This window comes from Miscanthus floridulus, chromosome 4 (assembly GCF_019320115.1).
Source record: "Miscanthus floridulus cultivar M001 chromosome 4, ASM1932011v1, whole genome shotgun sequence".
Classification (NCBI taxonomy): Eukaryota; Viridiplantae; Streptophyta; class Magnoliopsida; order Poales; family Poaceae; genus Miscanthus; species Miscanthus floridulus.
The window spans coordinates 117,194,782-117,249,171 of record NC_089583.1 but is presented as its reverse complement, the minus strand read 5'-3'; the positions used below and the strand labels follow the sequence as shown (position 1 = coordinate 117,249,171).

Sequence of the window (54,390 nt, the reverse complement as noted above, 5' to 3'; positions counted from 1 at the left end):
TTTGCCATCTTCTATACAGGGCTCCGACCAACTCTGGGTGCTTGTACTGTGTGTGTATGCTCTGTTCTCCCTCTTCTTCTACCTCTAGCCTTAGTGTGTGTGGTTGGACAACGTTTGTTCGTGGTCGGCTCAGCTGGTGAGTGCTCGGCAACACTAGCGGGTGCTCGGCAAGACTGGTGAATGGTCGACTCACCTGAGCCAGTGATATTGTGAGCTAACATAAACTTCATGCTGCAGGCCGCGGCTTGGGGACGATGCACAAAGTTGTAGAAGGCTTTTCCACACAAGATATGATGATGCCTTAGTTCATCTACAAGCACGTTGTTCTAGTGCTCATAATAATAAGGTACTTCCCTCAACTCCTTTGGTAACTTTGCATCACTACCGGAGGCGGCTTCTTTGCCGAGTGCCTGAGGCACTCGGCAAAGGCTGATATACACTCGGCAAAGCCTTTGCCAAGTGTTACACTCGGCAAAGGGTGCTCGGTGCCGAGTGCCAATCCGACACTCGGCAAAGAAAAGTGGCCGTGACGGCGAGCGCCACCGTGACGGCGGCTTTGCCGAGTGTCAAGGTCAAGCACTCGGCAAAGGTACCCGATTTGCCGAGCGCCATTGACTTAGACACTCGGCAAAGATGGCCACTTTGCCGAGTGTCGCCGACAGGACACTCGTCAAATCGATTTCGTGAAGAGGCCGACTTCGGTTTGCAAGCATCGTACGTGACAACTTGCGCGAAACCTCCTCAATTTTTATCACAGCCTCCACATATGATATCTTGACATCTTGACAAGTTTCATGATTTTCGGACTTCGTTTGCTTTTTATAGAATTTAAAAACAACTCGACCGCAAGTTCATGGTCATGTTTCATGAACAAGATGTTCAAAATTGGTGGTCTGTTCCTGGATATGGCCTCACATTATACTAAATAATATGAATATCATTTTTTCATTCATTTTTTCATTATTCGAATGACTAGCAGTTATAATTTGAATTATCCCAGAAAATTCAATTAAATGAAATAAATTAAAGAAATATAGAAAAAGTCCGAGAAATGTGCCACATTGGAACATGGAGTACCAGGTATTGTCTGAGGACTGTAGAAAAAGTTTAGAGGTCAAAAATGGAAAAAAAATATGGTTTGCCGAGTGTCAAAAAATAACACTCGGCAAAGGAGCCTCTTTGCCGAGTGCCAGGAGAAGACACTCGGCAAAGGATTAACGGCGGCTGCCGGCCGTTAACGGCGGCGGCCCTGTGCCGAGTGTTATTGTTTGACACTCGGCAAACCTGGTCTTTGCCGAGTGTTCGGCACTCGGCAAACCACCTTTTTGCCGAGTGCCATTTGTTTGCCGAGTGCTTTCTCTCTGGCACTCGGCAAACAACCTCTTTACCGAGTGCCCGATAAAAAACACTCGGCAAAGAAGCCGTCTCCGGTAGTGCATGCATTTTTCTCGAAGGTTAATCTCTTGCCATACTTCTGTGTGGTAAGCAAATTGGCCACCTAACCTAGGACAGTACTTTGAGGGAAAAGTTGGGTTGGTGGCAAATATATGCATGAGTTATTAGGAGGGCTAAGAAGGTATTAACTAGGCAAGTTGAAGGCTTCAGTAACAGCTACACTGACTATCAAAACTTTGACTGTCTAAGCTTATGTACCACACAAATCCTTAGGTTAATTTGCAGGGCAAAGTGGGCATTGACTTGCCAAACATACACCACAAATTGAAGTGAAGAACATGCATGAAAGAGAGGGAGGGCGGCCGAGGGAAGATATGTGCGCATGTGTAAGGCTCTGTTTGGTTCCGACCTCCTAAAACTTTAGTTCCTAAAAGTTTTAGGCACCCTTCTAAAACCTCTTAAAAGAGTGTTTGGTTGCACCTCCTAAAACTGACTAAAAGCAGTAAATGTTGTTGAACAAAGACACTTTTACCCTTCTTTAGTAGAGAGAGAGAGAGGGAGGGGGCAATAAATGAGGGGTAGTGGGGGTCCAGGAAGGACTTTAGGAGGTTTTAGGAGGGGGTGGAGCTCCTAAAGAAAAACCAGCCTCCTAAAACTTTTAGGAGGTTTTAGGAGGGGGTGTTTGGTTCTTTAGACAGATTCTATTCAGATTTTAGCTCCTAAAGTTTTTAGTAGGGATAACCAAACAGGGCCTAAGTTTGGAAAAGTAGTAGTCCAGAGCTCGCAGCGGTGATTTTACATCTTTACAGCGCTCCTTTCTGTGTGCACGGACTTTAACCAGTTTTTTGCCTAATGCTCTCTGACTTCTGACCTCGGCCCGCCTATCTCTTTCTCGCCCTCTAGCTAGCTAACCATTCTTTCCCTCTCTCTTTCTCTCTGGGAAAGCCAAGGAAATGTTCTCTGAAAAGCTTCCTTTGTCTGGCGAGCGACCTCCCCATCTTTGGAGTGTCTTTTTCACCTTTTCCGTTTTCCTACACGAAAAAAGCTCTCTTGCGCATAGAGATGGTGAAAGAAGAATCAACCTTTCATGCAATGCAGCCACAGCAAAAGATTTGCATTGGTCCTTGCGTTGTTTCCATCCAAAACAAGCTCTACTTCTAGACCTCTCCAGTACTACTGTAACGTGTAGTGTGTACTGCTAGCACCAGTACATACAACAAGCAGGTAACACTAAACATGTTCTCCCTTTGAATAAGCTAGCAGCTGTGGCCTCTCTGGACCTAGGTAGGCACTGTATGGCTGAGATGTGCATGGCAGTACTGTCCACTATGCTTTAGACGTAGTATACTACCCATCAAACTCTGATGCAAATCAAGGGGCTAGGAATGAAGTAGGAACAGCTAGCATAAACATCTAGATCTCTGTCTTTAATCAAGTACACCTAATTGTCTAATTATAATCCTCCACATTGCGTTGCAGTATGGGAGTGGCAATCATGATAAAGTCCAAGATTTCAGCTGTTCTCTATGCAGCCTAGGGAGGTGGTAGAAGCTTTCACATACACATTTTGGTCTCTCCTCTTCTCTTCACATGATCTCACTACAAGAGGTATGACCTTCTGCGACGTTCCATTTATGTCGCAGAAAGTGAAAATTATGTCGTATTTCACAATTTACGACGAATGCACGACGAAAATTATGCATTCGTCGCTTATTCCCCGTAGCTAAAGGTGTTCTACGACAAAACTAATATTATCGTCGTAATTTTGCGACGATCATACATGCGTCGTTGATTTACGACGTTCAATTTTTGTCGTTATCATGTAGAGAAAACATCACAAAAAAATTGACCTTAGATGACTATACATGTGCCACGTAGGACAAAAAAATCGTCGTAAAATGTTGTTGTCATATGATGCGGCAGGTTTTGACATGGCACATTGCAGCTCACAATACACATTGAAGTCCATTGAACAATATACAACCCATCACAACATTGCAGATAGAAATCAATAGACAACCATCAAGCAAATTTAAAGTGCTCACATCCATTACATCGTAGATCCATTCACAGTTACATGTTCAAATAATTTGACATGTCAAACTCAACCCAAAATGCATTAAACTCATGTCCAAGTCACTACCAGATCCAACCAAGTAGCAAAATCATCAGCCACATATCCAAGGCATTACCAAATAGACAACCAGATGCAAACCATTACCAGGTCCAAGCCATATACCAAAATAAATAAACCGCCACATATCCAAGCCATGTTTAGGTCATGCATCATGATCAGTAGGATAAAAGGAAGGGAAAATTGGTTCTGTAGCATCGAAAGATCGCGACTTCCATAAAATACCATTGAAAGACATCGGTCCCGTAAAATACCACTGAAAGGTGCACACGTGAACTGAAAGTACCATTCTGTTAGATTTGAGCGTTAGGTCTGTTAACTGAGACCAAAATACCCCCAAACCGGTAAGCTCTAAAAACATACGAAGACCCAAACCGGTACACGAGCTCTAAAGACATAAGAATAAAGTACATGGCATGAACTCACAGCATTTTAACACATACAAGTCACCATATGCACTAAATATTAACCAAGCACATGAAAAATATTCTGGTTCAACACATGGACTAATATTGACCAACACATCTTGCAAGCACATGGCCAAATAGGTTCACAGTACAGGAACCATATTGGTCTGATCCAACACATGCAGAACAGTACATGCCCAAAATAGGTTCAGTACATGACTTTTTCATACAGCAACAGTTCAATAAAATGATTCAGGATCACACTAGCCTAGTTTATGATGACCCTCCTAGCAATGCCTCCTGGTGATGTATCCAGTTGTGCTGCCATTCGTCTTGTTATTGGCCCTGGACTCACTGGTGTGCTTGGTGGTCTTGTTGGTGTAGAAACAGAAGTTGCCATCCTTCTTGTTGTTGGTCCTGGACTAACTGGTGCTAAGGAAGTAGAGGGGCTAGCTGTAGTTGTACCAGGTGATTGAGTGACTAAAGAAGTAGAGGTTATTCCTGTATCATTCTTTGAAGTACCACCTCCTCCCTTTCTTTTCCTACATAACAGCAATGTAATCAAGTCATTTTGCATGTAGGGTAATTCAGCTAGAACATGAAACTTGAAGTTCAACTTACCTAGGTTCAACAGCAAGTTTAGTAGGGGGCTCAGAAGAAGTAGAGGTTCCTGTAGCATTCTTCTTGGACTTTTTGGAAGCATTCTTGCATTTTGAAGTACCACATCCTCCCTTTCTTTTACTACAGAACAGTAATGTAATCAAATCATTTTGCATGTGGGAAAAAAAAGAAATCGATTCTGTGGTACATCTTCTATCATGGGCAGTCAGCTAGGCTTATGGTCCCAGACACCACTATGTCAGATCAGATCCGACCTGTCATACTGAACACATTTTTAACAGGTTAGCATTCTCCTATCTATTTTTTAGTTAGCATTGAATACCTTGACTTATAATCACAGAGACAAGTTCCTTAAACTCGATGCAACTGCTCATGAAGCACTACAGATTTTTCAAGTAGATAAACACCCTAGTTACATGGGAATTAGAAGGGCTAAAGAAGGGTAAGAAACTGCAGGTTCTCAGTTTTTGGCATGCTCAACAAGGTAAAAAACCTCTTTCTTTATTTACTTCTTTTCTGAAAAGCACTGACTGCGTGCACTTGAACAAAGTTGGCACTCTAGAATGCTAGTGCTTTGTGGAACTGTTACTACTAGTCACAGATAATTGTGGTCTGGACACTAACAGGAATCTAGTTGGCTTCAACCTGCAGAACATACAGTGATATACTCTGCAGTATGGCAGATTTTCCTAAGCAACCACATGAACTAAAACTTGTATCCTACTGCAAGTTTGAAGAAGTAGAGGTTCAACTTACCTAGGTGCAACAGCAAGTTCAGTAGGGACCTCAGAAGAAGTAGAGGTTCCTGTAGCATTCTTCTTGGACTTTTTGGAAGCATTCTTGCAGTTTGAAGTACTTGGTTTTTCTTTCCTTTTCCTACATAATAGCAAGGTAATCAACAATTATACTCAAAAGGAATTGGTATTGTACTAAGTGATAGGAGCATAAAATTAATTTACCTAGATTTAGTAGGTATGGGTTGTGGTAATTCAACACCAAGTTCAGTAGGGGGCTCACGACAACCCTTCTCTATGTGCCCAAAGTTGAAGCATCTTTTGCATTGGTAAGGACCCCTTTTTCCTGGCTCACCCTTACTCTTCAGCCTTTTCACTCTTGGCCTACCCGCGGACCTTTCTAGCTTTGGAGGCAACATTTGAAACCCGGGATCAACAATAGGCCACTGTGACTTGCCAACCATTGGGTTCACCTCAAACTGATAAGTAGCCTTGAAACGATGAACTGAGTAGTAGTCATGCACATAGTCATCAAGTTTTATTTGTCTCAAGGAACCTATAAAGGCAATAACATGTGTGCAAGGTTTACCGGAAATATGCCACTGCCCACATGAACATGTCTTGCTTTCAAGATCCACAGCATGCCTCCAAGGATAGTTGTCCTTAGTCAATCCAGATACCTCAGCCTTGAGACCACCACTCCCCTTAATTGTGTACTTCAAGTTTCTACTCTTCATTTTTAGCTCATTTATAACACTAGGGAGAATGGACCCTTCAAGTTTGTTAGCTATATGCTGCCTCATAGCTATCTTTTCCATGATCATACCCCTAATTGTGTCCACGAGGACATCCACAGGGAACCCTTTGGTCTCTTTAATCCAGTTGTTGAAGGACTCTGATATGTTGTTATTCACATAATCAACCTTGCATTCCCCTGAGAACTTAGCTCGAGACCAAATTTGTTTGTGCTCTGCTTGCAAGTAAGGAATTGCTGCTGGACAATTCTCTCCAATTTTGTCCCAAAGCCAGTGATGCCTCCTAGGAGTACATGCCCAAGCACAAGGCCACATGTACTTTAGCACATCTCCATCGAAGTGCTTTCTAAAATTCTGCATGAGGTGCCTAAAACACTCTCTATGCTCAACGTCACCTTGGAAGACGTCGTGGACTGCTATCTCTAAGCCTTTGCAAGCATCTGTGTGTATTGTGAGTCCATGTGGAGTTCCAATTGCTCTCTTCAATTGCTTCAGAAACCATGTCCAATTAGCTTTTGTCTCCTTGTAAAAAATTCCATATGCCACCGGGTACATCCAATTATGTCCATCAATTGCTGTTGCTGCAGCTAGCTGTCCATTATATTTACCTGTGAGGTGAGTAGAATCAACCCCTAGGTATGGCCTGCAACCAGCGAGAAATCCATTCACACATGCTTTGATGGCCACAAACATCCTACAGAAATAGACTTGACCATCCTTTTTGTTCTTCCTGCAATCAATCTCTACTATGCTTCCAGGACATGTACCTTCTAACTCGGCTTTGAAACTCCACAACATTCTAAAACTTTCGTCCCAAGTGCCATGTAGGCCTTTTAGTGCAAGTTGCCTTCCTTCCCACACCTTATTATATGACATTTTGATCGGGAACTGTCTTTCAAGCTCAACTTGCAATTTCTTTGCTCCCAGGTCTGGAGTAGACTTGAGTATATCTGTTGCTCTGTCAGCAATCCAGGCTTTGCTAGCCTCCTTACCCCTCACTTGGCTGGTGCTAGCACAGGTATGGCTAGAACCTATTGACACAACCTGAAAATAATAGAAGATATGGGATCTGAATTTAGTGTTTAAATATGTAGAGAACATAAAAAATAAAACATTCTGTACATTCTAAAAATTATGGGTAGAACATGAAAACAACAATTAGTATACCATGAAAGTGGGGCAACCAAGAAACAAAGCATGGTCACTGATCAGGAATAGCTAGTGAAATCAGATACTTCTATTCTGCTACAAAGATTTTTGGGGCTGCAAATGCCCCTCTCATGGCAAACAAGTAAGGAGAATAAAACCAAGGCATAAGGAAAAGCGCTGCAAATGCCCCTCTCATGGCCCCAAATGTTGCGAAGTATTTTTGGGGCTCCCATGCACAGACACCCCCTCTGGGCACCTGTTCGGGCCTTCAATAACAGCAGAAGAGCCCCGGTGAAACAGCACACCGAATGTTACAGATCATTATACATCAAACTTAGTTTTGAAATGCACTACATTTTCAGATTCTCATACTACGTTTCAGCTACATGTTGGTCCATCCAATGTCCTTAAATCATCTAGGACCACCCCGTGTTGTTGTTAAGTCTCACTGTATAGCATCATGATCATCAATAATGGAGAAAATAGTGTGATGAAATCTTAAATAAATTGCTACAAATACGGTTCTTCAGTGTAACAACCAAATTGTTATCATAATATCATCATTACCATGATGCAGGCATCTTGCTTTAAATATGTAGAGAACATGAAAAATAAAACATTCTGTACATTCTAAAAATTATGGGTAGAACATGAAAACAACAATTAGTATACCATGAAAGTGGGGCAACCAAGAAGTTTCTTTGCATGAACTTTCCATTCACACTCTGAATCTGCACATCTTGCCCTATATCTTGATTTATCACTATGCTCTACAAATGTTTGAAACTCCCTTTTTATGGCATATTGCTTAATCATCAGTATGAAGGCTTTTTTGTCAGTAAATGTCGAACCTTCCTTTATATCAGGGTTGTCTCTGTCATATGTAGTGAGTGCAACATATGGAGCATCTTGCATCATGGTGGCTTCATCACTTGGCACTGCCTCAGGATCTGTAGCTTCAGTTACATTCTTGCTGCTCTCTATTTTCTTCTTTTCTTGCTGCACTTTCTCATTGCTTCCTACTTCAGATACCTTCCTGAAATACCTCCACTCTTCATCAACTCCAACTGGATCATCTCCCTCATGGTCAACACCCGGCTCCATATATTGGTCACCTTCCTCCTCCTCTTCTACTCTAGAAGGACCAGCAGCTGTAACACCAAGTTGAGGTTCCATGGCCCATTCTAGACCATCCAATTCTGCACTCACATGCATCTCCTTGAATTTTTCTGTGACCTCAAGTTGTAAGTCATTCTCTTCATCGGTCACTTGTCTTTCAATCTCAATTAAAGCCATATCAACATGCTCACATCTATCTACGGTCATGATAAACTCCACCATTTTTGAGGCTCGCAGCAAAGTTAGAAGCTCTTGGTCCGTACCAAGGCGAATTGTTAGATTACTCTCACCCACAAACCAAAAGTTTGCCTCCTGATAACTAGCCCAACTAAAGTGCTTGAACACATCATTTTCCATATCAATGATGGAGTACTCTTCTGCATCCACCCACCAGTCCAAGCATCTACCCTTTTTGTACACAGATCGACCATCCTCAACAGTTGAGTAGGAAGAAACATCAATCACTACTCGACATGCATTGTTTGGATCGATCCTGAAATAGTAGCAGTGCAAAAAAAAATTAACATTGCTTCCAGATGCCCTTTCTCATCGGTGACCATCCTCACACCACGTGAAATCGTACACACAAATCGGACTTCGTAACTAATTTTAGTTGTACTATGAACCATGAAGTAGATAGCTAGGGTTTCATTCTTACCCGTCGGGGATCTCAGATCGATGCATTGTTCCACTGCATGCGCACTGGAGGAGGATGAGTCACGGCCGGCACAACACGCAGTCGAGGAGGAGGAGGTGGTGGACGGTGCAGGCGGCGCGGCCTCTGCGTGACGAGCGGCCCGCGACGGACGGCGCGGCCTCCACACGGGGAGCGGCCTGCGCGCGAAGAGGAAGCCGCGGCAGCCGGCGTAGGAGGCCCTCGGAGCTCCCAGGCGGACGGTGGACGGACGGAGGCGGCGCGGCCTCCGCACGACGAGCGGCCCACGGCGGACAACGCAGGCGGCGCGGCCTCTACGCGAGTACCAGCCCGCGGCGGACGGCACGGCCTCCACACGGGGAGCGACCTGCGCGGGAGAGGAAGCCGCGGCGGCTGGCGCAGGAGGCCCTCGGAGCTCCCAGCGGCCTGCGGACGCGCGGAGGCGGCGCTCCCAGGCGGAACCGAGCGCGGCGCGGCTCTCCCAGCCGTTTCGGCGCAGCTCACTTTCCCGTATGTGGACAGGGATGAGGATAAGGCAAGGGCAAAAATGTCACTTAATTTTTGGAGTTTAGGTCAAATGAACGCACCTGAGCGTAAAACCTGACGGAGTGCTAATTTTAGTTCACGGTGACAACTTTCAGTGCTATTTTATGGGGCCAAACTTTTTCAGTGGTATTTTACGGAGGTCGCAACCTTTCGATGCTACAGAACCAATTTTCCCTAAAAGGAAAAGGGTAAGGAGTGACCTATTCCTTGTTCAAGGTGAACAACCGATGAAGAAGAGCATTGGTTTCCTCTCCTTGTTTCTTCAAATTTTCAAATTGTTCTGCCTTCTTCTCCCTTGCTTCCTCTGATTCCTCAACTTCTTCTTCAACACTTCGTCCTACTGACCATGAAGTTGGTCTCTAAGTGCTGCAGCACCTTGTTTCTCTGCCGTAACTTCAACCTCCAACTCTTGTACACGTGCAGCAGCGGTAGCGCTTCTCTTGGGGACTGTTGTTTCAAGGCCAACATTTCAAAGAAATTTACTTGATGGCAAAACATGAGCAACAACTTCAGCAGGAGTCTTTGGTTGTTCGCCTTCTGGTGTAGGCTGAGCCATCATGGTATCCATTTTGTCCTAACATGTTAAGAAAAATAGTTTGCATTATAGTTAGTATACAAATTTGGAAAAAATTCAAGCAATTACTGAATAGAAAAACATACTACATTTGATGACAAAACAAGCTAGAACCAGTACGGATAATTTTGTTGTTGCCACTAAAAAGTAGTGAATTCATATTTCAGACTATGCAATTAAAAAGAGTTGTATGTTTCACTCCGGGACATTACTTCAATGACACATTGACACTACTAGAAGAACATCCATATAGCAACATAGCTACAAACTTGCGAACCTGCTGCTAGCTGCTACAAACCTGCAGACCTGCTGCTTGAAGGACACTACTAAAAGTATGCAAAGTTTTGTAGGTTGCAAACCTGCTGCTGCTATGAACCTTTGGCCACTTCAGTTACAGTAAATAAATTATACTCTGGTCCTTCAAATAATTAAACTCAGTTACTACCCCCAACTTCCCAATTTCATCATTAACCAAATTTCTAGAGTACAGCTCAATTTAGTTTTGGCCTGATGATTTGAACTTCTAGAAATAATTCCATCCAAATTTTAGTTTTGTAGATACACATGGTTTGTATATTTCAGTGTCATGGATGGACTAAATTCTGGTAGTACTTCCTATCAATGATACAAATTTTTCCTATCTCAGTTAAGTGTGATTTTGTTTAATCCCTTGAATTTCAAAAGGAGGTAGTGCTACTATGTTGTCGTTAGGATATATTGCAGCCTTATCAGGTCTAGAACAGTCCATTTAGAACATGTACTTATAATCTTTTCCTTCACGGGCTCACAAAAACCGGTCTTGCTGCTGCAGTGTAATTCCTTGAAAAGATCGATTGCAGTAGGTGGCACATCTTTATATTTGTTATGTTTCTGAATTAACATGCAAACAATTTGTAAATGTTAGTTTAGAATCTACAAAATAGTTCAACACAGAATAAACATTGAACACACACATAATGTTTTGTATCTTACCAGGACATGGGCGTGCGCAATGAAGCATCTAGATCGTGTCCTTTGAGCGAACCGAACTTTCCCATGATTCTCAATGTTTTTGACACACCTTTCCTATAAGATATATCATAGTATGAAAGGATCAGATTATAAAGGTAGTTTTATTTAGACAAACTGTGAGCTATATATTTATGAAGCTTCATTTAGACAAACTGTGAGCTATATATCTATTATATGAATGCTGCGTAAATGACTCAGAACAGTAAAGTAAAATAATGCGGCAGACAAGAGTTCATTTACATTATATGACAACTACTGAAAGATTTTTCATGCAACATATTGGACGTTTCAAAAAAAAGAACAATGCACATACATATGTGATTAAATATCTTGATGTACTCCTAGAGAAACCAAGCATGCCCAAGAATGAATGGAAGGAACTCTATACCTTATGCTTAGGGCTTGACCATAGCTCCACGAGTGCAATCCATTGTTCATCAGTCATACTCCTCACCAGAGATGTTGTTCTCACTTCATTTGCAGGTACTCCATCAAAGTAAGCCTTCTTCAGCTTGTGCCTTAATTGTCGTTGGCCAATTTTGAGCAAATCAAAGCATGCAGCTTCAACTTCCTTGTCTTTAGGGTCTATGGTAAATTTGATCTAGTGAAGAGCATGTCAAGAGCACGTAGATTAGAAAAAGAGGCATTCAAACCATAACAAAAAAGAGAACATTAATTGTGCTGTTGGAAAGACTTTCTTCTACTTACACCCATCTTTCCCATGTAGTCTTTAAAAGGATTTTCATCGTTCTTATACTCCTTCTTGTACTCCTTCCAGTATGTATATATTGGTATGTGTTGCCTCAATATAATACCTCCCTCTTATGCAAGCTTTGCAGCTTGCATGGGTGCCTCTGGCCTTCTTTTCCCTTTAGCAATAACCAACGGCATCTTACTATTTAAACCATGGCATATCCTGTCCAAATCTCTGCCCATACTTCTGCCCCTGTTGCGTTGAGTAATCAAGTTATCACTTGGTTCACCTGAAAATAATGAGCTTTTCATGGTTCGCGCATATCATAGATTTTTCATGAAAGTAGGCAAATCATATTTCTTGGAGAGGAGCAATGTTTTCTTGCCTTCAAAGCCTGTTTGAATCTGCTCATCATCTTGTGTAGAACAGTCAACAGGTGGCATGAAGACTCTCTTTGAGGCTCTTGTTCTGACAGTATTCCTGATGGTATTTTTTGACAAAATGCTCCTCTGCATGGCCTGCATAATACAAGGAAAAAGTTACAACCAGCGGCATGATTGTCTTTACCACAGCATATGCCTTTTGTTGGGGTAGAAATATTATTAAATGAAATCAGCAGCAGTAGAAATTATATTATTAAATGAACTTTTGCAAACTAACAACACTACAAGCAGGAATATGCTAGGCTAAGGCAGCAGATCATTAACTTGCAGAACTCCAGCAGGTTCAGTTTTTATATGACATTATCATGTGCGTCCTAGTGAATTAATGAAACAGAAAGGTCATTTGATAAATTTATTAGCCTGCCATGTTTCAGGACCTAATAGGTGATTCTATCGCAATCATGCAGCACAAGGAAATTGAATAAAATAAAAGTAGAATATGATCTTTTCAGAAAATGGAGATGCAGAAGTAATTTGATTGCAAATACCTCATCATCAAGTACATCATCTCCAGTTTCCTCCATATCTTCAGGTTCATACAAAAGGATCAAATTCTTCTCGAACCTTGCCCTTGCTCTTTGCAATTGAACTATTGACAATTTCAGCCAATGCGGGGGCACCAAGGCTCCGCAATACTTGATTGTTCCTCGTTATGGTTTTAGCCCTTTCTCTTTCAATATATGTTATCCCCTCTGTAGATGCATAGAAGAAACCAGAGCTTGTATAGTTGAGATCAAGCAGCAGAAGCAAGGCAAATGTAAGCTTATTTAAAATGCATGTTGTCTGAAATTAGCATCAAGTAGCTATGCATTCAGACAGGACAAGCAAAGATTGATTTATCTAAGCAAAACTAAAATCACTGCAGGAACAGTGAGACTAGTTGTTCAGCATATGAAGCAGTTAGGAACATTGAATGTGATTCAACACCCTCTTTGTTATTGCAAAAGTGACTGAGCACTGTCTCCATCCCCGAACAAACATAGGAATATAAGAAACCACCTTTTATCACTCCAGGAATCACCTCTATGTCCCCCAAACCAAAAAGGTATTAGCTAGAAATAGAACAAACTGTGATTAAGCACCATGATCAGAAACATGATTGTTAATTGTCATTGCAAAAATAGACAGATCAGCAAGATACTAATTACTTCCATACACTACTGCAAAACATAGTAATTCCAAGAACAGAATTAGAGCAATCCATGACATGCCTGCATCAGGCGCAGTCCTTAGATTTTGGTGACATTGAGCAACACTAAAAATATGGGGCCCTTAATATAAACATCAAAATATTTGACATGCCTGCATGCAGTTCTAAAAATATGCTCCTAGTAAAAACATCAACATAAAATTTCCTACAACTTTTGTATTCACCGATCATCTATTATTTTTAATCTAGGCTACAACATATTCAGTCAGATTTGAGAGAGTCTGCAACACAACTTCGAAATTCCATAAGTTCTGACATATCCAACCTCTGCACTACTGAAATTGTAGATAAAAAGAATGTCTACAGACCTTTGGTACTCTGGCTCACTTAAAAGCGACAAAGTAGAAGGCAAAAACGAAATTGATTTGCTTAGTTACCTAAACATGATCTCAGTATATTCTTTTGTGGTGCCCAAACCCAGACTAGAGGCTAAACGTGGGGAACAGAAGGGAAATCGACTTAGTAATTCCACATATTCATGAGTTTACCTGTTGGTTGCTGTATACTTGCTCCCACCTTCCGACCAGGAGCCATGGTGCTCTGACCTTGAGTGGGGGGAGGGGGTTGCGGATTCTGGAGGGGGAGCAAGGGGGGGGGGGGGGTCGTAGCTTCTGACGGACGGTGCCTGCTGCGTGACTCGGCGTGAGGAGGGCGGAGTGAGGAGCCAGGGCCTAGGGGAGCGACGCCTGGAAGTCGTAGTTAGGCAGAGTAGGCGTCCTGGAAGGCGTCGCCAGCTGCGTCGGGTCGGATAGAGTGAGGGGCGGTGATTTGGAATCAGGGGGAAATAGCAAGTGCGCGTCATCGACGGGAGAAGAAATAGCGAGCGTGGAGGCGTCGGGAGAGAAAAAGATGGCGGTAGGTGAAAATTTTGGGGTTTTCATCGGGAGAAAGAGGGAGCGTGCGGCGTCGGCAGGAGAAGAAGCAAGCACGGTGGCTTTCATCGAAGAAAGGGAAGGCACGCAGCCTCGGCAGGAGAAGAAGTGAGCGTGGTGGCGGCGGATGAAAATTTTGGGGATTAAGCAAGCTAGGGTTCGGTGGGACTGCTGGGCTTAATGGGTTGGTCTTTTAGAATATAAAAATCAAAGATGGAAAAGAAAAAATGTTTTTTGAAAATTAAAAAAATTGAGGATGAAATGGAAAAATATTGAAATCATTTTTTAATAGAAAAAATTTAGGATGGAAACCAAAAAATGTTTTTGAAAATAGAGAAAATGGGGATGAAAAGAAAAAATGTTTATGAAAATAAAAAAATGAGGATGAAAAAGAAAAATTATTGAAATCGTGAAAAAATGTGCATGTGCGGTCGATGGGATTTCAACCTCTAATTTATGGCCTCGCGTGTAGCTCTTCAAATCACTCCACCTCAAAGTCATTTAAGATTAAATAGATGATATTTTCCTGTAGTATCGACTTTTCTAGACATTGTTGATCTCATCGAGATATAGAACATTTAGTTTTGGTCATTTATCAATCCAAGGTTGTTTGGACAATTAAAAAATTGTAATTCAAAATATTATGCGTGCTTATCATCTTAAAACTCACATCATAAATTGTGACGATTGTCTATTAGCAGGCCATGACAAATTGCAAGTCGTCGTAATATGGAAATCCTTCCGTTTACGAGGATTGCTTCTAGATCTTAGTGACGGACACATAATTTTCGTCGTAAAGTCATACTCTCAACAAATATAGTCGTAAAACATAATGACTTAGCGACGAATTTAGCCGTCGTCATGAGGGAATCGTCATAGAAGGTCATATTTCTTGTAGTGTCTCTATGCAATGCCTTGTCCTATCCCTAGCATGTCTGATCTACTCCTGTAGTAGACAAACAGCTTCATCTTTTGCAAAAGTGCGTGTTGCCGTCTTCCAGTGAATATTTCTATATATCTTTCTCTCTCTTAGTCTCTTGTCCTGATCACCCCAATTATGGCCTTGTTTAGTTCCTGGGGCTAAAGTTTTGAGGTGTCACATGAGATGTTTGGATAATAATAAAAAAATAAATTAGTCAATAAACCACGGGATGAATTTATTAAGCCTAATTAATCTATCATTAGCACATGTGTTACTGTAGCTTTTTTTTTTGGTCAAATCATGGACTAATTAAGCTTAAAAGATTCGTCTCGCAAAGCCATCGCAATCTATACAATTAGTTATTTTTTAGTTTATATTTAATACTCCATGCATGTGTGCAAATATTCGATGAAATCGGATGTAAACTTTTTGGAAGGAACTAAACAAGGTCTATGTCCCTAACTCGCTAGTGTCAGTTCACTGCACGAATACACATATGTTCTTTAACATACAGACAACAGTATCACATCAAACAGTAGTTTGTGCGTACATACATGATACATATATATAATAACACTGCCTGCAGTATCTTTCTCATGCAATGATATGATAAAGAACTGATGATATTTCAGAGGAATCTCGAGATGAGAGAAACGTTTGTTGTGATTTGTGCGGCACGATACATGTCTAGAGAACTGGTTTTTAACGGCATCTGGGCATGGTGTGTCATCAGATAATGTGGCCCGCCCGCTGCCCTGATCTAGCTAGCTAGAGAGGAAGATGACAACATTCTTTGCGTGATCTCTCTCACTAGCCAGTAGTCCGAATTTTTTATTTTTCAGCTTTTTTTAAAAAATATTCACAAATAATCCTCTGGTGGTTTGATTTTCGTTTATGGACCCTGACCTCGGCGCCATGGCTTTTGGCGCCGAGGAAACACGTCTCGGCACCATGGCCAATGACGTCAAGGTCATAGCGAGGCGTCAGACGTGGCGGTGACCTGACGCCGACGTGGACAAGGCCTTGGCGTCATAGATCTTGGCGCCGAGCTCGGCGCCGTAGATCTTAACGCCGAACTGTTACCCTATAGATCTTGACATTTGAAATGAAACAAGTATAATTGTTCCGAGAAACATGCAACAACGCCATTGCGGTTCAACTGGTTAGGACGCGCACGACTTAGCTCAAAGGTCTGGGTTTGAACCCAGCGCTGAATTTTTTTGCTACATTTTTATAAGCAATAGAACAAGAAAAATCATTTCGAGAAACATGCTACATTTGAATTGTAGTCTAGTTGGTTAGGATGCTTGGCTCTAACATGAGACCTAAGTTCAAATCCAGCAGGTAAATTTTGTTTGCTGCATTTATTAATCATTTTTTTTTGCTTACCTAGTTATTACTAACATCCTGGGTTCCACCAAACTTTGTTATTATTAACATGAGAGAACACTATTCACTCATTTGTAATTTGTTTTGGATGAAGGATACATCTCAAGGTGCATTTATTTATATATTATCTAAATCCAAATCCTCCTTATATTATCATAATCATGGATGTATTTATTTATTATTATTAGTTTATATACCTCAGTAGTAGTATTTTTCTTACGAGGGGGAGATCCTCCTCTGTTCCTCACCAAACTTAGTTGAACAGTCCAAATGATGATAATATGGAGCTCTTAGTTAATACATTAAGCATATTCTTCTTGTTAATTCTATTTCATGTAAAATAGGGAGGTATGCAAATTAAAGAGCTCAACACTGAAATAGAGAGGCAAAGAAAATCACACTTACTTAATGTAAAATATATTATTTTATTTATATACTCCTTGCCTCAGAAGCCTTCAACTTATATATGATGACAAAAGCCATATGCATGTAAGTAAAAGGACGGCCAAGCAACAAGATATATATAAACATGTCACTCAACTCAACTTGATCAAGGTACGTAATGTTTCAAAATCAAATAAAAAATAAATTAAATATACAATGTACGGTGGAATAATGGGACAATAATATACAGTGTGCGGTGAAACCCAGGACGCTAATAATAAAGGAATAATATTTCTTGTTGTAATTGCTTATAAAAATAAAATTTTAACAAAAAATATTTGTTGCTTGGGTTCGAGCCCAGGTCTGTGGGCTGAGACCCGTACGTCCAAACCAACTGGACCACTAATGGGATCATTGTATGTTCCTCAAAATAATTTTTCTTGTTCTATTGCTTATAAAAATGTAGCAAAAAAATATTCAACGCAGGGGTTTGAACCCAGGCCTTTGAGCTAAGTCGCGCGTGTCCTAATCAGCTGAACCACAATGGCGTTGTTGCATGTTCCTCGGAACAATTATACTTGTTTCATTTCAAACGCCAAGATCTATAGGGTAATAGCTCGGCACCAAGATATACTGCGTTGAGCTCAACGTCAAGATCTACGGCGCCAAGATCTATGACGTCGAGGCCTTATCCACGTCGGCGCCAGGTCACCGCCACGTCCGACGCCTCGTCAAGACCTCGGCGCCATTGGCCATGGCGTCGAGACATGTTTCCTCGGTGCCAAAAGCCATAACGACAAGATCAGGGTCCATAAATGAAAATCAAACCACCAAGAATCTATTTGTGAATATTTTTTAAAAAGGCTAAAAAATAAAAAATTCAGACCAGTAATTACTCTCACCACATCTATCACAAATATAAAGCATATATACATATATGGAAGTAATATAATATATGCGATAAGTATAGATGATCTCTTTCTCTCTCCTCACCACCAGGCACCAGCAGCACGCAGGCAGCAGTGTTCTTTTGTGCCCTTATTATTTTATGCATATTTCCCCAGTCAAAGATAGATCTAGACCTGGCAACACAGATGCAGTACTGGGCCACATGTGGGCATGGGGATAGGTCATGTGATGTACTCACAATATGTCTACCACAAACATATGATTAAAACAACCTTGTCATACGTGGAACAGAATATTCCATAATATTCAAACTCCACACCCAATCCACACTGCGCACTGCACTGCATGCACTGAAGCAAATAGTTATGCGCCTGTTTAGTTCCCAAAAACTTTTCAAATAGTGCTATAGTCGTCATCACATCGAATCTTACGATACGTGCATGGAGCATTAAATGTAGATGAAAAAAAACTAATTGCACAGTTTGGTTGGAAATCGCGAGACGAACATTTTGAGCCTAATTAGTCCATGATAAAAACGAAAGTGTCACAGTAGTCAAATTCCCAAATTTCGCGAACTAAACACAGCCTATGTCACACACACGCCTGCTTGCCTCAGTATGTACCTCTACTCTTAATCTCTGCACCCCCTCTCCTTCTGCTTGAAATTAAACTTTGCCTCTTGTCTTGCTAGCTAGCTAGGAGTAGTTGTAATGAGTTCTTCTTCTGTTTTCTTTGTTTATTTATTTTTGTTCATCCTTTAGAGAGGTAGTACATGCAATGCAATATACTAGCTTTTGTACAAGCAGGCGGCCAGCAGGACCAGTGTACCAAATTGTACTGAAATAGGCCATGCAGATGTAGTAGCTGGTGAGCTGCCTCCTGAATTGCATTGATGCATACTTGTGGCATGCAACTGATGAGTACTTGCATGCCAAAACCTAGCTGCATCTATTGATCACCTGCAGGCAGGCAGGGGGGCCTAGAATGGATCTTGCATTTGACTCTGTCTCTGGTTTCATTGCTGCTTGCTTGAATGGATATCTTTCGAGTTTGAAGGCATGCATGACGAAGAAGGAAAGGATCGGAGGAGAGAAGCATTTCATACACAGATCCAGCTTAAGGCCACGTTTAGATTGAAAGTTTTTTCAACCTGATGAATAGTACCACTTTCGTCTTATTTGACAAATATTGTCCAATCGTGGACCAACTAGGCTCAAAAAATTCATCTCGTGATTTCCAACTAAACTGTGTAATTAGTTATTTTTTTATCTACATTTAATACTCCATGCAAGCGGCTAAAAATTGATGTGATGAAGAGAGAGCGAAAAAACTTGGAATTTTAAAGGGAACTAAACAAGGCCTAAGTAATCTTGTGAGATCTGTGCGACCTTACTTGCAAGCTAGCTAGTAGTAGTAGCTAGGTCTCTTCAAACTTTGAAGTAGTCACTCACTCACTTTCACTGGGCAGCTGGCTAGCTAGCAGTGAGCCAGTGACTGTGCAACTCTCATCAGTTCATGATGATGCTATGTGCATGCATGCTAGCTGGGACCAAAGAGAGAGAAGGAAGCAGGAGCGGGGCCTTGTTTAGATCACCCCAAAATTCCAAGTTTTTTCACTCTCTCTCCATCACATCAATTTTTAGCCATTTGCATGGAGCATTAAATGTAGGTAAAAAAAATAACTAATTGCACAGTTTAGTTGAAAATCACGAGATGAATCTTTTGAACTTAGTTGGTCCACGATTGGACAATATTTACCAAATAAGACGAAAGTGCTACTATTTATCAGATTGAAATTTTCTTCAATCTAAACAAGGCCCGGGGGGAAAAATAAAACTTTGTTTTGTTTGGTTCAATGCTGGTTGAAAAGTTGGGGGGATGAGAGGAATCAGGAATGTTTGTTTTCTTGCACATTGATATGATATTAATGGAAGCAGCAGCCTTGCTGCCTGGCCCTCTTGCATCACCATCACACACACCCATGCATCATGCAGATGCAGCTATAGCAGGGCAGCATGCAGGCCTGCCTGGGAGGCTGGGAAGGGGCTTGCAGTTGCAGGGAGGGAGGAAGGGCCGAAGGGGCAATAGAAAAATGCAGCTGCAATTGCAGTTGCATTGCATGCACCTGCCCTCAAAAGTGGATCCCTCCCCTACAGCGCGCTACAGTATGAACAGTGTTTTCGGTGGCCCCTGATTCGGCCAACTAAGGGCGCGTTTACATGAATTTTTTTTTGGATTTGGACTACCGTAGCCCTTTCATTTGTATTTGATAATTAGTGTCTAATTATAAACTAATTAAGGTTTAAAAGTTTGGTCAAACGATTTCTCACCCAGCTTGCATTGCACCCCTCTGGACTCTGGATAGATGCATGCATGGTCATAACTCTCCCCATTTACTACTACAAGTCTCCACTGCTCCTTCCTGTACTAGCTCTCGCTCTGAGAGAGAGAGAGAGAGAGGGGTGGTCTCAGGTCTCAGGTCTCAGGTCTGGTGTGTTGCTGTTCCATGGAAGTCACGGGGCTGCCTTGAAAGTTGCAAGCAGCAAGGCAGCAAGCAGGCGGCCGGCCGGCAGCAGCAGCACGAAACAAAAGTATCTCTCGTTCTTTACAACCACACAGACACAGGCAGCTAGCTACAGCCAGCCCAGACCTCAGAGGCCCAGACCCAGAGAGAGAGTAGCTATAGGCATGTGTGTGTGCGCGCGCGCGCACACTGCAGCATGCACCAGTGCAGCAGGTGGGGAGAGGGAGAACAATTTGGTCACTAAATACCATGAGGATACGGGCCGTGCGGTGCAGTGCAGTGCATGCGCGCGCAATTATCTAGAGCGAGCGCGCCACCGCCACCGCCACCGCCAGGCGCCTCCCGCCTCCTCCCTCTGCGTGCGCGTACCGTCCACCGTGCACGGACGGGACGGCGGAGGGATTCCTCGATCAGCTGCTGCGTGTGCGGCCGGCGTACGTGCTCTGACCTGACCATCTCCATCGCCCTCTCAGCTCAGGCTCTCATTCTCTGGGTCCTTTTTTTTTTCTTTTCTTATTTAAATAAAAACAAAAAAAAATGCATGATCCAGCCCGTGCCTGCTGCTGCCAGTAGTGTAATGCCTGATGATATGATCCAGGGACGGACGGACGGACGGACGGGTCGATCGGACGACCACGGGTAGTTGCGCGTTGCCAAGTGTTCTCCGGCCTGTTCCATCACGCACACGTCAAATCCATCGATCGTCGTCGCTGCAGCGGGGACTGCTGGTGACCATGGAGACCCGCTTTTGGAGGCACATGCATGCATGTGTTGAACGGCTCCTCTAGTCCTGTTCAAGTCTCGTCTCAAAGCTAGGGCCCAGCTGCAGCTACCTAGCCTTGCAGGCGGCCGGGACGGCAGCCGAACGCTACTGAAAACAGTGCTGTTGATGATGTTACTAGCTAGCTAGATTATAGTAATATACTGTATCTACGATACTACTGTACTGGTACGTGTGCAGTTAAGAGGAGGGGATGTATAACTGATTAAGTACCTTGTTTGACAATTAAAGCAAATTAAGTTAGCATTATGGTAAAAAAAAAATATACTAGTTGTATTCTTTTATCTAGCTAGTAACTACTAGCACTATATATTTTCTTGTGAGATGAATATTGTATAGTTCTTAAATATACATGTGGATACCTATTTATTTGTCAACATTATTTGGATGCAGCCCCAATAAACCAAGCACTTTTTTGATACATACATAACTTCTAATACTCCCTCCGTCTCTGAATAAATCTATTTGTGAGTTGTCTGAAGTCTATTTTTTTTCAAGTTTGATCAAATTTATAGAAAACACAACAATGTTTATGACAATAAGGATATATAAGGATATATGAATACTTAGACATTAAATCGATAGAGATAGAAGCACACAATTTTGAACATGTTATCATAAAACTACTCCCTTGAGGACCTAGATGTCATATGCATCTTAGTTAAGGGTGCCTACCATGTTTCAATTTGATCACATTCTAATTTATGAGTTATTCTTGAAGAGGTATAATTTCCTGAATTTCTTTTAACATTATAGGTATTCTTATGACACTAAGGATCTAAAAAAAGGCGTGATTTTTTTTCATATTATCATTTGAGTAAGTAAATGCATCCGTCTAAAAGTTACTCTTAAAGTTTTACATGACAATCTTTTTGCAACTTTTAAGTATTTGCCAAGTCTTGTTTTCTAACCTCCAATATAAAATCATTTACTTTCCAACCAATTCACTTTGCAGTCTTGGTTCAAATTTAATATGGGTAATGGCTAAATTTCTATTTGAACTTCCAAATTCGTAAATGGCTTAAAAACATTCTAAACATTTCTTCTAGTAAGTGAGGTCTTTGGGTTATCTTACATCAATCGTTCCCAATTGTGACTATAAACATTACGCATTGAGACTGAATGTTTGGAAGCGGTATAACTCGATTTGTCTTGATAGTTTCATAAAAGTATACATCTCCTATAGTTTATAGATATGTTATGATAAAATAAAGTGCTTGGGAATAGTTGATTTTAGCCAATCCCAAATTATTACTTATTTTTTAATAGAGTATAACTGAAATAAATGATAACATGATTGAAAATATATATTGTTTGCTATTAAGCTAAAACCTTTCTCGTCTATTATCATTTAAACTTTATTTCAATACATGCGAAATTGATTTATATTCTCAATAATCATATGTGCAACTAGAAGTGTGGAATACATCTAGAATTAATGTTTGAAATCATTTATGAAATTGCAATTTTTGAAAACTATGCCCTAAATTGAGAAATTATAATGTGGCTTTAAACAATACAAAACTGAATGGTTTTCTTCTTTATAAATTATAAAAAAGAATCCAGATGCATATGATAGTTGAGGTTGAAAGTGAACTTTTTTAGATTAAGACTAAAAGTAAGATGTTATAATAGTTGGGGTTTAAAATGAACATTTATTTAGCTAAGATTTGAAAACTAGACTCTCATACTACATCTTTTTTTTTTATAATATACTTACTCATTAGGGGCAGATCTAGCACTGGATCGGTTGGGGCTCAAACCTCCGCTATCGCCGCCGGATGTATAGAGCCCCTGCTAAGTCCCCCGGTACAAGTTTATAGTCACTGAAGCTTAGAACAGGAGGCTAAATATAGAAAATATATATAAGGAAGAGCAGCCCCTCCTAGCATATATTTTTCTAGATCTGCCACTAGGACTCATACCATATATAGTTAAAGGTTTTCTCATGAAAAAAATAAATAATATCCATATGTAATCAGCAGTCTCATCTCTTTCAAATCAAAGGACTAAACAAAGATCCAACGGCGACAAAGGTGTCGATGGTACATCACCTTATACGTTTATAGGCATCTCTATTTGAAAATAACTAAATGCGTCGTCATAATACTATACACTAGCTGCTTGATCTCCTCCAAGCAACACGTATGCCCTAGGCAGCAATTATAATAAGTATGGTGAGTGACACGATCGAGAGGGTAATGCCAAAAGAACGACCTAGCTAGCTAAAAGCAATGCAATATATGCAAAGCTTCTCTCTCTCAGCTGCTGGCGAGTGGCGACCATCTTCATCTTCTTCTGATCTTCTCTCCAACAGCTAGCTAGCGAGTAGCGATGTGTAGTACTACTGGAGTACCCACACCACCCTGCACTGCTCCTGCACAGATATCCATGCATATGCATATATAATGATGAGAGAGAGAGAGAGAGAGAGAGAGAGAGAGAGAGAGAGAGAGAGAGAGAGAGAGAGAGCTCTGGCCGTCCTCTCCTCTGGCTACTAGCTAGGGCAGGAAGAGAGAGAGAGAGAGAGTGTGTGGCCTGTGCAGGGAGAAGCAAGAGAGGCAGGCAGCGGTCCAGGTCGTCCAGGCAGTGGTGGCCTCTGCAGCCTGAGCCTGACCCACGCACGAGAGAGAATATTTGAAGGGGGAGGAGCTGAGCCTGAGCTCATGGGGTGTGTGTGTGCGCGGTGCGGTCATGTGTCTATGTGTGCGAGTGCGAGACAGTGAGACTGGAGATAGAGCTAAAGAGCGGCAGCCTTTAAACTCTCTCTCCTCGCACTCTCTCTTAGCTTTCTCCCTTCCTTCAGCTGCGTGCAGCTCCCATAGTTACTACTAGCTTATATTGCTCCTCCGATCCTCCACCAGCGCTCTGGCTCGCCTCCCTCCTCGCTCATCTTGCTTAGCTTGTCCTCCATCCATCGATCCATCAATCTCTTCCTGTGCCGGGCGAGGTCAAGGAGAAATATAGAGCGAGGGATCAGAGGCTAGCTCGATCTTAGTTTGGCCGGCGGCGGCCAGCCAAGGGCGAAGCATGGCTTTCCTTGTGGAACGGTGCGGCGAGATGGTGGTGTCGATGGAGAGCTCGCACGCGAAACCGGTGCCGGCGCCGTTCCTGACCAAGACGTACCAGCTGGTGGACGACCCCTGCACCGACCACATCGTGTCGTGGGGCGAAGACGACACCACCTTCGTCGTGTGGCGCCCGCCCGAGTTCGCCCGCGACCTCCTCCCTAACTACTTCAAGCACAACAACTTCTCCAGCTTCGTCAGGCAGCTCAACACCTATGTATGTATGCTGTGCTAGCTAGCTCGATCTACTTTTCCTTCGGTGGCATGCAATGCAATATGCATGCATGGTTTCAATTCCTTGATGTGTTGTTTCTCTTGGATTTTATTTTGCACATTGCGTGTCTCATCTCTAGCTAGGTTTGCTGCTCTTGTTTCCTGGCTACCTAGAACGTGACAAGCTAGTAGCAAGCAAAAGTTTTCTTTTTTCTTGGATACTGATCTCTTCGTTCGCCGGATTTATTTGGTTACACTGTGTGCTGAATATACGGCAGCAGGCATTGGTGTGACCTGCCAACGACTAGCTAGCCAATCAGTTGCATTCTGCTCCCCTCCCTGTGACAAGCAGATATGCTGCTGCATGCATTTAATTTGTGGTTTGCATTTGGGTTCAGCTCCACTCACTGTTCTTCGGCTTTCTGGTTCTTGTTGACTTGTTGAAATGGACTTCATTCGACCACTTACTAGCTTCCAGTCAAGCTTAGATTTACAAGACCGTTTATTCAGAGGCTTACCCTTTCAAAATAGTGAATTTTTTTGTTTTATTTTGTGCCAAGATAGATACTGTTTGGGTACTAGTCCTATACTGCCTGCTTCTTTTTGTGCCAGGCTACGATCTTTTGTCAAACCATTGACTTGGTGCCAGTATCTTTTATTTATCTTTTCTACGATCTTAATTGAAAGGCAGAGCCACTTCCATCTCTTTCAAAAAAAAAACCTTTTTATTTCTCCATTAGCCAACTCTTGCCTCATAATGTTTTATTGGTATATATGAATCATAGAAAACACTAAGGTTTCATGTGCATTGTACACATGGGATGAGTCATCCTTTGTGCGCTAGTCTCACTCCCAATCATTGGGAAAAGATTGGCACAACGAGATTAATACACACACAGAGAGAGAAATAAATAAATATATATATATATATATATACCTATGGTATTCTGTGCCAAGCAGTATATACCCTTATACAGTAGTACAAGATACCATGCATTACCACCGCACATCACATGACATGACATGACTAGCAGCTGAGCTGACTACACATCAGTACAGTACTACACACATGCACACAGAAGCACTGATCTGATGAGCATCCATCGTGATGTACCAGACGCCGTCTCTCTCTCTCTTTGCATTGCTAGCTTGATGCAGCATGTGCATGCATGGTAGCTGCAATTGCAATGTGCTGTTGTGCAACAGTGTCGTCGTCGATCTCTCATGGATTTTCCTTATTATGCTAGCTAATAACACAACTCACTGCAAGAAGAAAATGCTGAAAGTTTTCTTTGGTTTAATTTGTTGTTTTTGCTGTTGCAGGGCTTTAGGAAGATAGTGGCAGATAGGTGGGAGTTCGCCAACGAGTTCTTCAGGAAGGGCGCCAAGCACCTCCTCGCCGAGATCTACCGGAGGAAGTCGTCGCAGCCGCTGTCGACGCCGCTGCCACCGCATCAGCCCTACCACCATCACCATCACCATCTCCACCACCATCACCACCTCAACCCATTCTCCCCGCCGCCCCCGCCGCCGACACAGCCGGTGTCGTACCACCACTTCCAAGAAGAGCCCGCCGCCACCGCACACGGTGTTCACGCCGGCGCCAGCGGCGGCGGCAACAATGAAGGCAGTGGAGGCGGCAGGGACTTCCTGGCGGCGCTGTCGGAGGACAACCGGCAGCTGCGGCGGCGCAACTCGCTGCTGCTGTCGGAGCTGGCGCACATGAAGAAGCTCTACAACGACATCATCTACTTCCTGCAGAACCACGTGGCCCCGGTGACGAGCCCCTCGTCGGTGGCGCACGCGTCCCTGCCGCCCAGCGCCGGCGGCGCCGCGTCCTCCTGCAGGCTGATGGAGCTGGACCCGGCGGACTCCCCCTCTCCGCGGCGGCGGCCGGAGGACGACGGCACGGTGAAGCTGTTCGGCGTGGCCCTGCAGGGCAAGAAGAAGAAGCGAGCGCACCAGGAGGATGGAGACGACAACCATGAGCAGGGAAGCAGCGACGTCTAGCCGCCGCTGGCCCGCCGACCGGCCGGCCGGCTTACATTGCTCTCGTCCGTGTACATATAGAGATCAGATCAGAGAGTAGTTTCGATAGCTAGCTCGTTAGCTAGGCTTTGGTAATTTCTTGAGTGCGTACTGAAATTAATGTGCAAGAGCTAAGTGTTGATCTGTCTGAGAGAAACTAACAAGAGTGCATGTATGCATGGATGGATTTTAGTCAGCTAATCTAGCTGCACTGCAGAGGCTTTGCACCACCTTCTCAAATCAAATCTCAACAAGTTCTTCAATTCCTGGCCGTGCATGGGAATATGGAATGGAGTGTGCATTGCTCTCTAGCTTGGTGATCGATCGACATCGAAGCATGTTAGATAATCTACTGTTTTTTTTTTAACACATAGCAAGGGAAGACGGCGTCGAAAAGGCTTTCTGCTGTGGTACTGTAGCCGCTGTAGAGGCAGGCGCCGAACGGCTCACCTGCCGTACTATAGCCACATGCAGGGACAGACGCAGAAGTCAGTCTTGCTGTGTTATCTAGTCACAGTTGCAAGTCTTGCTGTGTTATCTAGTCACAGTTGCAGCAGGACAGTTGTATTAGGATTAGATGGATAGAGTTGTATATATAGTTTGCCACTGCAACTCAACAAAGAGAAGTTCAGATTTGACATCTCCTATACAGGGCTCTGGCCAACGCTGGTGTCTCTGCTGTGTGTGTATGCTCTGTTCTCCCTTTTCTTCAACCTCTAGCCATAGTATGTGTGGTCGGACAACGTTTGTTCGTGGTCGGCTTAGCTAGTGAGTGCTCGATAACACTAGCGGATGCTCGATAAGACTGGTGAGTGGTCAACTCACCTGAGCCGGTGATCCTGTGGGCCAACAAAGCACCCTAGCTGACTGCTAATAAGTTGCTAAATGCATGCTAAGCAGGCCAAACAAAGCCCCCAAGGTTTATTATTAGTTTTCATGGGCTGATGGAAATCTTCTCTAAAAGAAAGGACAAAATTGATTGATAGAAACCTATCGAAGATGCTTTTGGGATAAACTTATATCACCTCTGTATATGCAATGAGATTCTAAGTGCCAGTATATATATATATCCATGCATGATGCATCTCTCCAGCTACAGTGACGAATGCTCTAAGGGTTCACTGAACTTGCAGTAACGTGTACATTGCTGGTCACCAGCACTACCTGCTACTAAACATCCTATAGCTTATGGGTAATACACACTATATATAGCACATTGTCTTTGACACGAATTTCTATATTGCTGAATAACTTCTCTACATCACTAAGCCCCAACAAAGCAAAAAGATTACCATAAAGCATTCTCATATAAAGTGTTTTTTTTTTCTTAAAGAAGAATCAACGCAAGATGTTCAACATTCTTTTTCTAGGAATGACAGAGCTAGTATAACTGATGCTGTTAACACAAGTACAATATAGCAACAGGAGCAGGAAGTTATGTGTCTCATCGGTTGATAGCTTTGCTCCAACGGCAGTTACATGCTATACATACACAACTGTTTGGTCCACAGATGTTAACAAACAGTCTCCCACCACCCAGTAATCTTTTTCAAAACAAATGAAGAAAAACAAACCAATTGAACACCGTAACTGAACAAAAGAACATGGCGTGTAAAAGAGCAGTCATATCTGAAGCCAATCAATTCAAGCTTAGACTTCAGACAACATTCGCTTTCGCTGTTCCCCTTCTGTCATGCCATAGTTAATGCATCCATCTCAAGCTATCATATCGTCTCATAAATGGTAAGTACTTGGTCATCTTTGTGAAACCTTTAAGATCAGTGATACAGTTGGAACTAAGCTGTATCTAGGAACACAAAACAGCTGCCGTCAGTCATCTGTATAAACTGGTTCCTGCCAGTCTTTGGTATTCTTCTTTGGATCATCACAGAGAGCAAGATCTTTATCGAACTCTTTCATTGTCTTCACAAACGTCCTCGCGCCTTGCATAATCAACCTTTCCACCATGAACAGCTGATAGTTGTTCTCGATTACCGGATTCAATATGCTGCTGAAGTTAGATGAATATGCTAGCCTGTACCTGCATGCACAACATGCCACCATAAGAGACACAAACAATGTACTGTCATAACTTGTCTCAAGAGAGCACATGCAAATATAATGCTGCACTGCTAACTGCTACGCAAATATTACTTTTATATTAGCAGTCCATGGTGATAGTTACTTGAGAAAGATGAAACCATCCATCACTCATGGAACATTTTAAACATTCGAAATATATTACTTAGGTAATCATTCAGGAATACAGTTCCTGAAATAATAGAAATCATTAAGCATTGGTCAAGCAGGAATACATATGAGAACCAAAGCATAGTTTGGTACAGCATCTAGTTGAGAGGCAGCTCTCCCAGGCTCAAACCAGGATGCTCACAAGTCACAAGTTGTGTCCAAAGGGTCTGGTATTTCCAGGGGTGGAGCTAGAGAAATATGGAGGGGGGTGCGGCCATCTAGGCTTCCGTCATAGCAATTATAGTGTAACTTAATACTGCTACGGCCAATATTTTAGCATCAATAATTAAACACAAGCAATAATAATAGTGTATACTAACAATGAAATAGCAGCAATTGTGGTTACCGTTTACCAAAATATAGTTAGTGAATAACACAATTATATATACAAAAGATTGTTGTGGCATTGACAAAATGCAATCGTCAATCCTCAAACCATTCAATTTTAAGCAAAGAGACAATTGAATGATCCATTGAAAAATAAAAATCACATATGCCATGTAGAGGCAAAATTGGTGGCTAGGATCTCTCAAATCTACAAAGCTAGACGGTCTTCCTAGAATTTTTGGGATCAATATATGCATCTTCCATTTCTAATATTGCAATCTTCCTGTATGGTGCTTTCTTTTGGAAAATGTTTTCATGCTTTTCCTAAAATCCACAAAAGACATTTATATTTTAGTTGATTCGGTTGTCCATTACCAGATATTTGAGAGAGAATAAAAAAAGTCAGACCCTAGAATCTGGGCAAACTACCAAGAAGGCAAGAACTATAAAATTGAAATCAATTTGGATGTTCCGATTGATGGAAATTGAAAAAAAAAGTAAAGAAGCTTTGAAGTTGCTTACTCTGCCTTGTGATCAAGATTGAACGGAAAATAGAGCAGGGTAGCGGGCAAACTGCAATCCTGGAGTCCTGGTGCCTGTGCCCCTGAGTGCAGGCGGCTAGCCGCCTGGCCAGCACGCAGCAGTGTTGCGGCCATCGGCTATCCCACCGCCTGCCACCGGACTTGGCCACTTCGCGTCGAGGTGAGAGAATGGGCGCGGGGAACTGCGAAGGGGAGAGAAGGGGTGCGGCCGCGCGGGAGGGGAGGCGACGCGTGAGTAGAAGCGTCGGCCAACAATTCCGTCTCCCGTGCGAAGTGTAATTGATCTTTGGGCTGTTGTAGGCTTTCTCTATTGGCTGAGTTGGGCGGTGGGTGCAGACGTTTGGATGAGGGGTGCGAATACGGTACAAATCTGTATACTACAGCGTATTTCGCAGTTTGGTGTGGGTGCGGCCGCACCCGGTCGGACCTATATGGATCCGCCCGTGGGTATTTCCATCTCTTAAGACAGCCAGGGGGCGTCATCTCCCTATGGTTTTTTAGCAGGAATACATATATCCAAGGTGTGGTATCTCACAAATTTTGATTGATGTCTGGGATAAAGGTGCAAGAAGAGTAGGTACATGCATGGTGCCAGTATTGTTAAATAATCTGCTGCTCTCCTCTGTACGGCGCGGCATGAGCAGGCGCCGAAAAGACTCTCCTGCTGCTGTACTGTAGCCGCTGCAGGGGCAGGGGCCAAAAGGCTCACCTACCGCACTGTAGCCACAGCAGGGGCAGACGCCAAAGTCAGCCTGCTGTCACATCTAGTCACTGTAGCAGCATGGCAGCCTGACATGTCTGTGCACTATGATTAGATGAGTAGAGTTGTATATATAGCTTTCCACTTCAACTCAGTAAAGAGAGTGAGTTCAGTTTTGCCATCTCCTATGCAGAGCTCTGGTCAACGTTGGTGCTTGTGCTGTGTGTGTGCGCTCTGTTCTCCTTCCCTTCTTCTACCTCTAGCCATAGTGTGTGGTCGACAACGTCGGTGAGCAATCGGCTCACCCGTTTGGAAGATCCAGGGGCCAACAAGTGGTATCGGAGCCGTACAAGCGCCGTCGCCGGACTAATCACTGGCAATGATGGGCGGTTTGGAGATGGGCGACAGCAGCGGTGCTGCTGTGGCTGTCCAGCCACGACAGGAGGTCGTCGTGCGCACGGTGCAGGAGGTCAGCGGCACCAGTTGACCGACGCTGACTCGCACCAACTATGCCGAGTGAGCGGTGACCATGAAGGTCAAGTTCAGAGCCCGACGGCTCTGGAATGCTATTGACAAGGGCACCGACAACGAAGAAGACGACATGTCAGCGTTGGAGGCTATCATCGCTGTTGTGCCAGCGGAGTACAGGGAGCCGTTGAGGACGAACTCTGTTAAGGAGACGTGGGAGGCCATTGCAACGATGCGCGTCGGCTCCGACCGCGCAAAGAAGGCAACGGCCTAGCTGCTGAAGCAGGAGTACGCCAACCTCAAGTTCAAGGATGGTGAATCGGTGGAGGACTTCTCTCTCCACCTGCAGTTGCTCATCAGCAAGCTGATGAGCCACAGTGTCACCATCGACGAAGAAGAGGCGGTCTCTAAGTACCTACACTCCGTGCCGGTGAAGTATATCCAGATCGCTCTCTCCATAGAGACTATGCTGGACTTGTCCACCCTCACCATTAAGGATGTGACAGGCCGTCTACGGGCGGTGGACGAGCGCATGGAGCAGGTCACAGCAACGACGGACAGCGGCAAGCTGCTACTAACAGAGGACGAGTGGGCTGCCCGGAGCAACTCCGGGGAAGCCTCCTCCAGCCGCGGTGGCGATGGCAAGCGCCGCGGCAAGGCTTCTTCGGAGAAGAAGGTCGACCCCAACGCCTGCCGGCGTTGTAGGAAGACAAGCCATTGGGCAAAGGAGTGCCCAAATCGCAAGCAGTAGAAGAAGGCTGAGGCTCATTTAGCGCAGGCTGATGAGGATGATGATGCCACTCTCCTGATGGCGACGTCGCACGCAGACGAGCTGTGTGACAGCTGCCTGGCCGGAAAGCAGAGGAGGCTGCCGTTCCCAAAGGCGGCCAAGTATCGCGCGGCGGACGCTCTCGAGCTAGTCCACGGCGATCTCTGTGGGCCAATCACGCCAGCCACAAACGATGATCGACGGTACTTCCTCTTGCTCGTGGATGATTGCAGTCGCTACATGTGACTGCAACTCCTGACGAGCAAGGACAAGGTGGCGGAGGCGATCAAGTTCAAGGCGCGCAGGAGGCGGAGAGCGGCAAGAAGCTGTGCGTGCTGCAGACTAATTGGGGCGGCGAATTCACTTCGGTGGAGTTCGCTGCGTACTGCGCGGATCAGGGTGTGGTGCCACACCACACCGCGTCGTACTCGCCGCAGCAGAATGGCGTGGTGGAGCGGCGAAACCAGACAGTTGTCGGCATGGCTCGATCCATGATAAAGGCCAAGAGCATGCCGGCAAGGTTCTGGGGTGAGGCGGTGACCACGGCGGTGTTCATCCTCAACCGCGCGCCCACCAAGGCCCTGAAGGGCAAGACGCCGTTCGAAGCTTGGTATGGGCGCAAGCCGAGCGTGTCCTTCCTCCGGACATTCGGCTGCATCGGCCACGTCAGGAAAACGAAGCCGGTCCTCACAAAGCTGGAGGACAGGAGCACACCGATGGTGCTCCTGGGCTACGCGGAAGGTACCAAGACGTACCGGCTCTACGACCCACGCGGAGGCAAGGTGGTTGTCTCGCGCGACGTCGTGTTCAACGAGAAGGCGACTTGGGACTGGGACAATCCGGGCACGGGGGAAGCTGGTGGCTTCACCGGCACCTTCGTCGTCGAGCACTTGGTCATCCACGGTGGTGGAGACGCTGGAGAGGAGGTGCTGATCACTCCAACAACAGAGCCGAGCACTCCTGGTGCGGCGCCGAGCACTCCGGGAGTGGTGCCGAGCGGTCCTGCAGTGGTACCGACCACTCCAGGACGAGTGCCGAATGCTCCCGTAGCGGAGCCGAGAGGTCTTGCAGTGGTGCCGACCACTCCAAGACTGGTGCCGAGCACTCTGGGAGGGGTGCCGACCACTTCAGGAGTGGTGACGAGCGGCCCAGGAGCAATGCCGAGCACTCCAGGTGTTGTGCCGACCTCTCCGGTGGAACAGGGGACTCCATCGACGCCGATCGAGTTCGCCTCACCTCCGAGCGACATCACCGAGTTCATAGATGCCTTTCACGACGGTGAGGAGGTGCGGTTCCACAGGCTGGACGACATCGACGACGGCACGGGGTCTTCAGCCCTGGCGGGTCGGCTGCTCAATGACCCAGAGCTGCTTCTCGTCAGTGTAGAGGAATCACCCACGTTCGAGCTGGCCGAGCTCGATGTAAATTGACGACGGGCGATGCTGGAGGAGATGAAGGCGATTGAAGAAAACGAGACTTGGGAGCTCGTCGATCCACCTCCAGGATGCCATCCGATCGCCCTGAAGTGGGTGTACAAGGTCAAACAGGACGAGCGCGGCGCCATTGTCAAGCACAAGGCGCGCCTCGTCGCCCGAGGCTTTGTCCAGCGCGAGGGCATCGACTTCGAAGAAGTCTTTGCGCCGGTAGCGCGCATAGAGTCTATCCGACTGCTGCTGGCTTTGGCAGCAGCGAAGGACTGGCGCGTCCATCACCTGGACGTAAAATCGGCCTTCCTCGACAGCGAGCTGGCGGAGACGGTCTTCGTCAGGCAACCTCCGGGTTTCGCCGTCAAGGGAGCGGAGCACAGGGTGCTCCGACTGCGCAAGGCACACGACGGGTTGCAACAAGCCCCGCGAGCGTGGAACGCCAAGCTGGGCGAGCTTGGGTTCGCGCGGTGCGCAACCGAGCACGCACTCTACACGCGGCAACGGGGGAAGGAGCTCGTCGTCGGCGTGTATGTGGACGACTTGATCGTCACCGGCGCGCGTGCGGAGGACATCAACAGCTTCAAGCGCGAGATGGAGGCTCATTTTCGAATGAGCGATCTCGGGGCGCTCTCCTACTACCTCGGCATCGAGGTGACCTCGGCATAAGACGCTCACGCTCGGTCAGAGCGCGTACGCCTCGAAGCCGTTGGAGCGGAGCGGCATGGCTGAGTGCAAGCAGTACGTGACTCCGATGGAGGAACGGCTAAAGCTGACGAAGGCCAGTACCGCGACGAAGGTAGATGCAACACTCTACTGGAGCATCGTCAGCGGTCTGCGCTATCTAGTCCCCACGAGGCCGGACATTGCGTTCGCCGTGGGCTACGTCAGCCGCTTCATGGAGGATCCCCGAGAGGATCACTGGGCTACGGTGAAGCAACTGCTGCGCTACGTCAAGGGAACGGTGGATCAGGGGATCGTCTTCCCCAAGACCGGCGGAAGTGGGCTGCAGCTCACTGTGTTCAGCGATGCAGACATGGCGGGAGACATCGACGGACGGCGGAGCACCTCTGGCGTGCTCGTCTTCCTCGGGTCGGCTCCAATCTCATGGCTGTCGCTGAAACAAAAGGTGGTGACGCTGTCCACGTGCGTGGCAGAGTACGTGGCGGCGGCCACAGCGGTGTGCCAACCTGTGTGGCTGCGCCGGCTGCTGAGCGAGCTGACCGGTGTGGAAGTTCACCCACCAACACTGATGGTGGACAACCAACCCGCCATCGCCCTCGCGAAGAATCCGGTTCTTCACGACCGGAGCAAGCACATCGACGTCAAGTTCCACTTCCTCAGGGACTGTGTCGATATAGGGCAGATCGTCATCGAGTTCGTCGAAATTGGTCGGCAACTCGCGGACATCCTCAACAAGCCGCTCGGCAGTCTTCGGTTCACAGAGCTGAAGAAGATGATCGGCATGGTGGAGGTTCTAGGGTTAGTAGCAGGATTAGGGGAAGAATTGTTAAATAATCTGCTGCTCTCCTCTGTACGGCAGGGGCAGACGCCAAAAGGGGTTCCCTGCTGCTGTACTGTAGCCGCTGCAGGGACAGGCGCCGAAAGACTCACCTGTCGCACTGTAGCCACAGTGTAGTTAATAAGCCCTGCTTCCTAAGCACTTCCTAGATAACTATGCTAGTTAATTATAGTCATTAAAGACCTTGGGCAGCCCAAGAGGTGTGTACGGCTGCCAAGGCACCTATCTGATTAGCTATGCTCTAGTGAGCTGTTTGTAATCAATACAATGTCTACCTCTATATATAATCAAGGAGACGGCCTGGGGTTTAAGGCTGTTCAGGCTAATCAAGTCTGTGTTACCTCCAACATTTGGTACCAGAGCTAGGTTAGACACCAGAGAGCCACGAGGCCAACTCCTCACCTTCTCCACCCCATGTCGACCTCTGCTGAGCGCGCTGCCAGGCTCAAGGCCAAGGGAACCGGCGATGGAGAGCTGGGCGACTCCTCCGGCCGTGCCGCGCACTTGAAGGCTGCAGACGAAGCAGCAGCGCTGGCAGTCCAGGCAGCAAAGCAGGCGGCGGCTGCTGCAGAGGCGGCAGCAAGGACGGCGTAGGAGCTGCGGGCCGAAATTGCTGCTGAGAAGGGAGAAGAAGAGGATACAGAGGAGGAGGAAGAGGAGGATCGGGGGCTGCGGACTCCGTCGCGAGACAGGAGGCGCTCGCAGTCACCACTGCGGGACCGGAGGCGCGGCCGCGGCGGCGGTCGCTACGAATCACCGCACGGCAGAGTGGTGTACCGCGACTCCGGTAGCAGCACATCGTGGCCGATGCTGGACAAGTCGAACTACTACGAGTGGAGTCAGATCATGAAGTTGAGGATGCAGGCGCGCGATCTCTGGGACGCCATTGAGGGCGGCCCTGTCCAGTTTCGCGATGACAGGCGTGCACTGGAGGTGATTGTCGGGGCCGTGCCCAAGGAGATGGGCATCCCACTCCTCGACAAGGCTACGGCGAAGGAGGCGTGGGACGCCATCGCTGCGACTCGCGTCGGCGTAGACCGGGTCCGTCGAGCAACGCTGCAGCGCCTACGCCGCGATTGGGAGAACATCGGTGTCAACCCCGGCGAGCAAGTGGAGGATTTCGCCCTGCGTCTGTCAACTCTGCACCAGCAGCTTGTCATTCATGGTGACAAGGACATCACTGAGGAGCGTGTGGTGGAGAAGTTTCTGCGCACGGTGCTAGCCAAGTACGCGCAGATTGTTGTCGCCATTGAGCAGTTCCTCGACTTTGAGGCGCTCACTCTTGAGGAGGTGACTGGAAGGCTCAAGGCGGTGGATAATCGCGAGGAACAAGCGCTGACCGAGCCGGTGGGCATCAACGGCAAGCTGCTGTACACCGAGGAGCAGTGGAGAGCGCGCTGGAGGAAGGAGAAGAAGGGAGATGATGCCGGTGGTTCTGGTTTCAGGAACCAGCGCGGTGGTGATGGACGTAGCCGCGGTGGTGGACGAGGACGAGGCAGAGGCGGTGGACGTGGTGGCGGACGAGGAGATGGCAATGTTACTGGCCGCGTCGGCCCCAAGAGTGTCCCCAGCCGCGCCGTGAAGGTGCAGAGCGCGGCGGTAGAGGTGGAAACCGTGCTGGCCGCGGCGGTGGCAGCCGTGGTGGAGGCCGTGGCGGCGGAAATCAGGCTGGGCAGCGTGACGGGAACCAAGGAAGGCATGAGGCGCGCGCCCAGTACGCCGAGTGCGATGAAGATGGCGCTCTGTTTCTGGCACATGGCTTCATCAGCCTGGAACAGAGCACGCCGGCGCACAGCTACACGGCGCAGCACGTTGAACTTTTCCAGCCACGTGCTCGCGCCTATCTCGGCGTGCACGAAGAAGAGGTGGACAGCGGCTGGTACCTGGACTCCGGCACGACGCATCACATGACCGGGCGCCAAGAGTTCTTTGCTGATCTGAACACTGGCGTTCGAGGAACGGTCAGGTTCGGGGACGCGTCGAAGGTAGAGATCAAGGGCGTCGGGTCTATTGTTTTCCAAGCCAAGACCGGTGAGCAGAGGGTCCTTCATGGCGTCTACTTCATTCCGGCGCTGAAGAACTCTATCCTAAGTCTGGGTCAGCTTGATGAAGGAGGGTCCAAGGTTGAGATTGACGATGGCGTGCTTCGCATTTGGGACAAGAGCCGCCGTCTGCTCGCCAAGGTACACAGAGGGAAGAATAGATTGTATATTCTACATCTTGAGGCTGCACAACCTCTCTGTCTCGCGGCGCGCAAGGATGATGAGGCGTGGCAGTGGCACGAGCGTTTCGGCCATCTACACTTCGACGCACTCCGGCGACTCAGCAAGGAGGAGATGGCGCGGGTCGACCATGTTGAGCAGGTGTGTGACACCTGCGTTACCACCAAGCAGAGGCGGCGTTCCTTTCCGGCTGCAGCAGCATACCGTGCCCAGAATCAGCTTGAGCTGGTGCACGGTGACCTGTGCGGTCCGGTCACGCCAGCGACACCGGCGGGCAACCGCTATATCTTGCTGCTCGTCGATGACGCTACCCGTTTTATGTGGGCTGTGCTGCTGCCATCCAAGGACGCAGCAGCAGAAGCAATTAAGAAGGTCAAGGTGGCAGCAGAGGTGGAAAGCGGGCGCAAGTTGAAGGTCCTGCGCACCGACAATGGCGGCGAATTCACCGTCGCGGAGTTTGTTGCATACTGCGCTGATGAAGGTATTAAACGGCATTTCAGTGCCCCTTATTCACCGCAACAGAACGGTGTTGTTGAGCGCAGGAACCAAACAGTGGTGGCCATGGCACGAGCTTTGCTCAAGCAACGCCGGATGCCCTCTCGGTTTTGGGGGGAGGCTGTGATGACGGCTGTGCACATTTTGAATCGATCCCCGACGAAGGCGCTGAAGAATGCCACTCCTTATGAGGCGTGGCACGGCCGGGCACCAACAGTCGGCCATCTCAAGGTCTTTGGCTGTGTGGCCTATACCCGGCGGCTTACTCAGCTTAGTAAGCTCGATGACCGCGGCGAGACTGGCGTGTTTATCGGTTATGCGGAAGGGGCCAAGGCATACCGTATCTATGATCCAGTGTCCCAGCGCGTGCGTGTCAGCCGCGATGTGGTGTTCGATGAAGGCCGCGGCTGGGACTGGGCATCACTGGCAGCAGGCACATCAGACGCAGCGGGCAGTGAGTTTACTGTTGAATTCCCATGGGCGGAGGAACTCCCTGAAGCAGGAAGTTCAGCGTCGCCTTCACTATCTCCTCCGCCACATCCTGCATCGCCTGGTTTCTCTCCGGTGAATGCAGGAGAGCCTGCAGCGGAGGCAGAGGCGCCTGCGTCGCCCAGAACACCTACACCAGCTCCAGTAAGTCCTCAGGTTGAGCATGTGACCCCCCTGGAGGATGATGATGAAAGGGTGGATGCCTACCACGACGATGAAGAACTCTGCTATCGGAAGATTCATGACATTATTGGTGATCAGCCAACCCCTCCGCCGGCGCAGCGGCTGTTTGCAGAACTGAATCTCACCCATTCTGATGAGCCTACAAGCTATGAAGAAGCCAAAGATGATCCAGATTGGCAAGCAGCGATGAAGGAGGAGCTGAGATCAGTAGAGCGGAATGGGACTTGGGAACTTGTTTCTCCCCGTCCTGGTCACCGTCCAATTTCACTGAAATGGGTGTTTAAGCTGAAGAAGGATGAACATGGAGCTGTAATTAGGCACAAGGCAAGACTTGTGGCCCGTGGTTTTGTGCAGCAGGAAGGAGTTGATTATGAAGATGCTTTTGCACCGGTTGCAAGGCTAGAATCAGTGCGTGTTTTGCTTGCCCTAGCAGCACAAGAGGGATGGGCAGTACATCACATGGATGTGAAGTCTGCATTTTTGAATGGAGAACTCCAGGAGGAGGTTTATGTTACACAGCCTCCAGGTTTTGTAGTACCAGGAGAGGAGAAGAAAGTGTATAGGCTGCACAAGGCTCTGTATGGTCTAAGACAGGCTCCTCGGGCATAGAATGCCAAGCTTGACTTGACTCTCAAGCAGATGGGTTTTGAGCAGAATGTGTATGAAGCTGCTATGTACAGGAAGGGATCAGGTGACTCCCTACTAGTAATTGGAGTCTATGTTGATGATTTGATCATCACAGGAGTCAACCAGCAGAAGATTGAAGCTTTCAAGGTAAAGATGAAGCAAACCTTTGAAATGAGTGATTTGGGTCTTCTGTCTCTCTATCTGGGAGTTGAGGTGAGACAATCAGAGGGGAGCATCACTCTGAAGCAAACCCATTATGCTAAGAAGATACTTGAGCTTGGTGGTATGGCAGGTTGTAATCCAGCCACCACACTCATGGAAGAAAGGTTGAAATTGAGCAAGGAAAGCACAGCAAAGGAAGTAAATCCAACTCAGTACAGAAGACTGGTTGGCAGCTTGAGATACCTAGTGCACACAAGACCAGATTTGGCTTTTGCTGTAGGGTATGTTAGCAGATTTCTGGAGAAGCCAACAACTGTACATCTTCAGGCTGTGAAGAGGATCTTGAGATACCTGGCTGGTACTCTAGATCATGGGCTCTGCTACACCAGAACAACAGGCAAAGCAAGGTTTGTGGGTTACAGTGATTCAGATTTGGCTGGAGATGTTGATTCAAGCAAAAGCACAACTGGATGTTTGTTCTTCCTTGGAACCAGCCTGGTCAGCTGGCAGTCTGTCAAACAGAGAGTTGTTGCTCTGTCTAGCTGTGAGGCTGAATATGTGGCGATGACAACAGCTGCAACCCAAGCTTTGTGGTTGTCAAGACTGTTTGCAGATTTGTTGGGAAGAAAAGTTGAGGTGGTGGAACTCAGAGTAGACAATAAGTCTGCTCTGGCTTTGGCAAAGAATCCTGTTTTCCATGACAGGAGCAAGCATATTAGAATCAAGCATCATTTCATCAGAGATTGTGTGGAAGAAGGTAGCATCAAGACAGAGTTCATTCCCACTGCAGATCAGCTCGCTGATATACTAACTAAAGCCTTGGGCAAAACCAAGCTGGAAGAGATGAGGAGCAGGATTGGGATCAAGGAGATCAAGATTAGTTGAAGCAGGTCTTAGGGGGAGAAATGTAGTTAATAAGCCCTGCTTCCTAAGCACTTCCTAGATAACTATGCTAGTTAATTATAGTCATTAAAGACCTTGGGCAGCCCAAGAGGTGTGTACGGCTGCCAAGGCACCTATCTGATTAGCTATGCTCTAGTGAGCTGTTTGTAATCAATGCAATGTCTACCTCTATATATAATCAAGGAGACGGCCTGGGGTTTAAGGCTGTTCAGGCTAATCAAGTCTGTGTTACCTCCAACACACAGCAGGGGCAGAAGCCAAAGTCAGCCCTGCTATCACATTTAGTCACTGTAGCAGCATGGCAGCCTGATATGTCTGTGCACTAGGATTAGATGGGTAGAGTTGTATATATAGTTTTCCACTGCAACTCAGTAAAGAGAGCGAGTTCAGTTTTGCCATCTCCTCTGTAGAGCTCCGGCCAACGCTGATGCTTGTGCTGTGTGTGTGCATGCTCTGTTCTCCCTCCCTTCTTCTATCTCTAGCCATAGTCTGTGGTCGGCAACGCTGGTGAGCGGTCGGCTCACCCGTGTGGAAGATCCAGGGGCCAACAAGTATTACTTGTCTGACAGAAATGAAAAGAAGCCAGGTGCAAAAAGAGTAGGTACACGGTGTCAGTCTTACTTGTCTGATAGAGATGAAAAGAAGCCTGGGGTCCTTTCATTTGAGGCAATGAAAAGAGTGCGACCTGGTCGAATCCACTTTGCAATTCTTTTCTTGATAAACTCAGGGCGAGTATCTCTGTCAAGATGAGGATGAAGACTTCGCTCAACACCAAATCTATCTTTCCTATTCTTTAGTAGGTCACCTCGTCTCACATGAATAGCATCATAGTCACCAAGTATCTCTTTCATCTGAAGAGAGCACACAAATTTATAAGCAGAGAATAGCATGCTGTATTTAATAAGTCAATATTACTAAACGAATATTGAATACACAGGAGATATTAAGTTGTCCCTGAACATCCATGCACAGACCTGTATGCACAAGATGTAATAGCATGCCGCGCCCTATTCTAAGAATAAATGTGGCATACATGGCATGTCATGAAAGCATGCGAGATGAGAATATACTGAATGAAGTAATCATTCGCTGCTTGCCAGCAAGTTTAAACAGGCAGACTGGCAGGGGCCAGCTGCTGCACATGACTCATAACATGCTACATTCAAATGATATAAATACTACAACAGTGTATAGAATAGTAGAGAGACGTTCATAACAGGATGTGGAAACATGAGTGCTTCTAAGTGGGAATCTGACAAAATGCTACTCTAGTAATTGGGTACATTCAATTACTGATGGTAGTACTTTCTCCATCAGGCACTAGAAGAGATAAATTTCCACACGGGAGCTAATGATAGGTTAACATAACAAATGTCAAGAATAAGATTTTGAGACAAGCAATACAGCGCAGGGAAAATGGTTACTTGCCCGTGGGTTGGTGGTCACTTTCATTTCAAATATTTGTAAAACTAAATGGTAAGTCATGTTGATCCCTGGCTGCCCTGCACAGGTAAACAACTAGCTTACCGGTACACACACTCACTCACTATGGCTAGAGGTAGAAGAAGAGATTGAGAACAGCGCACACACACTCAACACAAGCGCCAGCGTTGGCCGAAGCCCTGCCCTTTGGTTTGTAGCAACAAAACTAAGCATTCCATTGCCCTTTGGATGGAATATATACAACTCTAGCTGTACCTCTATCAGGTACATAGTTGTTGACCAACTACCTACTCCTGAGTACAAGAGTAAAACAACTACCTATTCCTAAAGTACAGGGTACACCAACTATCTACTCCTAAGGTACAAAGTATACCAACTACTCCTAGCAGTACAAAGCTTACCTCAGCCCACTACCAAGATATGATTGATGTAATAGCTACCAACTAATGTACTAGAGGTGGCCTATTGCAATACTGCTACTACTACAGGAACTGATCGGCAGAGCCGATCAGTCCCCAACTCCCAACAGAGAGTGGTCGGCCGAGCCGACCAGTCTCCTACCAAAGAGAGAATGGGGAGCAGCAGATTATGTCTAACAAGTCAATCTCTTAACAATATACCTTGTTTGCTGCATCCCTCAGTTTCCTTGTTGCCATTGTTGGCAGAAAAATGTATGGCAACATCACAGAGCTACGCTTGGTCCGGTCCTTGCACTCCATAAACCTGAACTGTAATGATGATTAAAGTCTATACCTGAATTTTATGCATTACACGATAGACATGATTAACCGTTACTATAAAATCAAATGATTTCTTTGAGTGCAGGTGGCATGGTATAGACTCGCAGGGAACAAGTATCCTTATTCCTTACCAAGCAAGAGGACTTGCTGTGCGGTTTATGAGGAGAGCACCAGAGTAATTTGAATTTTGTTTGAGTTCAGCTCTGCTAACCCCTTGCACATGCACCACCAAGCCATCCTCACCGAGTTTTGTACTTCTTGATATTATCTCGTACCATGAGCGTGGATTATCCAAAATAACAGGTACAGTTCTTGATATGAGGTCGATATCATATAAAGATTCCATTGCACAAGAACCTGTTTCCCACCTGCAAAGACATGGAGTTTACGTATTATCAGGATCCTTTCAACTTGGCCAAAAAAAAAAAAACAGTGTGCACATGTAGGTCAGGTACTTAAGAAGCAACACCTTTGTTGTGAAGTTGCATTGCTTGATTGAAGGAACCCCTTTGTATTGTGCACTGAATTCAGGCACATCTTTGCAGGCATGACAAGCACCCTGCAGAATGGGGCCATTGCACATTAGCATAATTCCACTTTGCACACGAATTGGTGAAATTGAGAACTTGAAATGCAACAGAGCCCCTGTTTTCATTCAATCTGCTTTGGTGCTTCCTATCTTCTAACTGCCTACTAGAAGATCGATGCAATTTGGAATTCAATCGACATGACCATCTTTAACCACCGGGCGCCCATTTCTGGACGCCAAGGGCCACCTAGCGACCTCAATCAACGCGGGAGAAGAGAAGGAGGGGCGAAGCGACGACACCAAATTACCTGTCGAGGAAGAGGGCCTCCTCGAGGGCGCAGCGGAGGCTGGACTCCTGGTGCCCGAGGCCCGCGCAGGAGCCGCAGTGCTTGCCGGGGCAGTCGACGCGGCTTCCCCAGTAAAGGTACCTCCGGTTGCCGTCCCTCTTGTCGACGTCACGGGGCCGGAACCCCAGGAAGGACAGCGTGTCCGTGAAGGTCAGCGTGTCGGTGGAGGACAGGATGCACAGGATGGAGAGAGCAGCCGCGACAGTGATAGCGGCCAGGAGGGCCCTCTTCAGGGGTAGCGGCAGCGGCTGCCTGCGGCCGCCGGTGATCCGGGGATGGATCGCCATGGGAGGTGTGGGAATGTGCTCTGGCTATTTTCGCGAGTGGATACGACGAAGAGGGCGAGGAAGGGATCCAATGTATGGGCCGTATTGGGCCCTGTATCAGCCCAATAGTAATTTGGGCAATTTGGACCCATGGCGCTTTCAGCAGCCCGTGTGCAGCAGGTTATTTCAGCTACAAGCTGTCATTTGCTCAAAAAAAAAAAAACTACAAGCTGTCATTTGCTCAAAAAAAAAAACTACAAGCTGTCACGCTAAACCGATGAACTGATGGTGAAGCAGGCTCTTTGTTCAAATGAGTTTGATGCAATGGCAGAAGGTGGTTTGGTGGGCGAACCGAAGACCTTGATTTTCTCTACTTTTTTACCGTTCGAATCTGAAGGGGAGAGATTGTAATAGTGTCGCTTGTGCGATTGCAGAGCTGGATTAATTATGAGTGTGTTGTAGGGGAAGAGGTAATCTCTAGCTCTATCCCATGTAACATTCTCGGTCTTCTTGTTGCTGATGCTTCAGCATATGAGTAATGCAAGTTCCCAGTTCAAAAAAAAGTATCAAATTTGTGCAAACACAACTTAAAAAAAATTGCGCAAACACACGGGTATCTATTTTTTTAATTATAACAATATTTATGCTTGTTTTTCAGTTTTTTCGAATAGTTTGTCTTATTATTTGATTGTACATTTTAATATCAATGTTTATTTATTATCGTGAGAAGATTATAATTCTTGGATATGTTTTTGTTTGAGAGTTTGAGTTATAGTGACAAAAGCGATAAATATTATTTTAGATACGTCTAGCGCCCGGACGACCGCGCGCGCTCCGTGTCCCGCGCCCACATCGTGTCCCACGCCTGCACCGTGGCGCACGCCGCTTCGTGTCCCACGCCAGGACCGTGGCCCGCGCGCAATTCGTGTCCCATGCCCGCACCATGGCGCCCCCTCCACACCCACACACATGCAGGCGGGCCCAGTAGCTGTAGTAGGTGGCTGCTGCAGATGGGTCCCACTACAACATGTGCAACACCAAGATCACTTTTACAATATCTTGATGAAACACTTGCAACATACGCCCGAAACAATTGAAACACTTGAAACATACATCTGAAACACCAGGAAAACACGCTTGTGGCCATTGCAAAACATGTGCAATATTCAGATAAAACACCTGCAACATACGTATAAAACACCTGGAACACTTGAAACATACGCTTGTAACATGCATGTATATACAACATCCAGATTTACTTTTGCAGCATCTAGATGAAACACTTGCAACATAGTCTGAAACAGATAAAATATTTGGGACAAACACTTGAAAACACCATTACAACATGTGCAACATCCCAATATAAAACACTTGGAATATACCTCTAAAACATTTGAAACACTTGAAATATACTATTTCAACATGCAGTTTCAGCGCAACATCTCCTTGTTGCTTGGGAGAATGGATCCGTGTCGGCATGTGGAGTTTTATCCCGGCCGTCGCGGGCTGCACGCTGGCGACTTCCACCCCGGCCACGGCGAACTAGGAGGGGGGCGCGAGATGGGCGTGGACGGGCTCCCGCCCAGGCTGCCGTGAGCTACACGCGGGCGAGCTCCACACCTGGCCACAATGAGCTTGGCAGGCGAAGGCGGAGGTCTTCTTGGCCGCCGACCAAGCGTCCGGCCCCCATGGGGGAGGCGACAGCGTTCTCCCTCACCACGGGCGGGCGGCGCATCGCAGCCGGTGGAGCTCGTGCGTACGCGGCTAGCGGTGGCGGTCGACGCTCGCACATATGCGGACGCGAGCGCTAGCAGAGCTTGTGCATACGCGACCAAAAGGCGGACGATGTGGTGGAGCCGATGCGAATGGGAAAGATAAGATGTCGCTCTTTTTTTATTTTTTAGAGAAACCATGTATGCTGATTGGGGGAACAGGCATGTAGGCTGGTCCGCAGCCCAGCTAGCCACGTCCGGACTGACCGACGTGGAACCGACGCTCATGGTGGAGCATTAGTGATTTTTAACATAACATAACATTGCTAATTCAACAAATCCATTGTTGCCTCCAGTAGTCGCCAACATCCATTGGCACCTAAATCCTTCTAGTTCTAGAATCGTCACCAACGCCAGAGAGCTACTATCACTCTACCCATCACCGTTGACCATGCTATTTCTACTTGTGACCAACTTCTCATAAGTAAAGCCTGATTAATTGTGGTTGCTCTTCTAGCGAGCTTGTCATGCATACACATCGAGTAGTTTATGGACTGATTGCATATAAAACCAAATTCACATGAAAGGACACGACAATAGTTTATATAATAACTTAGTCTTATGTTTCAATTAAATACATAACTATATGTCTTTTGTGGTGCCTCCACGTTAATCCTCGTGAGGCCGTCTAGACAAGAAAAGATAAATCCTAAAAAATCTAACACAAATAAAAATATCTAGTCATCAATTCAATAGACTATAATCAACATTGATAATAATGATCATTGTATCTTTCTATTTTAGTTTCAAACAACGTAAACCCATAATACTATATTCAAATTATGCACATGTGCCACCTAAATTTGCAACAATTACCCACATGCTAATATGATAGATAATCTACACAACTCCTTAAATTTGCATCTAAACTGCCACTTCAGTCATCATTAAAAAATAAATTTATTCTCCTCAAATCTACATCTAAATTATTAAATCATTCTATTAAAAATGTTTAAATAACAATTAAGCATATATGTTTCTGCATGTTTGTAGTGTTAGATATATCTATATATCTTAACTATTAAATCATTCTATTAAAAACGTTTAACATATCTATATTGATAGTGTAACCATTGCTGCACATATGATTCATTGACAATAAATTCTTACATCTTGAGAAACGAGGGATGTTTAGAGCAATAATTCCACCCGATTAAGAAAACTCAATTCCCTTATCTAGCTAACTAATAAAGGGGTTTCAAAAAACAAGATTAAGGTTATTTAGGGGAGTTGTAATCAAGTAGATTGAGAAAACCCGGTGCCATTTCAATCCAATGACATTGCCGGCAAGAGAGAAGAGACGCGTCTGTTCGGGAATAGGCTTCATCGAACGAATGTCCTCCTTGCCAAGGCGAAGTTTCACTGCGTTTTTAAACCCGAGATCAATTAATGGAAAACACAACTTCGTGTCGTTCATCCACCATGGGGGCGCACAGAAGATGTTTGGACCTAGGGTCCACCCAATTTAATTCCCTATTTATAGTACATTTCAGGATGAGCTCTGCTGCTGGAACATCCTGTGGTTGGAAGAATGACATATAAAATGGGGGGTAAAGTATAATTTATACCCTCCAATTATCGCCAAAGTATAGATTTCAACCTCGAACTTCAAAACCGGATAACTTTGGCCCTCCAACTCTTGAAAAAGTTCAACTTTTAACCTTCTGGGCGGTTTTACGTATAAACAGTACTTTTGATATTTTTAGGATTCGCCAAAATTTTATATTATTTTTTTAAGCATCTTAACGTCCTCAAATGAAAAAACTCAAAACAACAAAGTTGTAGATCTCATTGAGAGCTACAACTTTGGTATAAAAAGTATTTTCATTTAACTCCATACAAATAATATATTAGTGCTCTAATGCGGCAAGCGCTAGTTGACGATTATTATGATGCTGAAATTTTATATTATTTTTTCGAGCATCTTACTGTCCTCAAATGAAAAAACTCAAAACTACAAAGTTGTAGATCTCATCGAGGTCTACAATTTACATATAAAAAATATCTTCATCCGCCATCGTATTGAAGGGTTTTCTATTTTTTGAAATTAGAGTCTCATCACGCGACAAAATTGTTTCAAAAAATACGATGGCGGATGAAGATAATTTTTATATGTAAATTGTAGACCTCGATGAGATCTACAACTTTGTAGTTTTGAGTTTTTTTATTTGAGGGAAGTAAGATGCTCGAAAAAAATAATATAAAATTTCAGCACCGTAATAATCGCCAACTAGCGCTTGCCGCATTAGAGCACTAATATATTATTTGTATGGAGTTAAATGAAAATACTTTTTATACCAAAGTTGTAGCTCTCAATGAGATCTACAACTTTGTAGTTTTGAGTTTTTTCATTTGAGGACGTTAAGATGCTTAAAAAAATAATATAAAATTTTGGCGAATCCTAAAAATATCAAAAGTACTGTTTATACGTAAAACCGCCCAGAAGGTTGAAAGTTGAACTTTTTCAAGAGTTGGAGGGCCAAAGTTATCCGGTTTTGAAGTTCGAGGTTGAAATCTATACTTTGACGATAGTTGGAGGGTGTAAATTATACTTTACCCTAAAATGGGTGTGGTCGAGTTGTTTAGGGAAATTCAGCAAGAACATGGGAGGAACAGCTCAGTGGCTGACTTGTTTAATCCTCTTCGTTTCAACGTTGTTGGCGTCCAATTGGCCGGCCTCAACCCTCAAGGTAGCTGGGAGTCGGAAGGTGCTTTATTTTCTACGGCTGTTGCTAGGATATGTTTGTTTGCACCTGATGCTCAAGACTTTGACACAGAAATTAGACCTCGACAATCATAGGTTATTCCATATGGACCATGGCGGTGCTTTGTGTGCAGCTACTAGCTTGAATGTCTGATCAGGTCGGTTGGGCCAGATAGACGTCGTTTATTTACACACATTGTGTATGGATCGTGCCATTGTGCGTGGTTTATTTACCAAATAGCGAAGTGAGCATGTACAATATATAACTAGCAAGATAACTCGCGCAAATAGCGTAGGTACTTAGTTTTTTCCCATTGTAATCATTTAGCTTGAAAATATTTTTTTTTTCAAAAAAGTTTTTCTCAATGTTCCCCGCTAAATCAACTCGCACGAATTCCATACAAATATGAGCTATCACCAATCAATTCCTTAGCTCAAATCCCATGGCTGTGTGATTTTTGCTGAAGCCAGAGCAAAGTAACCGCCAATGCGCTTCACTCAAAATGTTTAGGAAATTGCAATTCATCAAGAAATATTTTACTTGCTATTACACGGATGGGGCAGTAATAAGGAACAGATAATACAGAATATGCATTGAAAATAAAAGAATACAGAAATATGCAAAATAAAGCAGTTCAAATGATTTCTGCTCAAGCGTGTAAACGATTCGAGAACAAAAGCTAATCTGATGCATCAGAAGCCAACTAGTTGACGACCCGGCAGTTCGTCCTGATCTCGCCGTTGGTGCCGGTCTTGACCTCGATGCTGGCCATCTTGACCATGGCCGCCTTGAACGTCTGCTCCCACAGCCCCGGGACGAAGGCGTTGAGCACCACCGACGCCGCGGTCTGCCCGGACTTGAGAAGCGCCGCGTCCGACGTGAAGAGCACGTTGCGGGCCAGCACGTTCTTGTAGTACTGGTTGTCCAGCGCATCAGGAGTCACGACGTCCTGAACCACGGTGTTGTCGGTGGTGGCGTTGGCCGGGCACTGCTGCCGCAGCGACGCGGCGAGCGCGGGGTTCATGTCGGACGTGGACTCGTTGAGGCGGCCGTCTCTGACGAAGGACGAGCAGTGGGAGCGGCCGACGGTGTGCGCGCCGGAGAGCACTACGAGGTCGTCGACGCCGAGCCCCTTGGCGGCGAAGCTGGCGGCGAGCTGGGAGAGGTTGAAGGAGGGCGGCGGCAGGTTCTGGAGCGCCTCGCTGGACAGGGACACGCGGCCGTCGCGGCGCCCCGCGGGCATCGCGAAGTCGGCCCTGCCCCCGCTGAGGACGGCGCTGGCGTCGCGGCCCGCGAACGCGACGACGTCGGCGCAGGAGACCGTGCCCGGGCAGGCGGCCTCGAGCGCCGCCTTGGCCGCGTCGATGACCTCGAAGCCGCGCAGGCTGGGGGAAGTTGGGCGGCGATAGCTTCTCCGGCTGCGGGTTCGCCGGGGTCGGGTCGAGGAGCACGGAGCCGTCGCACCCCTAAATGAAGAGAACGTTGCTGACACGATCAGGCAAGGCACGTACGTGCGTGCACCGTGCACGGTGCTGGACCTGCTGGTGCATGTAGAGCAGTGAAGAACACAATGCATGCATACCTGGACGAAGCAGTCGTGGAAGAGCATTCGGATGAGGCCTGCCCCGACGCCAGGGTTCTGCTGCACCGCCTTGGTCACGACGCCCCTCACGATCGCTTCGGCGTTGGGGCACTCGTAGCTGTAGAAGCCAACGGCCAGACCGGCGCCGCTCGGGGTCGGCGTCGGCGCCGACGCCGGGGTCGGGCTGGGGTAGTAACCGTAGCCGTCAGCATGGCAGGAAATCATCACCGAACACAGCAACGCAAGTGATGTCAGAGCAGCAAGCCTGGCCATGGTTGATTCGTTGCTCCTGTGTTTGTGTTGTGTCTTCTCTCTTTTCTGCGAGTACGTACGTGTGTTCCTGACGTGTGCGAACAGTGAACGAGGTGTTGCTCGGAGCTAGGGCACTAGTGATGTAGTGCAGTGCAGGAAGTGATGCTGGAGAGCTGCCGGCTGGCACGTGTATTTATAGTCGTCGTCGGATGAATATAATGGACGACAACGACGACGATTGGTGCTTGGAAGAATGTGTGCGTTAGGGATCGGATGAGTTCATCCGCTTAATGTCAGTTGTCAGCGACCAGCAATGATATAGGAGACAAATAAACAAAGCTCATCACCAGTTGACTTATGCCCCAGTTGAAAATTGATGACCGACCAGTTTAAACGAGCAATGGTCTCATATCTCATCATTGGCCTCAACCTCATCAAATGAATGAGACGGGAATAATACGTGCTATGATGTTGGTTACGTACAGGTGTCAGTTTGCTAATTTAATTTGCATAGATATACATATTATCTAGAAGAATTAATTGCATAGATATATAGGATTGTTTGTACTGGCCTGTGTGGTACGTTAGTTGGTCTATGACTCTGTGTAGTGTCACAGACTTTCAGAACTCTCTCTAACCGGCCGGACAGCAAGTACACAAAACATTGGACACCAGCTTGTGTGCCAAACTGCCAGCATAACAATCACGAATATGGAATGGAGAAGCAATGCCCACTGTTGAGAATTCGAGATAGCCAAAGACGGACGAAAGAAATCAATGAACTAATAACGGTCGGTGATAACGACTCCATCTACATCTACTGACAGCGCTGATCGCGGATAACAGCAGGCCTAATCCCAGCAGCGCGTGGACGATTAGCTGATGCTTCAACACCTAATGAAATCGCTGCTTCATTCTGCGGGTCCGCGGCGGATTTAATATAATTTGCTTTATTGCCAAATGCCAATGCCATGCCTTGCCGCAGTGCACGGATATCAAAATATGTCAAGTATTTGTGACTGGATGGAGTTTGGAGTATCCGTCTATCTAAGTTTCTCTTGTGTGGAACTTTTAGTATATTTTCTTATCCTCGTTAAGTTAAATTTCTTGTGTTTATTGCATGTTTTTATTAACTCCGCTTTTTTTCTTAGATATACGGATTTTTAGGTTGTAGAATGCATTATTCATAAGTACTAGCACTACGTCAAATATGATTTCAGGGGCGGCTAATGGGCATTTGTAGGGGTGGTTCGGCCAGCCGCCCCTACCATACCGTCTCTACAAATTATGCATTTGTAGTGGTGGTTTCAGACCGCCCCTACAAATCTATTTATAGGGGGCGGCTGGTGTTATCAGCCACCCCTACAAATCGATTTGTAGGGGCGGCTGGTAACACCGCCCCTACAGTGTATTTTTTCGCAAAAAAATAAATAAATTACCAACACGTGTCTCCCCCAAATCATCCTGTGCGTTGCAACGGAAGAAAAATAAATCAATTTAGCTGAGAAATAAGGTGATGAGGACCATCAGTTGGTAGTAGTCTTCAACCGGAATGCCAAACACAATTGATAAGGGGCTAAGTGCAACTCCATGTCTCCATCAACCTTAATCAGAGTTCAAATGATACAACTGCCAATGTTCCAAATAAGGAAACAACTGAGGATCTAATAACCACCATCAACTCCGGTGCATACAAGCTAATAATTGGAATCCCCAGACTTCTTACACTACTCAATTCATCATTCTGGGGAAACATCAGTGCCTTCTCCTGGGTGAGGTTCTTGAACAGGCTCTCGGCGGTGATCTGATAGAAACACAAAAGTACAAATAAAAATCAATAATATTTCATTTAGTTAGTGGCTGAGCAACAAGCCGAGCATCATCAACAAAGAAGTGAGAGAGGAAAGACTAACAGTAGACCCTTGTATCTTATAATCAAAAGGAACATGGGGCATCTATAAAGATATTGTATTGATGAAGCCAAATAATCAACCTAATCTGATGATCTTCTGTTGTCGCTGCAAAGCTCAAGCTAACCAGGAAGTAGCAGTTCCAATCAGGACCAATACTCTACCTTAGAACCATAAGAGAACAGACCTGGAAGTAGCAGTTCTGATCCGGGGCAATATTACTCTACCTTAGAACCATAAGAAAACAGACGGAGCTAACATGGCTCTTCTGGAAATGCTAGGCATTGGTAAGGGAACACATGAAGAGAAAAAAAATGTCTCAGGAAAGCATACTCAAAGGAATCTACTCACCAATGACCACATGAACTGGAATCTCTAAGAACTAAGCAGGTAAGCTACTTTACCACAGATTCTGGAAAGTCAGTAGCATGATACCTTTTGATACTGGATGTGGTCTAGTGCCGATTTCCACAAGAGCAAAAAATGAAAAGATAGAAATGCTCATCGCCAAGTAAGTGTGATTAGCTTGGACAATTTCTAAAACCTCCTACATCCACAATCAGAAGCAAATGGAAACCTTTCTTCATATATTTAAACACCAACTAATAATGTTGTGAAACATGTACCACCCAAACATTTAGGTCAAACAAACTAAAAGAGTTAGCACAAAAAGGGGAAGAAAAACTAAGTATCCACCTTGCCTGTTTTCCCCTATCAAAACCAGAGGGTTCAAACCATTTGGACCTGAAGAAATGAATCCATTCTTAGACCACACCAAACTTGGCTATACTTTCCTTTGTGAACCTTTAGAAAGCACTTCAGAAGGTAAAAAATCATTACAAAAGCCAATAGCAAAGAGGTAACAATCAGAAGCAAAAGCCCAAAAGCTGCAGCTCAAACAAATATAAAATAGAGGATAAACTTTCTATTAAAAACTCTGCCCAATCCCACCAATGGCTACCCCACAAACAAGTGAATCAAACATTCCAGGAAGCCAGCAGCAACTGGTTACCATAGCTATGCTACAGCATATGTCAAAATGGTTGGTACCAAACATACAGTAACAAAAATAATTCCAAAGGTAATCACAAATATGGTATGAGAACAAGATGACAGTAAGCACTGTATGGGCAGACCAGCAGATTCCCCACTAGTCATCGGGCTTCTCCCATTGAAAAAGAAGCTCTTGTTGAACCCAATACGGCGAACTGATACTTTATTGCACCAGCCAACTGTCACAGCCAACCAAGTTGAACTCCTAGGGATAACCTTGCTAATATTAACTGACTGAGGTGATGCATGCCCCTAAGTATAACTTTGGTAATATTGATAACCTTCTTAATACTAACCAACTGAGGTGATGCCCCTAAGTATCAAAATGAACAATTTTTAACAGACATTCACTTTAAATGCCATAGCCTTGCGAGAGTAAAGAGACTACGACCAAATGCAAAGGTAGCATCTGCAGCCAATAGGCAGATTATAGCATGGGCATAAATACTATGACATTCCTCAAACAACTTCATATTTAAAAACATCATTTCGATTCCTCAAAAATATTACTATACTATCCATCACTAGGCAAACATGAACCAATAGGGGACTGCATTAAAGTCTTGGCTGCTGAGTAGCATGTTAAAATGTATTTACAATAATAAGAAAAGCTGCATAAGTGCACCATACTTCCAACTGAGAAGTGTCAAACAAAGCATACTGTAGACTTATGACAGCACAAAACAGTCATAATTATGACTTAGGAAGCATTGCCATAGCTGCCTTATTCTTACTTAATCTAGGGCAAAAGTTGGCATTGTAATAACAGTGGCTAATCAAATCAAGCTCAGTAACTGTTAATCTCCTAAGATATTTTCACAAGGAGACATTCAAGCAATACCACTCAATTGTTTAGATGGCATAAACTTCTTGAGCAGAAATGAACCTTAAAACGCAGATTCTACAGAAAGACTTTAAGCTCTTCAATATTTTCTAGACAGATGACAGATTATGAACTGATATTCTATGAACTAAGCAAATAGTATGACCCAATAATCTAGCCATTCCATTTCTCCAGGTTTCCATAACCCAGAAACTAGTAGTAAGACCATTGCTCACTTGACAAAAAGGATATACTAGCACTCATAAGCATTCTCTTGCCTAAGCTTTAGTAATCAACATGAAAACACAATAAACAGAACTCAGCAACTGTAACAACACTTACATTACGCGCATCGTCGTTCTGTGAATCCCCGTTAATTGATAGCTCCCCCTTCTTCTGCTCATGAGATAAGATTTCCTTACCCAGCTTACTCATATCACCATTCTTCCCAATCTCATCGACATCCTCAAACCTCCGGTGCTCCCGCCTAGGCCTCTCCTCCTTGGGCGGAGGCGGATCTATGGATGCCCTGACCCGCTTTCTCCCTTCGCGGCCGGGCTCATCCCCGTCGCCACTGCCCTCGTGGCCCTTCTGCTTCTGCGACAACGACCGCGGCTCACGGTCGGTGGAGTCGCGGCTAAAAGGATCAAGATGCCCAAGAGGTGAGGGTGAATTGAGCTAATTCTAAATTTCTTTGCAATAATTAAATCCTATGGTTAGCCCAATTAACCCTTTGTGCCTAGAAAGTGTTTAATTGTTCTAATCTATCTAAATATAAAAGTAGCAGTAACAGAAACCACCGCAGACAATAAAGACTTGCAACCTAAGTTCCAATCCTACTCTAGCATGGCAATTCTATGAATGTAAAGAGAGAATTGAATTGCTCAAAGTAAATGCTCAAAGTAATAGAGAAGGAGGAACGCGGTGATGTTTTACCGAGGTATCGGAGAGTCGCCACTCCCCACTAGTCCTCGTTGGAGCACCCACGCAAGGGTGTTGCTCCCCCTTGATCCACGCAAGGATCAAGTGCTCTCTACGGGTTGATTCTTCGACACTCTGTCGCGGTGAATCACCCACACCGCTTACAACAACTTGAGTTGGGTCACCCACAAGCTCTGCCGGGTGATCACCAAACTCCCAATCACCACCAAGCCGTCTAGGTGATGGCGATCACCAAGAGTAACAAGCACGAACTCTCACTTGACCACGACAAGCCTAATGAGAAGGTGGATGCACACTTTGCTACTCTTGATCTTCACTAATGAGGGCTCTCTTTGGATTCTCAATCTCAATCACCTCACTAGACCTTGCTCTTCTCGGCACTCTCTAAGGTGTTTCTCAGCTGTTG

The 54,390-nt window shown here is 45.6% G+C and overlaps 3 protein-coding genes and 2 pseudogenes across 3 annotated transcripts; 1 reads left to right on the top strand and 4 right to left on the bottom strand.

The window, feature by feature from the left end:
- Window positions 1-4,204: 4,204 nt before the first annotated feature.
- LOC136549181 (uncharacterized) lies at window positions 4,205-7,986 on the bottom strand. The gene is made up of 5 exons (XM_066540451.1): window positions 7,868-7,986; window positions 5,517-7,090; window positions 5,314-5,433; window positions 4,558-4,677; window positions 4,205-4,478 (listed from the first exon to the last, which is right to left on the bottom strand). Exons 1-5 carry the CDS (start codon window positions 7,868-7,870, stop codon window positions 4,205-4,207), a joined length of 2,091 nt encoding a protein of 696 aa, XP_066396548.1. The 5' UTR covers window positions 7,871-7,986.
- Window positions 7,987-9,715: 1,729 nt separating this feature from the next.
- On the bottom strand, window positions 9,716-12,761 carry LOC136549180 (uncharacterized; annotated as a pseudogene).
- Window positions 12,762-23,724: 10,963 nt separating this feature from the next.
- Window positions 23,725-26,777, top strand: LOC136552806 (heat stress transcription factor B-4b-like). Its single transcript, XM_066544374.1, has 2 exons — window positions 23,725-24,513; window positions 25,833-26,777. The coding sequence occupies exons 1-2, from the start codon at window positions 24,259-24,261 to the stop codon at window positions 26,517-26,519; spliced, it is 942 nt and encodes a 313-aa protein (XP_066400471.1). The 5' UTR covers window positions 23,725-24,258; the 3' UTR covers window positions 26,520-26,777.
- Window positions 26,778-27,905: 1,128 nt separating this feature from the next.
- Window positions 27,906-42,994, bottom strand: LOC136550476 (uncharacterized). Its single transcript, XM_066542054.1, has 6 exons — window positions 42,641-42,994; window positions 42,273-42,362; window positions 41,935-42,171; window positions 41,684-41,786; window positions 40,242-40,471; window positions 27,906-28,578 (listed from the first exon to the last, which is right to left on the bottom strand). Exons 1-6 carry the CDS (start codon window positions 42,964-42,966, stop codon window positions 28,368-28,370), a joined length of 1,197 nt encoding a protein of 398 aa, XP_066398151.1. The 5' UTR covers window positions 42,967-42,994; the 3' UTR covers window positions 27,906-28,367.
- Window positions 42,995-48,125: 5,131 nt separating this feature from the next.
- Window positions 48,126-49,277, bottom strand: LOC136552805 (peroxidase 2-like; annotated as a pseudogene).
- Window positions 49,278-54,390: the final 5,113 nt, after the last annotated feature.

Coding starts and splice junctions, on each gene's coding strand:
- LOC136550476 (XM_066542054.1), bottom strand. CDS start 42,966: ATGGCGATCCATCCCCGGATCACCGGCGGCCGCAGGCAGCCGCTGCCG. Junction 40,472..41,683: donor TGAGGGATGCAGCAAACAAG/GTATATTGTTAA, acceptor TGCTCTCTTCAG/ATGAAAGAGATACTTGGTGA. Junction 28,579..40,241: donor TTTTCATCTCTATCAGACAA/GTAAGACTGACA, acceptor TTGTGCATGCAG/GTACAGGCTAGCATATTCAT.
- LOC136552806 (XM_066544374.1), top strand. CDS start 24,259: ATGGCTTTCCTTGTGGAACGGTGCGGCGAGATGGTGGTGTCGATGGAG. Junction 24,514..25,832: donor TCAGGCAGCTCAACACCTAT/GTATGTATGCTG, acceptor TTGCTGTTGCAG/GGCTTTAGGAAGATAGTGGC.
- LOC136549181 (XM_066540451.1), bottom strand. Junction 5,434..5,516: donor CCCATACCTACTAAATCTAG/GTAAATTAATTT, acceptor GCTATTATGTAG/GAAAAGGAAAGAAAAACCAA. Junction 4,479..4,557: donor AAACTTGCTGTTGAACCTAG/GTAAGTTGAACT, acceptor GCTGTTATGTAG/GAAAAGAAAGGGAGGAGGTG.